Raw genomic sequence first — 72,089 nt, forward strand, 5'->3', positions numbered from 1 at the left:
TTGTTCACACATTGTTGTCAATATAATGTACTTTGATGCAACTGCCATACAGTGAGGGGTTTAGCTAGCTATAAAATCAGGTTTTACATTTAAAAATATTAGTTCCAATTCAGGAATATGACAGTTGTTATCCATTGGTTTGATGTGTTTGAGATTTTGATTTTGCCATTTTATCAGTTACTATTAAATTTTCCTCGGAGTTCAGTATTTTTACGATTTTACTTTTTATTCTAACACGTCTGCCGTCGGTTTTTGCTGTGAAGATTCCTAAGCCACGTATTAGGAGGGAAGTATAAAGAATCACTTTCCATAAATCAATCTCACACTGGAATCTGTAAGTGACCTACAAGGCTATTCCAAAGTCCAAGTTTATGTTAAAAACGTGTCCAAAAAAAGGTTTTGAGGGAAAATCTGTAAGTGGAAATATACTGTCATTCACTACTTTTATGTTTTTTTTATGGAATTGTATTTGCTAGAAATTTAAGACGATTATAACCATTGACCTTTTTTTTTTATCTGTTATATATTTTCAACTTGTTCCTGATAATGACTTTGAAGTTTAATCTGATAAAACCTTAAAGCTATTCATTAAAATGGAGCGTTTCCTGCCATACAACTAGATTTAAAAAAGAGGTACATTATCTTATATGCTACACCAAATATATATGGAGTGTTTCGTCATGCAGAAATTCACAATAATGCAAAAGTTTATAAACTCAATACTATACTTCTAGAAATGGAATTTCTTAATTTTGTTATCTTATTATTGATAAGCCTGGCATATTTCATAAAATGAATATCTATTTTTTTCAAACCAAAGAAAACATATGCGATAGGGTACAAATATATAGTCTAAGTTTCAGGATATATAGTAACTATTCATCCTTATTTGAACATGCATATCATAAGGACGAACTTGAGTTTTTTCTTCGCCTCTCGATATGAAATACACAATATATAGGATTTTCATTTCTTTTAAAAAATACTTGTAAAAATTACTTTTTTATTTGGCTCAATCTTACTGTTTTTACTTTTAAATGTTCAGAAAAATGCATATTGATGTAAATAATGGTTAAGACTGAACTAAGGCAAATTCTTAAAATTGGAAAGTACCAAGAGTTCAATACAAATCATCATTCGACAAAACATTTCCGTGGACATCTTTTCCATAACGGTCGACCAAAAACGTTTCCCAACGAAATGAAGACAGGAAACGCAAACCCTGAATGGAGTTATATACTCATTTTGCAACCGTTGTCAATATTTGCCTTATAGAGGTGGAAAAGTTCACACACACGTTGCTGTGGAGTTGTCCATCATTTTCATTGTCAAGATATGAGTTAGCCTACATTATGACGTCCTTGCTATAAATACATTGGAGGTTTGATGTCAACTGATTGCTATTTAAGTCTTTTTAATACAGGATTTGTATTCGTTGTTATTGGCTTCTAACTCGTTATCAGTAAATACGAGTACTCTCAGATATGTACTTATATATATAGTGTCTATTTTGTTGTTAGGGATGGTAATGGATATTGTTTTCATTGCTTGGTTATTTAGCCTGATCTCGCCTCGAATTGGTAAGATAAAACCTAGCTTTGCCACTGCTGTAGAATAGGTAAAGCAAATAAAGAATAGATAAGAATCAAGAAAATACAAGAAACTAAGTAACCATCATTGTACTTATTACAAATGTATCCATGTTCCGGACCATATGACTATCTAGACCATACGCGTATGGTCATGACCATATGGATATATACTCATATGGTCCGACCATACGCGTATGGTCGGACCGTACGCGTATGGTCGGGGTAATCAACACGTATACTTTTAAACTCTTCATTAGGTGTGACCCTTCTGATTGTTACGTCACTAAAATGTTATTTTATATATATTAAAAAAAAAATTATTTAAAAAAAACAGTTTCGCACAGTTAATATTTCTTACTATTTGTAAGTACAATTATAAAAAGATGCCAAAATTAAATGAACATATTGTACAAGGAATTTTATTCTTTAAAGTAGGTGACATCACCGGCAAGGATCATGATATTTTTTAAAGATCATGATATTTTTTAAGACATTTTAAAAGTAAAATATTAAAAGTGTATGTTTCTTTATTTTTTCTATTCTTTTTTTCTATACTTCTATTTAATCTTAATTATAAGACGGTAAAATAGCATTTAAGAGCCATGAAATAGCCACTGTCTTTATCTAATTTGATCTGTGAAATTCATTTTACGATATTGAAGATCTAGAGTTTCTCAAAAACACCGTAGACACATCGGAATTGTCCGAGTCGATATCACTGCACGCAGCCAAAACAAACAATCTCAGAAAAAACTACATGTATGGTACCGTGTGAATTTCATTTTAAGTATACAAAAGCATACACGAATACAATTAGCGATGAAAACTAAGATCAACTGACTGTGGCATCAATATTTAATGTTTATGTAGCTTTTGACATGTAAAATTAATACATTGTTTTGTAAACACATTTGTTTTTAAGATAAAGTTTATTGTATTATTTCTATTGTATATTTGAAAAAATACCTATATGGTCCAAATACTCATATGGTCCGGCCCGTTAATAACCAAACGAGTATAATACTCATATGGTCCGACCATAAGCGTACGGTCGGACCATACGCGTATGGTCGGACCATACGAGTATACGCATATGGTCATGACCATACGCGTATGGTCCAAATACTCATATGGTCCGGAACATCTATACATTTAGAATCAAGTATCTGTTTGCAAAGTTAATATCAAACTTACAGTAATTCTTCCTACTCTTTAATCGAATACAGGCATAATATTCATCCAAATCTTACAAAAATGTAAACCGATTTAGTCCATTTTTTAGCAGGATTTTTAAAGTAAACATTTACAGCACAATAAAAAAACCAACCTAAGTTGACATTAAAAAAAGTCATTTAAAAACGTCAAATGTTATAATGACCTTTTTTGTAAAAAAAAAAATCGGGCACAAAGAAACACGACTTGAACGATAATGATTACAATTCTTGACACATTTTTGAAGGCAATTTCATTTCTCTAATGTCAAGTGTTAATAAATTTACGTAACTATTGAACTTAGCCCATCAACTAAAAATAAGAAGAAAAGAAATAAGACGACTTTTTTATCATCTGAATTCGTATACACAAAAATGTGAGAAAGTGTGGCATCCAGATGTTCGTACATTTAAAAAAGAAGATGTGGTATGATTTCAAATGAGACAACTCTCCACAAAAGACCAAAATGAGTTGTTAGTTACAACATGTATATGTCTGCCAGAATTAAATATTATTTTGTTCACAAAAATGTTTAAAAATGAATGGCTTTAAATATTAGCTCACAAGTAATCCAACTTCTTGTGTTCAAGATAACACAATAAAATCTGCCAAACATACTTCATTTTAACTTGATGAGAAACACCACAATAATAGTTTACCGATGTTCCAATCTAATAAATTGGTTAGAAAACAAGGATACACACAACACTAAAGGAAATGCATTAGCTCTACAGATGCGAGACTAGGTTCGTTGACAGGATAAATTAAATGCTCAGTATCGTATCACCCGCCATGCTAATCCACTTTGTTTGCAACAATGTGTCCTTTACAAAGATGTGTTTATAGGAAAATACCTTTTGGTAACATTGTGATGACAAATCATACACATTATAATCATGGTTTTTTTGATAGAGGGTTGCTGCTCACAAGGAAGCTATTAAACCAAGAGTTCCAAATTGTGAAGTTGAAATCATCCCTTCGTAAATTTAACGGACGCCATCACGAGTTAGTTGACCGTTATGGAATAACCGTTTCACAAATGCTATCGGATATGTTCCTTACGTCGTAACTACAATCCCCTTCCCTTTCAATGAATGTGACCTACCGAATTATACTATTTACCGAATTTGTATCACATAAGCAACACAATCTGCTTACCCTTCCGGAGCACCCTGATATCACCCCTATTATAGTTTTTGGTGGGGTTCGTGTTGTTTATTCTTTAGTTTCTATGTTGTGTCATGTGTGCTATTATTTGTCTGCTTGTCTTTTTCGGTTTTAGCCATGGCGTTGTCAGTTTGTTTTAGATTTATGAGTTTGACTGTCCCTTTGGTATCTATCGTCCCTCTTTTATAACTATTGTAATGTTAAATACAGTAACTTAGTTTGTCATAACGTTTTAGTATGGTACGAGTGTTACAACACAGTGACAGCAAAGCGATCATTTTGGCATGAAAATGACTGGACTTTCAATTATTATAATCTTTGTAATAAGTAAATACTTTGAAATGGCAGAAGAGGTGTAGTTTGCTTTTCACCCCCCCCCCCCTTAAAAAAACCACATCTCCTTCTCAAGTTAATGTAAACCTGTAACTTTTTCAAGAAGTTCTTGAATTTAGTTTAAACAGTACCCTACTCTTCATCAAACAGTTTGAACATAGAACAATCGTGCAATCAGTCAAAAATTACAAATTCAATATTCAATAGAATTAAGATATTCAACCTTTACGTGTCCTTTTCAGTGTTTCATCTTGACTGCCTATATGAAGAAACGCCGATATCTTTATCGGCTGCTATGGTGTCTTATGTGACATTTGTGCAAATGAAGATAGTTTTAGAGCGCAAAGAGATATGCTTAATTTACTGATGTACTATGGGCTATCAGGAATCAACCAGCAGACCTCTCAATACCTTATCTTTTCCATCTATCATTTACAAGACTATACATCTATGTATATTTGTTGCTAAGATACCACACATATATATCTATAGGTGTTTTCGTGTTGTTCTGGTGATGTGTAAAGGTTTTTGGATATCATGTAAACATATATCAATGAGTATCTCACGAATATTAAAAGGACCATTAAAATGAAAAAAAGGGAAGAGCTGAAAGACTCTTTGACGTATATATCACAATAACTACTCTATGTATCAGTCATATTTGAAGTAAGACATTTATTTTAGTAAACTTAAATTATAATGTAATTATAAGAGACTGTACAAAATATACGAACAATTCACGACTATAGATAATAAACAGAGTTGCAGATCATTTAAAAGTAAAACTGTTGAAAAAGATGTTTGTTCACATACTAGGTATACAAATAGTACATAATGTAACAAAATGAAATATTTTTACACAGTGTCACAAACGTTGTTGAAATCTTTTATATCAATCTTTAAATATTAAATCCTTTGACAGATGAACTTTTTCGGTACAGAGCAGTCTTCGTCTTCAAACTGATTACCTGATGAAGAAAATGTAAGAGACAAGCAGTTTTGAGCACCATTCCCATTCGGTTCTCCAGTACGGAACAGCGACATATTGATATTTTGTCCATCTTCCCATAGCCAGGTACCTTCGTTCGGTTCATCAGACCCACCGATCCAAAAATCATCAACTGCAAATAAAAGTGTCAATCAAAAATTATCAAATCAAAAATATCAAATTCTAAAATCATATTAAAAGTTCTTGTCTGAAGACACATCAATGGATTATTCAATGTTTAAGATTTTGAAATGAAATGCTAATTTGGAATTTGAATGAATAAAAGATATTCAATATACAAAAATATTTTAGGAATTATTTCAAGTAAATTTACAGATCAATCAAATACAATCAAAACTGTGCTTTACCAATATCTTTTTCACACATCATCTTTATACTAATCGTGTACTCATTGCGTTCCCACCAAAGTAGGTTATCTGTTGGTATAATTGCCAAAACATCTCTATTGCTCCAGGTTCCAAAGGCAGTATAATTGTACAGGTAGTCATCAAAGGCGAGGAAGCTCTGGTCATAATTTCTCCAGTCTCCGTCCAGATTAAAGTCATTTACACCTATCCAGACATCGTTTGTACTGAGAATAAAATATTTTATAAATAATGTTAAAAATTTCGTTTAACCACTTTTTGAATTTCTTAACTTGACAAACATTTCCTTGTTATTTTTTGTTTATACAAGACAAAGAGTGTAGTACGTACAAATCTTGGAAGTAATTCTTATCTAGAGCTGATGAAAAGGACTTTGTTTTAGTTTTGATTATAGTTACTGTTCTTACATACTGACAGTTCAGATAAAAGGTAATTTCTTTTATAGACATTTGAACTCTTGTGGATTGTTGTCCAACCAGCTATCAAACCACAACACCTTATTTTCATATCAAAGTTGATGTTTTGATGTTATAAAACAGATTGTATATTAGTGTTCGAATCTCTGGTTTTGTCCGAACCATAAATCTTTTAATTTAGATGAAATGAGTGAAGAATAAGGAGGAAACCAAAGTATATAATATCAGACTTACCTCCCATTAATGCCCAAAGCATTGACAACGTAAATGTAAGTGTCTACATCCGGGAACGATGCTGGTGTTCCTCCACTATTAATACAAGTTGTTCGGGCTGGGTAATATGTTTCAGGGATTGGCGTCAGCCAGTAACATCTGTTAATGTATGGTACAAAAGCACCATCGCATAAGTAATCTGAAAACCATACAAGATTAGCAATGTTACTTTGAATATTTATATTTATGTATTGTGATAAAATAATGATTTCCTTAACGTATAAATTTTTGAAAAGTGAAAAGAAGATAACAAAGATGCAATAAAAATCATAATCCAATAAAAACAGACAACATCATGGTCAAGAAAAAAACCAACACGAAAGATAAACAACGATAACGAAACACTACACAGAAAACTAAAGACTCATCAACGCGATTCCAGCCAAAAAACTAGACTGATGACCTCGGGTTTTTTTTTATTATGATAAGATGTTCAAGATAAACAAGTGGTAAATTCCAATTATATTCAATCGTTAAAAGAAGGTTACGGTTTTAATTCACATTCGGTTATGTTATAATCGCGAAAAACTGAGAAAATAGTAGTTACTGCAGGTTAAGATATGGAAGTGGTTTCAGATTTTAAAGCCGTTTTCTTAAATTGCAAACCCTATACGACAAAACGACGAGTTTGACATATAGAGCATAAAACAGAGCATACCTACATGTATATAAACTCATCATAGATACCAGGACTAAATTTAGTATATACGCCAGACGCGCGTTTCTTCTACTTAAGACTCATCAGTGACGCTCGAATCCAAAAAAGTTTAAAATGCCAAATAAAGTACGAAGTTGAAGAGCATTGAGAACCAAAATTCCTAAATGTTTTGCCAAATACAGCTAAGTTAATCTATGCCTGAGGTAGAAATATGTGTGTTCGCAGAACCTGGTATTATTCCTGGTGTTTACAGGACTTTGTATCTGCTGTGACCTTGAGAATGTAATTGACTAGTCTCCGTCTTGACGTCTTAAGTATTAAGGTTATTTCAAAGACATTGTAAAAAGTATTAGCCAATCATTGCATTTAAGTAGCACAGAGCGATCATACTAGTATAACGATTATATTTAAAGTTGTCATCAAAATGATCAGACGACATGTTGAACTTGCAGGTCGAATATCACAATGCGATCATGTAGCGATGTAAGTAAATATTCATGGGATTTTTTAAATGTATATTATGTGCTCTACATCCAGTCTTTAACTCTTGTGATAACAGGTTGTTATTTATCAATGTATGTTGTTTAAATGAAGAACGATTTTGACTTATACGGGGTTTTGATTGTTTACAAGTTATACTATATACTGAACTGCAAATACAGACAAACATGAGAACATAATTTTGTGGTAATTTTTTTTCTTTTTTTAACTTTCAGCGGACTTTCATGTCATATAAAATACAGAATTTTATGATGACCCGATCTGTCAAATGGTTTCTCCCGATTGGTACGTCCTGATTTTATCAGTTTTAACAATTTTTTAATATTCTGGTTTTGAAGAGGAAAATATGTGGAAGCTACCAAGGGGATATTTAAAACCTATAAGTCGAAAAGAAACGGACAATGACATGGAAAAAACGAAATAAAACCGAATGACAAACAAAGCCAAAAAAAAAAAACCCAAACCCTCTACATTAGTACAAAGAAAATTATAGACATCTTGTTTTCAGTCATACAAATGAATTTTTAACTATTTATTTCACAAAAGTTTTAAGCTTGCATTTCTGTCGATTTCTTCAAATACAGGTATACCCCCTCCACAACAAAACTATAAAGAAAATGTTAAATTATTTATTTTTAAGTTTGTTATGGGGCGTTTTGAATTCGATATTTATCGTACGATAGAAAATTGTACTTTTAATATTGAGACCAATTACCACTGATAACAAAATTAATAGTTAATAATGGGGCTCTATCGAATGTATTTTCAAAAAGTAAAATGAAAGATCATAGTTTGATATTCCTATCTGATATTTGCAGTGTGAATATCATACAAAAAAAGGCTATCATACCTGGTAAATTTTTCAAAACATCAATCTTGTCTGCTTTGTCAAGAATAATAGGACTTGTAGATTCATCGTTGCAGAATTTTTTGGCATCTGTCCATGAATTGCTTGTGTTGACAGCTTTGTAACATATTGATGTCTCGTCACTGTAGGTGTAACCATTGTCACAATAAACTGCAAAAAAAAAAGATAATGTGTTTAAAAACTGTACTGAAATCGGAATCCGGGAAACGGATGACTCTATGTTCAGCTGTTTAGTCAATCATTTGTATTGCAAAACCTTCTTTTAAAAATAATCGAATTATTAAATCAGCTATCACGAATATCTACCTATTTTTTTTTTATTATGCTTACTTTATGTGTTCAATAATAAAGTCGTATTGCATATAAATACTGAGGGAAATATATAACAGTTAAAGCTACGAGATATATAAATGATCTTAAAAACGATTTTTGGATCAATCATAAATGAAAGTGAAAGAGTGAAATAATAATTCGCTTTTAATGGCCAGTATGGTTAAATTTTGTCGAAATAAGCTAAGAAACATTGATGATGAATTATTTACTTGCAAGTGAATAATTCGATCTCATTGATTCCGTGTTCATGTGACTTCAATTCATTAGCTAATCTAAGAGATGGATAACGCACAAATATTGCGTGTTGAGTTATTTAAAGGAAAAGAATGTCATGACAACATTGATAGTGAAACAAAGGTAAATCATTTGGTTTGACAGATTAGATCCACCAAACATCATTCGTATGCAGATAAAAACGATGGTTAACATATATTTCAATCTATAATACGAAATTAAACTGACCTAGAAAAATCCTATTGCACGATTCCCCTATCTATTTATATCTATATTTATGTTTGTATGACTTATATATTATATATGAAGGTCTTCAGAGATTACCTCGATAGTTAAACTTGATTAGATGGCGTCTTGACTAACATACACACGAAACGAAGATAAATATTCTCTAGCCCATTCCCTGTAAATTGTTTATTTCAGACTTTTTTATAATTTAGATGAATGTTTTACACTGTTGTAGATACGAGAACTTGAGTTAAATGGGTGAACACGAATTTGACAGCTAGTGCCCCTTTAAACGATAATTAATTGTGTTAACTAGAATAACAAAATAGTACTGTAAAAAAATGTAAACTTGTTAGGTCTTATTATTAAGAACAGAACAGTAAAAGAGTACATATGTGCGAACAAGATGCTTTTTAAAGATAAGCCGCGATTAAAAGCTAAAACTGTACTAAATAACTGTAAAGTTCATCAAAAATAAAATAACAAATGTATAACCTTTATGCAAATTAACAAATGCCTTCAGCGTTGAAAACCGTTATACAATGAATTCTGTTTTTAAGATGTAGAATAAGGTTTATCGGCTAGCAAGATTCGTCCAGTCGAGAGGTGTCTTATTTCCCTAGATGGATTTACTATAGTATTCATGCATAGGGAATAAATGAAACATGTTAACCCAGCCATATTCTGTATGTGCCTGTCCCACGTCAGGAGTCTGTAATTATGTGGTTGTCGATTGAAGCTCTGTATCATAATTGTTTTTCGTTCATGTATTTTGAATTTAAATCAGACCTTTACTTGGTGTGGAGAGTTGTCTCATTGGTAATCATGCCACTTTTTTTTTTGTTTGTTCTAAACTTAAAGGCCATATTTTAAACATCAATATCCCTAAGTTGATTCTTTTAGGGACGAATAAGTCTTCTCCTGATTGTCCAAGTCCTGGCTAGGGTCAACATACTCGTCTGAAATGTTCACGATTTTATTTTCCTCAGTATTTAAAGTAACCTAGTATATAGATCTGCTGCACTATTATATTTTTTTAGATATATACTGGAGCAGAAATTTTAACTTTTTTTCTAAGATGGAAAATAACAAAGGTATTCTTCATTTAAATAAATAGGCAAAAAGTGATTCTTCATTAATTTTCATACTATATAATAGTTTTGATTAACTGCTTCAAAGTAAATGAAGAAATTAAACATAAAATTGTTTGAAAGTCAGTTTTCATACTTTCTTTTCTGTAAAATTCCATTCCATTCAACGTTGTCAAGTCTGGCGTATTTGGAAGAAGCTCCCCATAACCACTGCACGTGATGTCTCCGAAAAAGAACGATTTACACTGAACATCATTTTGACAGTGTATTGCACATATATGAATGGACTGGACGTTATGACTCCACAGTGTCCCAGTCGAAACGTATTTGTTTCTATATTGGACTAATTGTAGATAATTCTGAGTCTTTATTGATACAGTGCCTAAAATGTAGGAAAAAAACTCATCAAAGATACTAGACTCAAAATTATAATGCAGCATCGTCTGAAACGTTAATTTTGATTGGATAACGTCACTAATTTTCATGTCATCAATTCGAATCAGTTGGAAGGCCAAACCATGATAACTTAGGTGAAGATCATAAAATAAGAAAATTCTTAAATGTTTTACCAAATACGGTTAATGCAATCTATTTTTAGGAATGACGAACCATTAAATTTTGTTCACTGACAATTTAAAATTACATAAATAGTTACTTTACAGAATATGGACATATTAATGCTATTCAATGCCAACATTACGTACTGAAAAGTAGAGGAAAAAACGTTCACATCAACTGAGAATGCCCAAGTTGTTGTAAAATCTTATGAAAAATACTAGGCTTATAAATTTGATGCACCAGACGTACGTTTCGTCAATATTAATTATTAAATTAACGGTTTCAATTTTTCTGCCCCAGATGATGCGCATTTTGACAATAAATTACTCTTCAGTGATGCTCGAGGTCCAAATTTTTGAAAAGCAAAAACTCATAATAACAATGAAGAGCTTATTTATAAGTCAAAAAGGACCAAATGTTTACCAAACGCAGAGATTTGTACCAATCCCTTTTTTTACTGGCGCAGGTACATTTACGCTGCTGGTGGAATGTCAGTTATCGAGTGAAAATATGCCATTATTATGTAAAATTTCTCAAATTTGTCAAGGAATTTACATTAAAATCCTTGAAATCACTTATCTAAATTTCATTAGAGATCATGCATATTAATCCCTGAAAATGGCAAGTAATTTTATATAATTACCGAAAATTTTAAGAAATATTCTTCACATTCCCTGACATTATATAAAAAAAAAAGCTAAGCTATTGAAAATGGTTAATCGGGGAATGTGCAATCATTTTGTACTAGAACATTGTTGCTTAACATTTTAATATTCATGTTTCTTAAGATTTTTGAAAACTATTTTACCAAAAAAAATCATTTAACTTTTATTCTTTGTCACTTCGTTCCAGTTATTATAAATAGAATACATGATTTTTTTTTGGCGATAATGCATAGTTCCTGGAAATTTTAGTTATTGTGCATTGCAATCACTCAAGTTAACAGTTATTATAATTTATACGTAATTCCTGAAACCTGAAATTAAATTATCATGGATTACACAATAATCTTAGTTGCTTACATTTTAAACAAAGTCATGAAATTTGGTTACTCTCACAGCTAGTTGTTTCGTTGTCAATCATACCACATCTCTCTCTCTATATATATATATATTTTTTTATTTTTTTTTTAACATCTCTCTTTGTTTATATGAAAATAAGTGACAGAATAACATACATTGTATATGATATTACAATCCAAAAAACAAAAGACCCAAAAAAATAAAATTAAAATTATAAACAAATACATTTGATAATTTGATCAGCCATAAAAACCATTTTAATATATGTAATCATGAATAAAAAAAAATACATACCTCTTAAAGAAATATAACAAATGTAAATAAATGCCAGTTTTTCGTAAAAATGCATTCTAGATAATAAATATCACATCGTTTTCTCCATAATACAGCCAAGTATTGATCATTGTATATAATATTCAATTAAATCAATCTTTATTTTCCAATAACCAAAAACTTAAAAATTCCTAAATTATATAATCCATAGAGATGATCCAAAGATATAAATCTTCCTAACACTAGTTTCCAACATAGGAGATTTCCTGTACAACGATCGGCTGACGTTATAACAATGAAGCATATCTCCTGATTTTTTATACCCTGTCTCTGTCTTTTGAATACGAGAAATTTATCAATTTACAGCTAATGATTATATTTTTTACGTCATTGAGAATGTTGAAATGACTTAATATTATAATTGAGTGTTAGTTTTCTTGTTTGAATTGTTTTACATTTGTCATTTCGGAGAATTTTATAGTTGACTATACGGTATGGGTTTTGAAGATCGTACGGTGATCTATAGTTAATAAAATTGAGAATGGAAATGGGGAATGTGTCAAAGAGACAACAACCCGACCAAATAAAAAACAACAACAGAAGGTCACCAACAGGTCTTTAATATAGCGAGAAATTCCCGCACCCGGAGGCGTCCTTCAGCTGGCCACTAACACATATATATACTAGTCCGGTGATAATGAACGCCATACTAATTTCCAAATTGTACACAAGAAACTAAAATTAAAATAATACAAGACAAACAAAGGCCAGGGGCTCCTGACTTAAGTTAGGCGCAAAAATGCGGCGGGGTTAAACATGTTTGTGAGATCTCAACCCTCCCCTATACCTCTAACCAATGTAGAATGTATGTCATTCTGTCTCTTGTGGAGAGTTGTCTCCTTGGCAATCATACCAATTATTTCAATTTTTATATCATAATTTTAAACAAGCTTATTTGTATATGTCAGCATTGCACGGGTGCCACATGATGAGCAAGATCTGCTTACCCTTCCGGAGCACCTGGGACCACCCACAGTATTTGGTGAGGTTCGTGTTGCATAATCTTTAGTTTCTATATTGTGTCTTTTTAACTATTACCTGTTTGTTTTTTTTGTTTTTTTTATTTTTAGCCATGACGTTGTCAGTTTATTTTCAATCTTTGAGATTGACTATCCCTCTTGTGCCTTTTGTCCCTCATTAAAGTCTGATTTTGTTCTATTAATTGTTATTGTCTTAGAGTGGTCAAACACTGTTCAACAGAACATAAAAATTATCTATTTTGTGTAATTGAAGTGCAAGTCTTTTTATTTGAAAAGCATATACATTTTTTCCATATATCTAAACGATGAACGTATCAAAAAGTGCAAAATCAAATACGGAACGCCAATGTTATTTCAAAAAGAGAGTTTATAAAAACTGACAACATCAGACGTAATATACAGGGTAGACGAAATGAGAACACTGTAAAACCTTTTGCGTCGGAATCGCATTGCTGAACCAACCTTTATCATAAACGCCCACATCCTGGATTCATAAATCCCGGTTCACGTCAAGAGTCATACGAAACATAAAGCATATAGACAAACAAAGGAAAACATGAATAGGAAATTAAAAGATGCACAACTTCAGAACCTGGAATCTATAATTCAAGACCATATTGTATAATTGTTTGTGGAGAAAAAAAACCACACTGACTATTTGTCTATTAGGTTTTAGTTATTTCTGGTAAACTTTTTGAGAAAAAGGACTTGACGCTCTTCGACAAAACCCTGGCTTATCAATCTATTGCATAGACACCAATGACGTTTTAAAAAGTCTAAGCATTTGTTTAATTTGGAGCGACAATTATAGTTTAAAATTTGTTATTTAAATCATCTTTCATTTTTATTTTAATAACGGAACCATCCTTATCTGGAAAACAACAGTAACATAATTATTTTGTTTGTGTAACATCTTTTTATGCCATTGTTTTTAAAGGTTTAAAAAAAATCATTTCCAAGACCCTCGTGTTTATGGGAAAACATGTCTGTTATTGCCTTTTTGTGTTTTGCAACCTTTAACCTCGCCGAGCTGCATCAGCTAAAGTTATGATTTTGATAATAATGTATGAGATATTCTATATGGAAATGATAGATTTTATGTCAGATCACCAGAAGACACACCTTAGTGTCAATTTAATATGATTTAGGTCTATTCCATTTTTTCTTCTTTTTAAAAGCAGTTCGTCTCACGACATAATTGTTCTTAGGAGTATAATTGTCTTATTGACAATCAAACCAAAAAGAATCTAGTATAATAATATATTTGATGGGGAAGGTTGAGGGCTCTCAAACATGTTAAAAGTTATACATTCTTCACATAAAGCAATGGTTGTCGTTGGTTACTATCTTTTATATTTGTTTTTCAGATAGTGTTCTGTTATAAATCAGGTCGTTTGTGTTCTCGCTTGAATTTTGCCACATTTCGGGGACTTATACATGTGAAGCTGACTATACAGTATGGAATTTGCCTATTTTTTAATGCCTTACGGTCACCTATGGTTGCTTACAAATATCAAAGACAAAAGTTATATTTCACTTTACTGTTACTATAGATGGTTAACTTTTTTGGCCCCGGCTTGAATTAAACCCTAAAAGTCAGGGGCAGTATGTATAAAACATCTTAACTTAAGTAGTCCTTAAACTTAGATTTCACTAAGAATTTCCTTAGTTAATTAAGTAAAATTCTTAAAAGGTACATGTATGCATAAACCTACTTAAGTACAGCTCTTTGTAAGAAACAAGCAGAGTGCGATACATGAAGGTTTCAGATTTTATCTATAACTGGTCTAGTAGAAGCAGTAAATGAAAACTGCTTAAAAAAATAATTTTGAGAGGGGAAATATGAGTGGTTGCCATGGTAACAGACACTGCATTTTTTGGTTGTTAAGCGTGGTAAAATCTTTCAAAAATTAGCTTAATCACCACAACTGTGTATTTATACAACGTCAACTATCTTAAACACGGGACGATTAAGACTTAGTACTTTTGCGTAAGACCACAGTATGTTCAACTCTAAATATTTTTGATGTCATTGTGTCGCTGTCACCATTATTAACGTAAATGCTCACATTTTAACTTTTGAAATACCAACAGTTTTTATATAAGTCCTAAGATTCGCGAAATTATTTAAACAAGTCATTCCGAATCTACTATGATGAGCATTAAAACCTATGATAGTATCTCTTCTTCAAGAGACAGATAAATAATGCATGGGGTCTATCGCGCTGAAGTCAGAATGGGAAAAATCCGTACCGAACCGAAAACAACAGTACTTTTTAGTCATGGAATTTCATCATTTATGTAAATGAGCCATTATAAGGATGTAAGCGCTGAAAAGGTTAATGCAACGAATATCTGGTTGTTTCAATGACAAACTGCACTTGGTCTTTCTTTAAAAAAAGTATTTTAATGAAAAAATGTCTGTCTATTCAGATGAATGCATATGAGTGTTAAAAGACTTGTTTATGTTTTTTTCTGTCGTATCTTATTAAATTATCTAAAGAAATTGTAATTATTTTAATGGACATGTTTTCTAGATATAACATTCAAATTCTATGATACAATTTTTTTTGATTGAGAAACTTGCATTTTCATTCAGCGAGGTATAATATTGAATTGTGCAACAATTCTTATTTTGAATGATCAATATTAATTTCAATTGATATACATTTTAATTAATTTCAAACAATAACATTGACTAGAGTTTCAGCTATACTTGATAAACATGAATAGATAGAAAGGACAGTCGATAACCTTGACACGGTACACCATTACAGCCGGGAAAGTACAAAATAAAAGTAATTATAGTAATATTTTATAGAAAATAAAAATATCACCAAACAAGCAAAAAAGTACTTCCCATACGAATTTATGATATAGGATAAACGAATATGGTTAAAACGCATGCGCTAGGATGTTTTTGATTATACAATTTGATATAAGTTTACAGAAAAATAAACCGGAATCATTATGACTTCATTCGTGGTGATATGTGACTCAAATCTATGTACATACGGTGGCGTTCAACAAACTGTTGAAATCAATTTAGGCTTCTTCGTAGCGCGGTAGCTTCCCGGTAAATATGAGCGCAAGTACGGTGAATAGACGATGAATGAACGGAATATTGTACGCAAATGGACGATGAATAATGAATGCGCGGGAAATAAGTAGGTTTGAATCTTAGAAGGTATTTGTAAGAACAGAAATCTAGATATAAAATACAAGGTACATTTGTACAGATTATAATTTCAGCTGTAATATAAACTCAATTGTAAAAACATCCCTTTCGCAATTTGCATGTTTCTTTAACAAATACCGAGAAGCAACAATTGGAAAGTTGACCAAAACCTTATTTTCACATTTCTATATAAAGGTCTAGTGTATGGAGCATACCTTGTTGTATTATAAATGATTCTAGATATGTGTACTAAAAGCAAAGTGAAAGAAATTCAAATGAAATCAAAGCACACAATATATTTTGCTTTTTTAAGTGTTTCATCAGCCATTTTAGAAACAAGCTATCTGAATTGTACAACAGTATAATCCAATGATTTGTGTAGTAAAAAACCTTGCACTCATGCACTTTACATTTTGACTTGATAGATACACGATTTCAAATATGAAGTAGTGCATCGGAAAGGTTAAAGCGGTTATAGTTATCATATTGTAAGTTTATGATATTTAATTTACATTGTACTTGCGATACAACTTTAGAAATATAATCTCTTGTTCCATTGTTTTGACGTAAATGTGTTTTTTTTTACTTTTGATATTTATGATTGATTCATTAATTATAAATAATACCTGATTTACAATTTTATCGAAATCCTATTTTTGCATAATCTAACAGGAAGTTTTAAGTGCATTTTCTAAATGAATGAAGTTTGCTTTTATTAGTGACATTTGAAAAATAATATAATGATTAATTTAGTTATATTTACTTCTTCATATAAACAAAATATTTAAAAGATGACCACAAAAGAGATGTGATGTGTACGTCAATGGTAAAAAAATCAAAAGTAGAAAATAAATTAAAAGTTTATTTAAATTCTGAATCTGTGTCAACGCTACGCTTCCAAGGATCTGACAACAATCCGTTCTACATGCTGTTCTAGTAATTATTTTACCGGTCATTGACATTACTACGTTTCATTACGAACATCTCGAGGATCCCATAAAGTCTACAGTTTTTTACAAAAGATGCTAATTTGCAACAAACACTAAACTACCAATCACATACTTTATTAGAAAGTAAGAGATGTGATATGAGTGTAAATGAGACAACTCTCCATCAAAGTCACAATGTGTACAAGTAGATCATCAATGGTCAAAGTACGCCCTTCAGCACTGAGACTTGACTCACACGGGACAGCAAGCCATAAAGGGTCCCTGTAAAAAAAGTACTGGCGTTAAACCACTGAAACAGGAAAGCCAACAATCAACCAATGACTCAGTATCCTTCTGATTGACAATTCCACGCAATTTCCTCTCATTCGAGACTAGTTGCGCGTAATAGTGTTTTCAGCTTAATTATTTGTCATATTATTATAACTATGAAAATTAAATGTATGTGCTTTAAAGTGTGGATGTTATTGTTTTTTTCGATTTTTGCACACAATATAAAATTTTTCAAATAATTTCACATTCACGGTGCATGTCCCTTCTGCAACCTTTCTATTTTCAAATGGTAAGTAAAGCTACATTTGAATTATAATTAAAAAGATAAACATATTGTGTTTAGTTTACGTGTGAATTACAGTAACGCAACACCGAGTTTAGGTCAACGAGAACACGGCCTTAGACTTCATAGCAGAATGTCTGTCCATTAGATATATAACAGCATGTACCAAATACAACATTCAATATGAATACTCATAATGTAAAATCAATTCTATTTATGAACGTTTTTTCTCACTAAAATTGCCATAATGGTTTGATAACGAATAAGTCAAATAAAAGATAAAAGATGATTGGAATTTATGTAAACGTTCAATATTTTAATTACTGCTGCTGCGATTAAAGTTCAGTACTTCATAGCGTGACCACGTTATCATATAACAACAATTATATTTCTTCTTGATTAAAAATCGTTTAATATATCTGTACTGGTATGGTGATTACAAGGACTTTGCTCTATATCGCCACATTAACAAATGTCTATTATTATATCCAGAAAATTGTTATAACAGAATTTAGAATGAAAATGGGGAATTTGTCAAAGAGACAACAACCCAACAAAAGAGCAGATAACAACATAAGGCCACCCATGAGTCTTCAACGCAGCTAGAAAATCAAACATCATATTCAACTTTGATTATCTAGTATAGGTCTTCAAACTGCCTTTACACACTATCAAAAATAGAATGCAAGTTCGTAGGAAAACTATAGGTAATGGTAAATAAAGTCGGCCTTGCCAATAGAGCTCTTTAATGTCTGGCACGAAGACATTTGTTACAAGTTCGAAGAAAAAAGTCTTTGCAAAACTGTTCGGCATGATGAAGTCTACCTTCCGTATTATAACATCAAAACTTTCAGACGACTTCCTGTAGGATTAATTGTCATTAAAAGACGAATTTTACTATCATCTAGAAATTTGTAATAAATAGAGATATCTTTATTTAACCGAAATTATCAGCAAGACAAGATGTACAAGTAAGTCTCTTTGCTGATCTCGTCAGTTGGTTTCTAATTGGAGCAATTGCCCTTAAATGACAGTTTTATCCATTTTCATATTTTTTGTCTTTTATATTGCACACTTTACTTTAAATCACGATTTTACCAAACTTTGAACAAATTATCTACAAAACTATAATATTAAAGACAGATAAAAACTTTAAAAGCAAAACGGTCAGTTAGACAGGATTTACAAATAGGTGAAATTGCAGAAAGTGTCAATAAAATTGTTTGCTTCGTAATTGCCTATAATTATCTTGAAATATTTATGTAAACATTCTAGTTTAGAATATTGGAGAATGTTTGTGAAAATGCACATAGACATAAGTGAGCAACGCAGGCTCTTTATAACCTTTGTATGTAAGGTTTACTCTTAAAGTTTGTTTGTTTGTATAGTATTGTTTTTTTTGTCCTTGATTATCTATTCTTCTTTTTCTCATCTATTATATTTTTTTCTTCTAGACCGATAATTTTGCAAAGCCAAAAGAAAAAAAATAGAAAAGATAGTCTATGCCATTATTTTATATTTTTATGATATGAAAGGCTTATCGTAAAAAAAGTGTGTTACATGTATATATTCTTTATTCCTTAGAATACCTTTTTGATGTCATCTGAAAGAGAATCGTCTTAACACTTGTAAAAATATACATATTTATGAAAAATTAAGTAACACAATGTATTAAAGTCGAATAAATTGAATATAAAATATCAAAGTGGTATTGGTAAAGAAATCTAACCTATGGAAATAGAGCACGGTGTTATCATTTCACTCATTGACTGTCATACAACATCTCCTTATTTCATACTAATAACAAATCAACAATAGCCATTGTAGAAAAAAGTTCACTTTAAACTTTAGTTCAGTATGAAGATTAAAAAAAAACAAAGAAGAATACAGATCTCTCAAAACAATGGAAGGGAATTACCATCATAATTTTATGCATGCAAATTCTTTTTAGTTTAGCTGAATGTGCTCATCTATATGACATTCTTTCTTCCATCTCAAATGTTGCGTTCAAATTCTTTAATTTATTTTAAAGATACATTTCTACCATTCTCAATTCGGTCTGTCTATCCTATGTATGAATTAGTTAAAGTATAATCTTTCAAGTTCGACACAACCTAGGAGTTTTCTTGATGCTTGACTATTACTTGGTCATAACCATGGCAGCAGTTTTCCATTATTTCAATTCTTTATTACTTCAAACAATACAGTTTATAAGTATACTAGGTTCTTCTAAGCCGTATTAGAAATTTAAGAAACTTAATCTGACAATTTGAATTTTGTCATTGAAGGATGAATGTTCTGTGAGTGTAAAGGTAATTGTTAAAACTGTAATACTATTTCTCTTTAGTCTACTATTACTTAAGGCAATTGTAATTATTTGTTGTTCACTCATTTTACATAGATATTCAAACTATACATATTTTATAAGCTGATATTGTTTAACTGCAAAAAACAGCAAAAAGGCAACTGGAAATAGAAGCGGGTGATATCTTAGTAGGACAACAGATTATTTACCTGTACTACATTTAGTATTCAGATCGGCGTTTTACGTTTCCGCATTTTGGCACTTCGTTTCCGTATTAAAATTCTTACGTTTCCGCATTTTTATAATACTCTTTTTCGCAAATGTTTTAGCATTGATTTTGTTAAAGGTTATTTACGTTTCCGCATTTTAATTTTTAATGTATGCCTCTTCTCTTTGCCAGGTAAACCTTTTTTTTGTAAAATGATTAATCAGCCTAGACTTCGTGAACTTTGACGTGTAATTATTTTTATGCGACAATTCTTTACTCATATAGATATTTTTCGCTCGTATTGACTGTAATGCATTATTGTTTATGTCAAAGCTATGTGATTCGCTACGACGGAGATGACCAGTCCGTCGAAAAAACGTCACTCAGCCATTTAAAGTCATGAATACATTGCTTGAGCTAAGGGTGACAAGCATGACACCTTCAAAGCGACAAAGTATTGAGCCAGAACGACGTATTGACTTCGTTTTCACAATTCCACCCAGCAGAAAGTAATACTCTATTACACTCTCATGAAAAAAAAGTTCCTCAGCAATATTACTTACCTACGAAAATGTTTAACCCCACACGCCACAGCCCATTGATAGTTATAGATTTAAAGTCTAAAGAACAGACCATTTGATTTGAGGAACAATCATCTTGCCCACTGTTTTGCTTTTAAAAAATAAATATTTTAAACAGAATTATGTAGCATTAAATGAATATGATTAAAAAAAGGGCGTAATTATTTTTTAATTTTTTAATTTTTTTAATTTTTTTTTTGGGGGGGGGGGGGGTGTCCATGTGAATCCCATATCTGATCGAAAGGTCTGTTCCGCCGATCTGATATACTGAATACTTTTTTCAACACTCGACTGCAACATGTCTGCTGGGTGTGGCCTAAATTTCTCCATGTGTCGACCGTTATTCACAACTTCATTGTCATTTCCGATTCATTCGTAGCCTTTGTTTGATTTAAACCCATCGCTTCCCTTGTTGGATGAAACATTTCAACCAAACATTTGGATAAAAAAAATGTTTGTTTGTCTTTCTTAATGTCGGTCGTATTGTAAATTTCACTGAAAAGCCGTACATCTTGTTCACAACAAGAAAATATGTAAGGTTAGTGCTAACTAACCATACCACAAACAGGAATTTTCCATGTCCATTTTTACTAACAAATCCCACATCAAATATGTGACCCGCTATGTGGACATTTGCAGGCTTATGGAGGTAGAACGTCATTGTTAATTGTTTTTAACTACATAATAATTTTAAGATTGCTTGTCATTTTTAGAAAAATTATAAACATAATAAATATCGAGATTCAATGAAATACGTATTTGTGAAGAAGAGGTAAACACATTCCTTGGCTTCTTTTTTGCGGACGCCGAACTATACATCATATATACGTTTTGAAGAAGTTTGACTTTATCGCTTTAAGTGAAAAATATTTTAATCTTCATTTTAAATTGATATAAAAAAAATCAAATTTCTGCTCTATAGATTTCCTTAGTCTGAAGTCTGAAATATATCCATGATAAACGCACCGCATCGAATGCGTATAAGAGAACACCTACTTATAAACTGTTACGCGTCGCATATTATATTTAGAGACATGCATAATAAATCTAAATTAAAAAAGGATTCTTAAAGCTTAGTTTGACAACTTTTGAACTAACTTCATTTCAACAAGTTTAAATAACATGCTTTAAATTGAGCTACAAACAAAACAAAAATGCTCTAAAGATTTTCTTTCATAAATGAAGTCTGAAAAATATCCATAATAAATGCACCGTATCAAAGGCATATATGAGAACACCTACTTATTAACTGTTACGCGTCGCATACTATGTTTAGAGACATGCATAATAAATCTAAATTAAAAAAAAAAGGAAGTCTTAAAGCTTACTTTGACAAATTTTAAATAACTTCATTTCAACAAGTTTACATTACATGTTCTAAAATAGAGCTAAGAATTGTTTGTATTGTAGTAAATTTATTTTTTTGAAATTTTATTCAAATACGCTATTGAACACCACTAAGAGCCAATAAATACAATAATTTTGTATTTTATATATTAGTGCCTTCAACAAATAAAAGTCGTCATAGAACAGTCTCATTTTCATACCGTTATTGGAAATGACTCGTTTCATTGCTATTACAACAAATATGTCATAATAACATGACAGAGAGTTTTGTTTCTGAATATTCTCCATAAATATACAAAAAGCAAATTTTCCCTCCTAAGCCTAGAAGTGGCTAGTCACATATAATTTACGGCGTTTTTATCACAATGACGTTCTACCTCCATAAGCCTGGATATGTCGTGGCTGGTCACATATATTAAATAGTACAGAGCTTTGGATCAATTCTATAATATACAATTAATGAAAACATTACGGCACCAAGAATGTCCAACCTCTTCACTTTAACTAAAATGCATTTTACACTTATTTTATGTTTTTTAGCAACCAAAAAAAAAGTCCCAATTTTTTTTTATTACGCCCCCTCTTTTTCAAAATCCTAGATCCGCCCCTGCACTCCCTTTGCACGATAATAACCCTGGGGTAATCCACGATTTTTTGCATAAGAAAATGCCTTCACCAAGTTAGGAATAATACATTTTTTATCCATTTGTTTGCCATTTCATGTATTTCTTTTAGTTATTTTGACGGATGAACAGATGGGCCGTGGTTAACTATATAATTTCTCTTCTATATAGGGCAAATAAAAAAGATATGCCATTAAAATAATAGAAAAATGGATCTCAAGCATCTTGAACTTCACCCAAAACAAAGGTGCCCACAAGCATTTTTGAAGGGTTCGAAAAGTTCTTGTGAAAGTTGTGTCACCCGCCGTGTTACTCAAGCTAAAACCGGCGAACAATCTTCATTGGTAGCTGAGTTTTTGTCTAACCTTGAGGCTTTAAGAATTAATATTCAGTATTTACAAATAAAATTCTCTAACCCCAAAAACCAGGGTATTGTATTCAAGTTCTTTTAAAAAAGATTGAAAGAAACAATTAATTTAAAGCAAAACAATACAATAAATGAAAACACAAAGCGAAACCATTCGCCGATATGTTTACTTACATTCAGACAATCTTTAAGTCTTTTTTTTTGACAAAATGTGGAGATTTGCTTGTTTAATATTGATATTTTTTGCCTTGGCTTTGTCATTTTCGGATTTTTATGAGTTTTCCATGTATTTTTGATATATTCTGTCTTCATTTCAATACAATTTTATTTTTAATGATATGTAATTATACCACTTCTATAATTCTATTCATATCAAAAGCAGAAACTGTGAAAAATATTATGTTGAGTTCATGCTGAGGGTATTTTTTCATTTATTGTCATTCAAGGATGATGACATTGTGTAATTTAACGACCTTTATTTGTATCTCCACATGACCCAATGTTACAGCTTTTACCCAAAGACAAAGAGCGATTAGTTTAGAACAATATGTGGTCTTTTTCAATTCTAGTTCAACAATTTTTTTCTCGATTGTCCTTGAGAGGACAATACATCGTACAATACTAATTGGAATGTACCTAATATCTTTTGAGGACACTTGTATATATGAAAAATAAGTTCTAATTAAATGACAAATATATTTGAATGTATCAACAAAAAATATCAAAGCGGACAGTTGGCATATAGCCATACTATGATGTTTTAATCACCACCTCATTGTTGGAACGCAGTCTCTGGTATATATTGGACATACTTACAATACACTTGAATCCATGTTAATTGTCCAACCTATACTGTTAAGTGTTTACTAAATATACAATTATTCTACATATCCGACAGATATAATCACAGTGCTCCGATTTTAATTACTGCAGGGATGCTAATGATCACATTAAACATGATATTTTGGGTGAAAAGTTTGTGTATTGGTACATGTAAGATGGAGGTGGGCGTACGATGTTTTTACCCCCGATTTATCTATTTTTTTTCCATTTTTTGCTACGTATACTCAATTTTTCGCTTTTTGTGCACGTGTGATTGCTGCATTTTGTATTCCGGAAAATCATTTTTCAACCTGTTTTTTTTTTTCATTTCTTTTTCTTCAGTTCTTACTGACAATAGCTTACAATGCCATTAAAAAACCGGGAAACGACGATCAGACAAGAAACAATACACAAAACATAACATAGACAACTAAAGATTGAGCAATATGTGATTCCGAAAAAAAAGAATCAGGTATTTGCTTCCATGAAAATGGTTGTATATAGTAATTTTCAAAAAAAAACTATATAATACTCCAAAATCTAGAGAACAATGGACATATTGACTATTTTATTACAGCAAATGGCAATATTTAAACGAAGCGACATTCGTATTTCTCCGATAGTTCCTCGTGATTAAAATAAAGATGATTGTAATAATTATGTCAAACTTAAAACCATCCCAAATATATTATCTATTGCTTAATAAGACATACTGATGCAAATTCAAATATAAATACTAGTAATTTTGTACGAAGTGATAATTTCTAAACCATTCATTATCCTCGAGGCCCAAAAAACAACAAATAGATAATAAGGTTTTGGCAGTATTTGGCCACAGCTTTATCTTGAATAAAATATAACATATATGATATATAATATGTATTTAAATTGGCAATCTTGCTCTGAAATATATTTATCAATGTCTGTATTTAATATATATGTAAATTATAATGTGGCTACCGCAAATTATGGCAGACCACTAATATAAATATATTTAAGTAATATGTCTGGTACGAGAAGTTGACTGATGAGCCCTGGTAATCAGAGGCTATCATTACTGTTCACTGAATATATATATATCTTTATTCTCACAAACCAAATTACAAAGGTATAGAGATAATTATACATATTTCAAAATTACATAAATAAATAATGTACGAAAGTAGATAGAGGCATTCACAATTGTTCACCCAGAAAAATTCAATTTGTTATTGATCTCCTTAATAAGTTTACATAGTTCGTTCAGTTCTGAACATTTTTTTGAATTCATTAAGTCATAAAACTTCAATGTATTTGGACTATTTCTATAGTAAAATGCAATACATTGTTTTCTACAGTTATCAAAAGCTGAACAATTAAAAATGTAATGGTATTCATCACCAATGGCATCTGAATTACATAATACACATTTTCTGTTTTCTCTTTCTATTTTTTGCCATCTTCCAGTTTCTATTGGAAATTTCATGTTCAAAGTTCGAAATTTAAAAAATAAGGATATTTGCCTATCATCCAAAATATTAAAATATTTTTCAAACTCCAAAGTATCTTTAAATAAACGATAATTTAATGCTTTTGGTGATTCCTGTAGGCTTGCTAGCCATTTTTGTTTGAATTGATCTATTAAATTCTGTTTGATGGTTACATGTAGCCATGTTTTATTTACAAAAAAGATATTGTCCCATACATATGACAAGCCACACGTGTCTAAAATTGACTTGACTTGTTTTAACCATAAAATATTTGTACCATATTTGGCATTTGCTAAGTTATACAAAATAAAAGGCAATTTGTCAGGTTTTCCGGTTACCAACTTGAACCAATAATTTATCATTCGTAACTTAATTGAAATATCAAATGGATATCTTCCCAATTCACCATAAATCATAAAATCAGGAGTAGACTTTTTTACTCGAAGTAATATTTTACAAAATTTAATATGAACCCTCTCGATTATTGAATTATTTCCAAAACCCCAAACTTCGCACCCATACAGAAGTATTGGTTTAACAATTTTATCAAATAGATCAAGTTGGCATTCAATTGACAGATTATGTATTCTACCTTTTCGAATAATATCGTACATAGCATGTGTTGCTTTTTCACATTGCTTTTTTTTTGCTCTTGAAAAATTTCCTGATCTAGACAGTAATACACCAAGATAAGTAAATTCACTCACAATTTCTAGTATTATATTATTATACTTAAAAACAATATTTTGCGGTAGTCTACCTTGTGAAAAAATTACAATCTTACTTTTTTCCACATTTACTCTTAGTTTCCATAACTCACAATATTCATATAAGGAGTCCAGTTGTCTTTGTAAATCTATCTGAGATTCTGCCATTAAGACAGTATCGTCAGCATATAAAATGACAAACAATTTTAAATAAACATTTAACTCTATTTCTAACTCATCAGAGATAGTACACAAACCTTCTATATTATTATTCTGTAAAAACAATTCCAGATCGTTAAGATAAATGGAAAAAAGCAAAGGAGAGAGATTCTCTCCCTGTCTAACACCAATGGAACAAGGGAAAAATTCAGAAAAATCTGATCCAAAATGAATACGTGATTTGATATTATTGTACATGTTGACAATAACGTTATACATTTTTCCGTTAATCGAATGTTTAATAAGTTTTGACCAAAGACCAGACCGCCAAACAGTATCGAAAGCTTTCGCAAAGTCAACGAAAGCACAATATAGTTTCTTCTTTTTCCTCTTTAGCAACTCAAATAAGATGTGAATAACAAATATATTGTCTACTGTGGAATAACCTTTTCTGAAGCCAGCCTGGTTTTCATTTAATAATAAATAATCCTCTAAGAAAGAACTCAATCTAAGATTTAAAACAGATGTGAAAAGTTTTCCCAGGCAGCTGAGTATAGTAATTGGTCTATAATTTTGGGGATCAGATTGGTCACCCTTGTTTTTATAAAAAGGTATAATATTTCCCATAAGCCATATTTCAGGCAAAGTACCAGAATCAAAAATCATATTAAAAAGTTTCACATAAACGGGTATAAAAATGTGTGATGTGCTTTTAATAAATTCGTTGATTATTAAATCATCGCCACTAGCCTTTCCGTTTTTCAAGTCTCGTATACACTTAATAATCTCATCTGCGGTAATTTCTGAATTCAAAACTTCATTTACACCTTGAATGTCATTCGGCTCAGTTGTGACGTCATTTGTAATCTCGGCGTTATTTAAATTTTTGAAAAAATCAAACAATACATCTAATGCTATATTAGTTTTTTTTCTTTTCCCTCCCCTATTTAAAATTTTCCAATATTCCTTCGGATTTTTTGTCCTCAGGTTTTTCATATGTTTTTGAATTTTTTTTCTATATTCCCTCATCGATTTATCCATCTGGCGTTTATATTCCCGTTCTTTCTTTTTCATTTCTTCCCTTTTTACTTCTGATCTATTACTGTTATAATTTCTCTTTGCTCCCCTGTAAATCTTTCTCTTATTCCAACATTGCTTATCAAACCATGGTTTGTTCCCCCTTTTTTTCCCTGTACGATTTCCTAAGCTAGCATTATATGTACCTAGAACATTTTCTGCAGCATCCAATAATATGCTGTTAATTTTTTCGACTACTTCGTTAATTTTGCCTATGAATGTTAAATCCAGCGCAGCGAAATGTGCTCTGCCAATGTCCAACTTTTACATCTACTTTATGTTCACTAGTTGTCTCCTACTCTCCCATCTCAGTACCATTAGCAGAAATAAGCTGAAATATAAACTTAAAAGCAGTATCTGGTTTCTTACTTCCATTCAGAACAAATACACATGTAACACAAAATTAATTTACATTGGGAGGGTGGTGGGTTTTTTAAGAAGATTATTTTCTCGTCCAATTTTCGTCTTCTGAAACCTTGCCGTCGTATTTCGAAAAGACCAAAGCGAGGTTGCGATCAAACTAATCAACACAAATGTTAAATACCCAACAGTGAACCACCACCTACCCAAATTAAAATATTAGAGTTTGTACCCAATGGATAACGGGCTTTAAAATTGTAGATTTTAAATCCTTTTATCCTCGAGGCCCAAAAAACAACAAATAGATAATAAGGTTTTGGCAGTATTTGGCCACAGCTTTATCTTGAATAAAATATAACATATATGATATATAATATGTATTTAAATTGGCAATCTTGCTCTGAAATATATTTATCAATGTCTGTATTTAATATATATGTAAATTATAATGTGGCTACCGCAAATTATGGCAGACCACTAATATAAATATATTTAAGTAATATGTCTGGTACGAGAAGTTGACTGATGAGCCCTGGTAATCAGAGGCTATCATTACTGTTCACTGAATATATGAATGTTAAATCCAGCGCAGCGAAATGTGCCAAATTGTCCGATAAGATCAGAGTAACAACTTGATCTGATTGGACAACCGCCACTGAAAAGAGGAGGTGAAGCTGCGCGAAGCTGTGCCAAATACAATTTAATATATATAACTTTCAAGTTACTTCCTAGTAACTTACTTGAAACGTCAGATATAAAATGTTAACATAACAGTTGTATCTAATTACAGTCGGGGAAGGTTAAATTAATGCCAAGATTCCTGATGATCATTTCTAATCCTCCCTGGAGAGTATTCAAGAAAATGTTATTTCCCAAAGACGTCAAATGCACTCCATCTTTCATTAAGAATAATTCAATAGCCTTTATCTCAGGGTAACGGATGTAACAACCATCTGATTTGGTTAAAAATGATGCTATAGAGGTATTAACCCTCAATCTACATTTTTCCATGGCATTAATATTGTCAGAGTAACGCCAACTTGATCTCGGAATAATTTGAGACCAGACAAAAACTGTGTCCAACATCAGTTGACGCATCCAACTGAACTGTTTCCTTATTAGTTCACAAATAGTTTTTGTACTTTCTTTCCCTATATCATTTCCTCCAATATGTAAAACTAATATAGTTGGCGGATCTTCATATTTTAACATGGTTCTTATTTGTTTTTTCATGTCCAGCACTTTACCTCAACATTTTCCTTGCCACCAAATATTTACTCCCATCCTCTGCAGCCCCAAGTTTACCCCTCCCGGTCGTCCTCTGGCTTCCCCAAAGGCATGCTTAATAATCGAGGATCCAACGATCCAAACTGTAGCATGTCCTGCAATTCTTAGAAAGCAATTATTACTTGCTTATATTGATGCAGGACATACCATTATTTACATAATATACTATTTTTTTAAATGCCAGCTCAAGACTGCATTATTAAATAAGCAAATTGAAACATATTTACACACATAAATGTACATATATAATGTTCAGGCACATTTAAATCCTAATGTATCGCAAAAAGGCCTGTGACTTCCAACGTCCCATTTCTTTAATTTGTTCATCAGAAATACCCTCTAATGCGCATGTAGTTGCCATTCCAATTCTAAAGGAATGGGACTTAAATCCATTGTTTTCTATACCAATTACTGACAGAGACCTTTTTAATAATGCTGAAAACTGGTATCTTGTAAGGGGGGATCCATCAAAATGACAAAATAAAGGTCCCAGATAAGGTGGGCGAACTTTAATAAAATTAGCCATTATTTGTACTGGACATATATTTTTGTTTTTCTGCTTAGAAATAACGATTGTTGTTCCAGAACCAAACTGATCAGTTTTAGATGACGTCAATAACACCTCTAATCTTGTATCACAAAGCTTTATATTTTCAAATTTTACAGTATGCATCTGCTTATTTTTGCAATCAACTGTTATTTCACCTACTCTCATAAAACCATGAAAGGCTAGCGAAAATGAAGTCATAAACAGTTTTGTCTCATACCCGTTTTTGCAAATCACCGCCAGTGACCTCAATAATTTTTCCAATATATCTCTTGTTATAGGTAATCTAGTGTCCTTTTGATTTGGGCCCCCCAACCTTTTTATTCCTTCAATCAATTTTCTGACCACAAATTTCTGTGTATTGTCTTCTAAATTGTTGATTTTATTAAAGTAACTTAAGCCTGATATATAGCCAGATACTGTTGAGTGGGACAATTTCTTTCTAAACATATAAACAATGAATGATGTCAAGTCATCAAGCGGAATAGGCCAGACATCAGAAAAACCATGATTTTCTCTGAATTTAACAAATATGTCCATGCTATGCAAATATGCTTTCTGTGTACTGGGTGCTAATGAATTTATAAGTAAGTGATTCATTTCAGTTCTGAAATCATCGACAGGAATTCTTGTGGGATTGCTGCTGGAGAACTGTCTGCATTCGGGACCAAGTCCATAAAACGTTGTTCCTGAAATCGAGAAAGAGCATCTGCGATTGCATTATGCTCACCCTCAATATGTTGTGCCCTAAATTGTATGTTATTGTTCATAGTGAGAAAAACTAGTTGTCTTATCCATATCATAACTCTCTTTGATTTTGATGTTCTTTTGTTCACAATGCTTACTAATGCCTGATTATCTATTCTCAACAAAATCTTTTTATTTCTAAATGAAGGACCCCATATCATGAAAGACAGCACGATGGGAATAAGCTCCAAACATGTTATATCCAATAGAATGCTAGTATCAGCCCAACTACTGGGCCACTGGTATTGTACCCAGTGACCTTGAAAATAAGCTCCACAACCTAATAAAACATTACCTGCACTATCAGTGAATAATTCCAGACTTTCATTAGTCGACCAACATCTATCAGGAAAATAACACTGACCATTGAATTGATCTAGAAAATTTAACCAAACTCTAGCATCTGCTTTGACCTCTGAATTCAATCTGACAGTATAATAAGGCTTTCCATTCTTAACTGAAGCTATCAAATCGTAAAAACGACGAATGAATGCACGGGCTGATATAATAGCCCTTGAACAAAATGCCATTAAACCAGTAATTGATTCAAGTTCCTTCAGTGCCATTTTCTTTTTTGACAAGATCTGATCAAGCATAAATTTAAGTTTATCCAGTTTTTCAGGGGGGATTCTAACCAACATAAGTACTGTGTCAATTTCAAGGCCTAGAAATGTGATACATGTAGTAGGACCTACTGTTTTATTCTCTGCTAGTGGAACACCTAACTGCCTACATACTTCATTAAAAGTGTCCATCAAAATGGTACAATTATCCGTTGAACTTTCACCAGCAAAGAAAAAGTCATCCAAATAGTGGTCTAAAGTCTCAATGCCAGCTTTCAATGCAACTGTTTTATGCAAAAAGGTGGCAAATTTTTCAAAGAAGGCACATGATATAGAGCAGCCTTCAGGCAGACATTTATTAATATAATATTTCCCATCAAAGAAAATTCCCAGAAGGTCAAAATCAGCTGGGTGAACCAATAAAATTCTAAAGGCCTGACTAATGTCCATTTTTGCGCAAAGCACGTTATTTCCTAATTCAGAGATCATCCCAACTACTTTATCAAAAGAAGAATACTTTACTTTACAAATTTCTGGATCAATGAAATCATTCACACTCCAGTTTGTAGGATATGACAAGTGAGTTATAAGACGCCATCCCCCGTCATTTTTTGCAACTACCCCAATAGGAGATATTCTTAAAGTTGAAATTGGTATTTTTGAAAAGGGGCCCAACATTCTACCAAGATGCACTTCTTTTTGTAATTTTAAATTCGTTTCGGTTTTGTGAACTTCTGCCGAAATGAGATTGCTTGCAAAACTCGAGATCCTTGGACCAGTATAGTTTAATCTAAACCCCTCTATAAATCCCAATAATAACATTGCTGCATCAGTTTTGTTTTCATAATTTGACAGTAATTCTCTCAACGATTTAATTTTGACTGGGGTTTTGCCTTTGTCCCATAAATGCTCCAGGAGAACGGAATCTTGTGTTATTTTGCATTTGCCTAGGTGCAAAGGGTTGAAAATTAGAAGCTGTTTTCTGTGGTGCTTGAGGCCGGGCTGATCTGAATCTCTGAACAATCCCAGGTGACTGAGGATTATTAGAGTTAGTCACTTTGCTATTAGTGCAATATATAACCGGATGTACCCCACTGCATTTTAAACAAGCATGTTTGTATGTGCAATATTGTTGGGTGCACGTCCCATTATAATTATATGCATAGCATTTAAGAAAATTGTTTGTTGGTTTTTGTGCAATATTGAACTCTGGCCCATTAATAGGACCTGCTGGTTGCATATACAATAACCATAGCTCAGTGTCTATGACAGACCAGGATCCAGCAGGATCCTGTGATCTACGTAGTCTAAACTGTTCATCATACAATTTCCATCCTAAACCTGCATAGCGTTTAGCCCCTAACCTGACAGTTTGCATATACTTCAACAGTTCTTGGAACTCAGATGTATGTATAGAACAATAAATACTGATATATATTAAAAAGGCATCCGTCCATATACCTATTGTGGTAATTCTCGTGTCCTGTTGCTTAGGTTGTAATATAATCTGTCCCTGATTAAATGTAAGTGTTTGATTCACTCCTGTTATGTTTTGTGAATTATTTAACAAACTGCCCATATCTACATATTCCCCATTTATTACTTTTTGTTTGACATTTTGCGAAACGTTTCGCGCTATGTCATCTGACGCCTTAACCGTTTCAATGGGTAAGGCATAACCTGTGTTAATTAGGGGTTGGTGTAATGTATTACCTGGAGCAGGGTAAATTGTTTCTGCTGGCAGTGTTGCTGGGATCATTATTGGACTCTGTGGTAGTACATTAGTTGTCACAGTGTTTGAGCCGAGCTGTACAGGTGGTGTTCCACTTGTTCTAGGTAAATTCCTGGCTAATCTATCTGCAATATTAGCAGTCGCCTCTTCCTGTTGCTGTTTCGACTTCTTTGCAGCTGCCGCTGCGCCTCCATTATTTGCCCTGCTTGTCGGCACCCTTTTTCTGCCGGACCTCCTATACATGATCTGAAACTTAAAGTGTGTGTGTTATCTTCATTCAAATAAATACATGTACTTTCTTTATCTATATAAAATATTAAAAACTAAAAGTGAATATGCGAATCCGGAACATACGAGTTTATCAAAGCCGGTTCCGGTTTGCCCACCGTTAACCGGAAATTTTTTCCATTACATGTTTGTCAATAAATAGTCAAAACACTCAACTTTTTGCTCATTTTTGTCCTGTATTTAGATGAACTAAGTTATCTACTGCATCAACTTATATGCTGACAATAAGCTGTTTCATAATTCCTCGTGAAAACATTTGGTTGATTTGGAAACCCTTCATATCCCTAAAGTACGGCAATAACATATCATATATTCCTTCACACTTTGAAATTGCATAAAAATTTAATGTCTAAACACAATCTTGGTTTTGATCTATTTTGGCTGTGACCGTTTACTTAAATTCGTAATTCATTTGCACATTAAATTTTTTGTATGTTTTAAAATGTCGCTTTTAACTAAATTTTCAAGACATCGTGATTAAATCGATATCAATCCGTCTTTATCGTATATCGATATACACTTATAACCCTTTATCAAACCTATTTCAGGTGTTATTTCAACTTTTTTTCAGAAGATTATTTTCTCGTCCAATTTTCGTCTTCTGAAACCTTCTTACCCAAATTAAAATATTAGAGTTTGTACCCAATGGATAACGGGCTTTAAAATTGTAGATTTTAAATCCTTTTGTCGCGTTATCTTTTCATAACATTAAACATGATTTGATTTTTAAAATTTGTATTGCGTATAAAACTTGTATCACAACATTAATTATATATAATTAAGAAGCAGACTAATTTTCACGATATGCCGCTACAACTAATGATTTTTATAACTTGTGAAGAATTATGCATTGAATATTATTTCTTCATATGATTACTGAATAGGATTCCATAAAACGCTTGGCAAATTTTGAAAGGCATATTACATCAATTTGATATTTTATTTGACGGTCAGCAGTTGTAAATTGGAACAGCTAGGATGAATTTACAATTAACAATTATCTTGTCTATCTACGTGTTATCTAAATAAAAATATATAAAAATATTTTCTAATCATGAGAATTTGCGTAATTTCAAATTTTTGCACCAGCGTTTGATTGTTATCGCTTATGGTTATATAAAATCTATTTCAGAGGGGAAAATCTATGAATCGTAATAAAAAAAAACAAACATAAAGAACTATGCTCCTATATAACTTGTGATGTTCCTCCTGACGCATCATATCACGTGGGAATTTCACAACTTGAACAGCATTCTAGAATTTGTTCTAAAGAAACTGACTTAAATGATAGGGTCTAAAATATCACATAATTTTGAATACTTTTTTTTAAAAGTTTATAGTCGGTATCAGCATTTTGTCTGTAAACATAATGTTCCTGGTGAAATATTGATATTACTAATAGATTTAGTATTTTTCACCTGAATTACCATAGTAGTTTAGTTTAAACATATTTATTCAGTTTAAACATATTTATTTATAGTGGATTGGGAAACAAGTTTTGCAACTTATATTAATCCCTTTCCACTTTGCGGGATAGTATAAATGTCGTAAACGTAACTAAAACATTGAACAGTTATAAGTGTATTATATAAAAACCCTGGAAAGTTAAAACCTCTATGATCAGTACAAGCATTGTTCTTTCTTCTGATTATCCTATCATGTCTGTTGCTAAGCTAACACATCGTTGTCAATTTAACGGAATTCTATGCGAAGTTGTCATATAAGTGACACGTATAGCTATTTACAAAACCAAGTTTCATCCACCATTTTCATTATCAGGAAATGCCTGAACCAAGTCAGGAATATGGTAGTTGTTTTTCTTTTGTTTGATTGGTTTGCTTTTACCTTTTGATAAAGGTCTCTCCGTTTTGAATTTTCTTTTAAAGTTTCGTATTTTTGCTATTTTGCTTTTTACTATTCTGTAACTAGTATTGAGTGTTTTATTTGATTTTGTTCTAAATTAGCGACACTATTCAACATTAGCTTAACTTCCTGTTGAAGGGTGCAAATATTCCCCCTATTCTCAAAATTATAGCAGTACAGTAACTGTATTTTCTTTGTCCAAGATACTGGTCATCCAGCAATTAGATGAACTTGCAGGTTTGGTTGTGTGTGTTTTAATTAAAAAAAAAAAAGATTACATATGAGTTTGTACGTAGACTGGTTTAATCCAACTAAACTAGGCTATTTAAACCATGTGTTGAGAGTTGCTATTGCTCTTTTGGGAAGAAGGGACGTCAATTTGTAAGTCGGATGTTGGCGTAGCTTTTTGTTTGCCCAATATTTTTTGTTGAATCCTGTTATCCTTTTTTTTTATATAAGTTATCCAACCTTGACCCTTCTCCAACTAATTGTCAATTCGTTGCATCATGACATACAGCCTCAAACAGGCTGTTTGAGGATTAAAATTGTCTTGCATGTGGAGGGTAAAACCTCTGTGCACTTGCTGTTTTAATGTGTCATAGTTCACTAGATACCCATATGTAAATATTGATAATTAGTATACAGTCGTTGTTGTATGTGCATGTCGGTCATATTTGTTCTGTATTTAAAAGAACCTATGCTAGCTCTGTGACATCCGGGTTTCAATTAAAGATGAAAATGGTTTATTAATGTACTAAATGACGCGGGAGAAATTTACTGCAATTGAACCTGTATTTCAGAACAACATTACCCACTTTGGAATATATTCTCAGCATAAAGGACTCGTGCTTTGAATTTAATTCTCTGTAAATAAAATAGTCTTTAAACTAAATAGATTTTACAAAGAGAGATATTAAGCCTACTGAACAAACATGCATTAAACCATTTAAGTTACGATCTGTTTTTCAGTGTCGGATCAGTTACAGGCAAACGATTCAATAAGAATAAGAACGATTACTTTCAGCCTCTTAATTGTCATTTAGAAATTATAGAAGTTATCTAGTAAAACTTTGATTTGGTAGAAAAACCCCAAGCATTAAAAGATAATTTTTTTGTAGAAGAGATTTCGGTTATTTAATCTCGTGTATAATTAACTCAACATCATATAGATTTTGAGAGATGAAAGTCATATGTTATGTATAATAGATATAATATCGTTTATCGAAAAATGAAAACATTGTGCGTAGCTAATTACAGCGAATGACCTCGAGGACATTCCGGTGTTTTGTTGCCACATACATTTCTACCCACGTGACATTTGTTTTTGACTGATAACCGTATAATTACGCTGATATTATCATGTGCAAAATAACATTCCTTACCGCTTGTTATATATTAATTTTATCAATAAGTATTTATGAAAATAATTTTTAAGAACATAGATAAATGATATGAACATGTTTTATCGTGATAGATTTATTTAAATCATTAACAAATCAAGGATACCGAATATTTGTGATACCCGAACTATTGCAGAAGAGTGACCTACATGCATTTTCACTGCACTGTCATTGAAGTAGTAGATAAGAATAATCTACAAATGGATGAAAATTATATATAACTGTTATACAACTATGCGTATAATATATAATAACAACCAGCGATTACTGATAACAAAAATTTATATCACAACAATATAATAGTAATTACGATGAGGTTGAATTCCCTGTTGTATATATTCATCATTCACACACGAACCTGTCTCAAAAACACATATATCTATGTACCTGAGCCTAACTTTCAGGTATAGAGATGTTTTTTTTTTCTGAGACAAGTGCTTGTGAACTTCAACCAGAACTAGCGGTCATCCGATGTTCAGTACTTCAGAACTTTGATTAAAGTTTGCTATCTTAAACTTCTTATTTTCGGCTAGTTTTATTGTGGTTGTATTAAATAACGTGCTTTATACAAATCAAGGATGTGGAAACAGTTTTTACGTGTCAACCTTGTTTTTTATGTTGGGTTCGTACTGACTGCGTTTTTAAGGCCATCGCTAATATGTATTTAAAGAAAACAGTAGTATAATGCTGTTCAATAGACACAAATCGATTAAGCGGGTGAAATCAAGGTCACAACACAAGACCGTGGGAAACACATCAGCTATAAGAGAAAAAAAATCCCAGAACAACAGAAACACTAAAGTGCAAAAAAAACCAAACAAACGCAAACATACTAGTATTACATACATATGAAGACAAAAACTTTTTGATAACAACTGCCATGTTCCTGACTTGGTACATAACATTTTAAGAAAACATGTTGGTTGCCCGTTATTTTATGGCTGGCAAAAACGCCCGCTTATATGTTTAAGTTAAACATACCGCTAAAGTGACATTACTACATGAAATGAATGCAAGTTACAAGTAAACCCAAGATCTCTCAGGACAGACAAATTATACATAAACATATTTTTTATTAGACTATGAGTTTGAATATCCCACTGATATCTTCTGCCTTTCTTATATTATTGCTCCAAATATAAGAATATGATCGTTCTGTATTGGTTTTGTTAATTTTATTGCCACCTTCAAAGCAGTTTTTAATATTGATAATAATAAGATTATAAAACGTACGCGGCGGCGTTATACAGTTTATTCCTTCCGGTACTTGAAGAGCGTGTCAGCTGATTGTGTTACAGCATAGTGTGACAGCTTATCTTTTTGTTGTCAGATTGTTTTTGTCCATCTTTTTTCCATTCATTCTCATGCTTATCACATAGTGTTGTTATTGTATAATGGACAAGAAAGGATATTGTGGATATGACAGTTTTCTTTAATTCATCGAGTTGAAAATCAACATCAGCTTCTTGTATTGTTTTGTTGAAGGAATAGAAGAATGTTAAGGAAAATAAAGGATATTATATTCCAAACAGTTTTCTTTAATTCATCAAATTGAAAATCAGCATTAGTTCTTCAGAGAAAGTTATGGATTATATGTACGTTAAAAAACTTTGTTATTATACCAATGTGAACTATTCCAACACTGCAGTATTATGATGGATAGAGAAATTTCATAATTACTGTTTTATGTTTACAATATAACAATAAATGTTTCTTTTGATTTGCATTGTATTAAATGTTACTACTGAAAAGAGTTTATGTCACGCCAATGTTAGATTTACAATAATAAAATGATATTAGTGTTAAGCAGTTCAAATCAGAAGTTATTTCCCCAGTTTGCTCAGAGATTGAACCTAAACGAAATGTTTCTTAAACAATAATCGATAAACATTATTTGGTACATGAAAAACAATTTTATAATTAGACAGATAACGTTCCAACTTACAAAATCAGTCAAATATGGTTATACGATATAGTTTAAATTCATCAAATGTATGTTGTAGTTAATTTAGTTTTTTTAAGGATGCTTTGATGTAGTTGTTATTTATGCGGCTACCTTTGGAGGCAAGGGTGAAGACCTTTTAAATCGATTTCTGTACAAAAGAGGGACGAAAGATACCAAAGGGATAAAATAACATCTTATTTTCCCTAGTCTTTCTTGTCATTTGTACATGTACATGCATCTTCAATCCTCAAGTCACACATAAGTCATCGTCTGTATTTCTATTTGTTTAAAAAGGTTTTCATACGTAAGTTCAAACATATAACATCGACGATAAGTCGGTATCAAAGAAGTTATTTGAGGCCGAGTCGAGCATAGTTGACGACTCAAAGTCATCACATCAATTTCGTACATGAAAATATGAGCAAAATGATACAGACATAGGGATAAACAGTAATGGAGGAAAGTATCATCGACAAGTCGTTTGTTGGCACTGATTTATTTTTTCCCCTTCTGTTGCAGTATATAAAACGGAAGAGGAGATTATTCAACTTGTTTAAATACATTAGACGCAGAATAACAACGATTTCACAGAAATCGTTTAGATAAAATGAATCCAGAAAAAGCAATGAATTTTATAATGAGTTATAACGTATGAACACGTTTACGTGAAAGTGGGGTTTCCGGTCCGAAATAATAATAATACTTTATTCAGAAGCAATACAGCTTATAGAATAAATATATATATATATATATATATACAATTTTACCATCTATTTTTAATACATCATCCAAATATAAATACAATAATTATACACAATACATGTAGATACAACAACATATTACGAACTTTTTCAATATTAAAATTTTGTTTTACCTAAATTATTAAAAGTTCTTTCACAATGTTGAAGATATTAACAAACAAAATCAAGAGAATTGTGCAAATGATGATACAAGCATGAAAATTAGCACGAAACATCATTTATATTTACTTTTTAAGAAAAAAACTGCTGGTCATAAAAAAAAAATCATTTTTTCAAGATGGCCACCACCTTTTCTAAAATGGCTGTTTTTTCCAGGTTTAAAATAAATACATATTTTTAAGGAAAACGATTTAATTGGCCTTCTTTGAGAATAATATATTATCAGATTTCACAAATTGGTGGCTACCTACTTTTCATGTGACATATATACTAGAGTTGAATATTTGACATGTTCATGGTTTGCGCGCGAAAAATTAGCACAAATACATTTGAACTATTCATTATATACATTATATTCAGTATATACTTAGCGCTTTTGGATTTTTAATGACGTTATGAATTTGTTTAATACCATATTCAAGGTAATATGATACACATGCGTTTTACAATTTCGCGCATGCGCAGATTTATTTATAATATAGACTTAAAGAGCTTTTTGCACGCACTACACGGGCACAATGATCTAAATCGTAATTCATCTTACAGATGAGGATTTGGATTTTGTAAACATATCTTTGTCATTATTTCTTTTCTCTAAACATCTAAGTTCTTCTGTTCAAGTTCGTGTAACTTCTATGACGCCATTGTTTAAAAACACGTCCTTACAGGTGCAATGATCAAGCATTCATTGGATACGGCGAAAAAGGTGGTTACCTTTCTTAATCCCGGGCAACCATAAAGTATAACTGGAGATCTACCACTTTGGTATTGGCTAAGCAATTTCAATGGGAATGGCATGATTTGCACGGAAAAGATAAGTTTATCGTCATGTTTGATGGACTGTACATGTACATAACAATGCCTTGTTTCAAAAGTCTGTTGAAATATTGCGTGATAGTGGATGGACATTTGCCCTCACTGAAGCCGATATTGCAACACCTAGAATGGCAGATTATTTTCTTTGATCAACTGTCGTAAGGAAATAAAGTCATATCGACCACAGTTTAATTTCTGGCGTTCATTTAGGAATTAAGAACTTCTTGTGCTTTCGGTAGAACGCCCATTTCACAAGTCAGATATCGTACTTTACAAATAGTCCACATCAAGCATGCTACCATATTGTGTATTTCTTGATCAAATTAAGTATGGTCAATGGTTACCGATCCATTTCCGAGATATGGCATCCCTTCTTCCCGTACATCACCTACAGGTAGCAATGAAATTTAAAAGTGGTAAATTTACTATGCGTAAGACCAGATACTAGTAGTTGTTTTCTCAAACATGTTAAATCACAATTGATCAGGCACAATCACAGAATAATACAATTTTGAAGGGTGATGTTGGTGCCATACGTTTACCCGAAGATCCCTTCGAGAGACGATGTATCATGGTGGCTGGACCAGAATTCAGTAGACTGGTAGATGCATTTTATAGATCTAGCGGCTTGAGTCATTCTACAACAGATGAACGACATCATGAAGACTCTACGATACACACAAGTTTTTCTTCGAAAACTTCAAAGGCTTTCCAAAGTGATGAACGAGTTTGAAATTCATTTCTGGAAGAGTCGTCAGATTTGTACACAGTTGACTCCTTTAAGGATGTTGTAGATTCGGAAGCAGGTAAGATAAACTCAAAGATATTGGGTACAAACAATACGAAGATCTTTTGAAGCAAATGCAAAACAAAAGAGAATTTTATAACCAGATAAAAAAAAAGAACAATTCCCTATAAACGGCGTAAAATGAAACTGGTAACTTCTTTGTCAAAAACAAAACTGGAGAGCCTGCAAAGTGATTGCAATCGCTTTTCTTTACTTTAATTTCTTGTCACAGTAGACAGTTTGACTTTGAAGATTTCTTTAGCCATGAAAACTAAAACGTCTTTGTCTCATAGTGGAAGATATAAGCAAGAAAAATCAAGAAAATTGTGCAAATGATGATACAAGCATGACAATTAGCACGAACCATTATTACTATATACTTTTTAAGAAAAAAACTGCTGGCCATAAAAAAAAATCATTGTTTTAAGATGGCCAAGGCATTTTAAAAAAATGGTTGTTTTTTCCAGTTCGAAAATTCTTACTTTTCTGAAAAACTTTTTCTTTGGCCTTTTTTTGGTACAAAAAAATATCAGGTTTGATGACAACATTCCTTACATGCGACTGTATATACTAGAAATAAATATTTGACTCTTCGGGGTTTGTGCGTGCGTGAAATATTGCAAAATTTACACACAAACATTTGTACTATTTTCTATATATATACTTAGTGCTTTTGGATTTTTAATGATGTTATGAATTGGTTTGATAACATTTATTAAGGTTATAAAATACATGAATATATTTATTTTGCGCATGCGCAAACTATTTATAGGCATAAAGAGTGATTTGCACGCACCACCAGGGCACACTGATGTAAATCGTAGTTCATATCACAGACGATGCTTTGGATTTCACAAACATATCTTGGTTCGCTTTCATTCCTATAAAAAATCTAGGCTCTTCTGTTCCAGTAAGTATAACTTCTATGATGCCACTGTTTAGAAACACGCTCATTCAGTTGCAAAGATCAAGCATTCCATGGATCAGATTAAAAAATGGTTAACTTTCTAAATCCCGGACAAACATCAACTACAGCTGCAGATCAAGCACTTTGGTATTGGCTAAGCATTTTCAGTGGGAATGGCCAGATTTGTACAGAGAAAATAAGTTTATCGTCATGTTTGGTAGATTGTACATTGAATAGCTTGTTTTAAAATTCTTGGTGATATGATGCGTGATAGTGGATGGACATGTGTTCTCACTGAAGCCAATATTGCATCACATAGAACGGCATATTCTGTTCATGTATGTTCAAATGTACCTAGGACTAGACACGCGAATCTATTATCAGATAACCGCATGTGTTTTGTTTGAATCATTAATGTCGGCTAATGAAAGCGTAAACGCAGAAAATATAGCTTATGACTTTGAGACGTTCGGTTATTTGATAGAGTGGTGTAAGGAAAGAGAGTCATGTCGACCACAGTTTAATTTCTTGCGTTAAATTATGAATTAAGAACTTCTTGTGCTTTCAGTACTACGCTCATTTTATTAGTCAGATATTGTACTTTACAAACAGTCCGTATTAAGCATGATACTGTATTGTTTTGGTCTTGATCTTGTAAATCATGCTCGATGGTTACCGATCCATCTTCGAGATAATTTTCTAGCTTTCTTTGACGAATATCGACCACAGGTGGCAATGGAATATGCTCACAGCAATTTCACTGTACGCTAGACCAGCAAGTTGTTTTCTAATATCACAATTGATCAGGCACACAGACAGAATAATACAATTGTGTAGGACGATGTTGTTGCCATAGGTTTAACCGAAGATTCCTTTGAAAAGATGGATGGTAGCTGGACCAGAGTTCAGTAGAATTGTCGATGAATTTGAAAGATCTATTGGTTTGAGTCATTCTACAAAAGATGAATGACATCATGAAGACTCTACAAAAACACAAAAAGATTTCTTAAAGGCGTCAAAGGCTTTCTAAAGTGATAACTAGTTTAGAAATCCATTTGTAGGACAGTCATAAGATTTGTACAACATTGATTCTTTTAATGAAATTTATCACTCGGAAGCAGGTAAGATATGTATATATACTCAAAGATATTTGGTCCAAACAATACGAAAACCTTTTGAAGCAAATTCAAAACGAAGTAGAATCTGTTTTGTATAAACAGACAAAAAAAGAATTTCCTATTATAGCCGTAAAATGAAACTGGAAATGTCTTTGTCAAAACAAAAGGCTGGAGAACATGAGAAGTGATTGCGATCTCTTTTCTAGACTTTTCATTTCTTGTCAAAGTTGACAGTTTGACTTGGAAGATTTTTTTATCCATGGAAACCAAATTGCTTCTCTGTCATTGTCTAAGGATGTCACTTTAACAGTGGCATTAAATCTCAGGGAAGTGGTATACTTGAGAAACATTTTGCGATTTTCCATGAACTGAAACACACTTTGACGCATTTATCATTAGTGGACAGAAATGGTTAATTCCAGGGCCACCACGTTCAAAAATATTTGATGATTATGCAAATGATGTCATACTGCCTTACATAAAATCTTGCACCAAAAAGCATTCAAGGGTAGACATTGTATTTGATGTTTACAAAATAAATATTCTAAAGGCTGGGACGAGAAAAAGGCAAGGTATTGGTGCTAGCTGAAAAGTTATTGGTTCTGGTAGAATGCCAAGGGTTTGGAGTATAGGTGTTGAGTATCATACCATCATAAAATATATCCAGGATTTGTATGAGTTATGGTGTAAATGTAAGTGTCTCATTATCAATCATGCCACAAGTTTTTGAATAAATAATGCACCAAAACGGACCATTTTTGGAAAACATGAATCATAACTGTTTTGTTTGTTTTTAAAATATTCCACTGAGGAATACATTTTCTATTGACTATTCATAAATTGCTTTGTGACATTTCAGTTTCATAATGCATACGAACAACATTCTGTAAAATGTTATAAGGAAATCGATTATCATCAAAAATAGATACTAGTGACCTATTGTCCTCTTTTCTATTAATCAGAATGAAACTAAATCTTGACCAGAAACATTTGTACACAACTAAAACAAAAATTAAATCACAATACGCATACTGTTCTATGTCGGGAGCTTGTTGTTCAGTGATTGTCGTTTAATGGCGTGGTTCATATCTGTCGTTTTGTTATGGTCATTGTGGGTCAACGCTCCGTAATGAAGACCATACTATAACGTATTTACTCTTAATAAAAGAGGGTGAAAGAATCCAGAGGAACAGTCCAACTCATAAAATTATGACTTGGATGGAGAGTTGTTTCATTGGCATTCATATTGTACCTTCTGATTTAAACAGAGACGGATGGATGAACGGACGTAAAAACTTTTAAATATAATGACCATCTATATTGTCAACGGGGCATAACAAAATCAAAGTCGTAAATTGAGCAACATTTCAGTTTTGTGTCAATCAACATAAACAAAATCTTAAGATTTGCAGAAAATGAAGTATATTTAATACCATATTATCAAAGTCTACATTAGTTTGATAGTGCCCTCGCTCTATAGCTCTGTTTCAAACCGTTCCAAAAACACTGGTATAAAGTGACAGCTCCCAACACATGTGTTAATAAACCAAGTTTCAGACGAAATAAACGTAAATTCAGTATTCCTGTCAGGAGCCGAAAAAAAGGCAGTGATAATTTTTGCCAAATGTTCGAGTATTTCCATGTAATCTAGTTCTATTGCAAAAGAAAATCTTATGAACTTCTCCATTCTGTCACTTTAAAAATGTGACATTAAAGCTCCGTACCATGTATAAGGTCAAACAAGTTAACGCACAATATATTTAAGATATGCGCACCATATATATTTAAGTTGTGCGCAAAATATATATTTAAGTTGTGCGCACAATATATTATTTTGTGCGCACAACATATTTAAGTTGTGTGCACAATATATTTAAGTTGTGCGCACAATATCTTTTTTTTCTTTGCATGTCCCTATCTGGGCTCCGTACAAAATTACTCCCTACAAAAAAACGTTTACCTTTTTTTCATTTTGAGACAGCAAAAAAGCAGGTAAAGGTTAAACATTATTTTTCTTACTTTATTTTATTTGAAGCAAATGAAATGTGACAACACTAAAGAAAACTGATTTCAGCTGTTTACCTAATATCACGGGTTCAATGGTTTATGATCTGGTATTATTTATCTCATTGTGAAATATAATTTGAATGACCTGTTTTAAGAAAAATGATTTACAAAGAAAAGCTTTATGGTGGGAGGCCTACTATTTCTATTGTACAATAAATAACCTGTAGCAAACTTTCTTAAAGATTTTTTCTCAGTACCATGCTGTTTCTATGATACAAATAGCAACACATCAAAGAAATTAGCTGCAATCTATTTAGATTAAATTAGTTCGTTCAATTTCACCTGTATTGATAAAAATTTATAAGTTTATGCTAGATATGACTCTCGCTTCCTAACTGAAAATATAGGCTCTATACACTACATGAAACAGGAACAATAGGTCACTAACAAATACAGCTTCCTTTGTTGTTTACAAAAGAGGGACGAAAGACACCAAAGGGACAGTCAAACTCGTAAATCTAAAACAAACTGACAACGCCATGGCTAAAAATGAAAAAGACAAAAAGAAAAACAATAGTACACATGACACAACATAGAAAACTAAAGAATAAACAACACGAACCCCACCAAAAACTAGGGGTGATCTCAGGTGCTCCGGAAGGGTAAGCAGATCCTGCTCCACATGCGGCACCCGTCGTGTTGCTTATGTGATTACAAATCCGGTAAATAGTCTAATTCGGTAGGTCAAATTCATGAAAGGGAAGGGGATTGTAGTTACGACGTAAGGAACATATCCGATATCATTTGTGAAACGGTTATTCCATAACGGTCAACCAACTCGTGATGGCGTCCGTAAAATTTACGAAGGGATGATTTCAACTTCACCATTTGGAACTCTTGGTTTAATAGCTTCCTTGTGAGCAGTAACCCTCTATCAAGAAAATCATGATAGGAAATGCAAGCACGGGAATATCGTATCAATTGGGAGATATATACCCCGTATGCAGGTGCTGCTGGAATGTTGCTACTTAGAAATGGAAAGTTCACAATTGGAAATCTGAAATCATCTCTTTTGTCGTAAAGTTTTGTCTTCAACCGACCCTCATTGTCAATTTCTAGATGTAAGTCAAGATATGAAGCCGACTTAACTGTATCTGTTGTATCCTTTATCTCCAATTCGATGGGATAGATGCGATCCACATAGTCACCAAATTTTGAATTGTTTAGTGAAAGAACGTCATCTATATAACGGAAAGTAGAGTTAAAGGATATTGCTAACTTCTTATCTTTCTTCCTAAGAAGTTCCTGCATGAAGTCAGCCTCATAATAATAAAGAAACAAGTCAGCAAGTAGAGGGGCACAGTTTGTTCCCATTGGGATGCCGACAGTCTGTTGAAAAGCACGTCCTCCAAACGTAACAAATATGTTGTCAATCAAGAAATCAAGCATCTTGATAATATCGGTTTCAGAGAATTTTTTGTTTGAATCAGAATGGTTCTTTACAAAGTATGATTTATCCCTCCCTAAGACAAGATACATGTACTTGTATCTACGTTGGCCATTCTTTTTTATGAAGCAAAGTAATACCAACTCTTTTAATTTGTCTTTTAGTTTGGAATGTGGAATACTTGTGTAAAGAGTGGAAAAGTCAAATGTTTTAATACTGTTACAAGATGAAAGAGAGTTAGATTGTATGTACTCTAAAAGATCTTTGGAATTTTTAAGTATCCACATCTGATTCACGCCACCTCTAGAATAGGCAGTTTCACAATAACTTTGAAGCCCGTCTTTGATTGCTGATAAAATGGATGTTAATAATTTAGAAAGGGGTTTCGTGGAGCACTTGGAAGACCCAGCAATATACCGTTGTTTGTAAGGACACTTATGTAGTTTAGGTATCCAATACAGTGATGGAAGATCCAGTTCTTCATCTTTGGTTGAAATACCAAAGGAACAAAGAACAGACCTATGATTATCCAGGATTTCCTCTTTGGTAAGTGTCGTGAGGGTATATGTTGGGTTTCCAAGTGAATTGTCTATACCTAATTCGTTTATCAAGCAATTAATGTAATGACTTTTACAGATAAAAACGATGTTATTTGGGGCTTTGTCTGCGGGGACAACAACATATTCATCATGGAGGTCAGATAGGTGTTTAGCAACATTTGGATCTTTGAAGATTGACGTAGCATGGGCATTAATGGACCCATTCAGTTTCTTAATTCTGATTTGTATTAACGACCTCACTGCCTTAATCCATTCGGATAGAGTGTCTACGTCTTCCTTCTCGCGCTTAGCCCATTGCCTGGCATAATCCTCGACTGAATCCATCAAAATTTTAAAGTTGTGTTTCCAATTGATGGATTTAGGCTCACGATATTTCGGACCTTTCGATAACACGTTTCGTAGAGAAGTGTTATTTACAATGTTAAGGTCACCGGTAATAACGTGGCCAGCAGGATTATATGTGAATTGGGAACTAGCACAAGTGCAATCAGTGATATTACAAAAGTGGTTGGTGGAACTCTTTTCTGAAGCCAATATCATTACAAGGGAATGCACTATGATAAACCACACTTTTAACAATAATTATTATATATTTCATTAAAATACAAGATGTGTGTTTTGTGTTTTTGTTAGCTGTTTTGTGATTTGTAGCAATCTAGTTAGTTTAGTGGTTTTAAAAGATCAAAGGACAAGGTTCACTTATTACACACAAAAAAAATCACTTATGACACAAAAAAATACCAACTTTATCACGAAACAAAAAAAAGGTCACAATTTGGTTCCTAAATGGGTCTATTTCAAAAGCCTTAATACTAAACAAATTAGTTCTTTTCATAAAAAGTACATAACATTCACCAAAGCCCATTTTGGACATTTTTTCCAATTATGATGATTTTGTGCAATTATCAGACCTAAAAGCTTTTAAAAAAAAAAACCTTGACCTCCACCTACGATCCAAAATGTTTTGTGACCAAAAGATTCAAATTTTAATACAGAACTCATCGATATAAAACATTTTGGATCGCAGATGGGGGCCAACAAATGATATTTGCAAGTCTGACACCCCAAACACGATCAGGTAAAAGAATAAATGATCTTTTAATGACAAAATTAAGGAGATAGGGCATCTATGATCCATAGCAAAAATTCAGTACATGCGAAACAAAAAAAAACCTCAAAAAGCAAAGGAACATGTTTTTTTTTTGGTGTTCTTCATCTCAGGGTCATTGATTTGTAGGGATTAGAATGGAAAGGAATTACCAATCTAAATATCATTTTTTTTTACCTTAAGGTCTCTAACATGACACTTTAAATGCTAAAATCGTGATAATTAAGCTTGTCATGACCTTGATTTAGTTATAGAAAACATATCTAAATCAGATAAGATTCGTCGAGGCGTTTTCAAGTTACTGCAGGCACATGCCTTAAATGTCACTCTTAGTTGCTCAAAGATGTATAACTTAACAACGATATTAAAACAAAAATCCTGAAAATTGAAATTGACCTCCATTTAATCACAAGAAACAATATATCTAAATTTGGAAAGATTACGTCAAAGAATTTTCAATTAAAGAACCGAAACTGTTATGTACCCATCCGCCGTACATCACAAAAATAATAACCGATCGTGTTCCTCGAAAATCAGGTAAAATTAAAAGACATCTTAAAGTCAGAATACCATTTTTAGCAATTTCTATATGTCTAGACAATATTTCAATCCAATAATAGCCCCCCCTGAAAATATTAACGATCTACCATCAACATTATAGATTCTTTAAATGTCAAAAACCCTAAGATAATATAAAGGTTTCTTTTCATGAGGTTACTGACTTTGAACGGAATCATTAACATGTAGCAGACTTGAATTGATTTTAATTAACACTCGACGTCTCCACATTTAAAACTAGCCCGTAATGTAGATCTGTGGAAAAAACACTCGATAGTACCGGAAATTACGATGGCATTACGATGGTATTTACATTTCTAGTCTGTGATAGACTAGTCACTACAAAGGGCTATACTACTTATTTATATTTAAATGAACTTAATTACAAACTGTTTAATAGCTTACATATTCTTTTCCGATATAAATTTGGTATTTATTTCATTTATGCTAATTATTTTTATAAATAGTAAAAATACAAGTTTTCTTCAAATACTTAATATTAAATTGCACTGATTGCAGTGATTGTGTGGAACTGAACTCGACCACATCCTGAATTTACAAGGAACTTCTTAACACACATTCAATTCATATAACATTAATAATGAGGCTACTCATTCTCTTATACCCCCTTCCCCCTCCCCGCAAAAATTGTTAATGAAAAACCACGTACCAATTCAGGAAAATGGCCATTGTTATATTATATGTCGTTTCTGTGTGTGTCACATTTTAATGTTGTGTTTCTGTTGTGTCGTAGTTCTCCTCTTATATTTAATGCGTTTCTCTCGGTTTTATTTTGTTCCCCGGATTTGTTTTTTTCTCAATCGATTTATGAATTTCGAACAGCGGTATGCTACAGTTGCTGTTTATTCCTCAAGCCGTTCTTACTTTATCCTTTTTGTGACTAGAAGTATCACTAACAGAGTACTAAACAGCATGATTCTGTGTACGAATATTTCTCCATTGACTCGTTAATTACTGAGGATTCATTGACGGGTTATATATAAAACATTGCAATATATCAGTTAGTAAGACATAAGACATAAGACATAAGACATAAGACATGTTATTTCACTAAAGCCCCCACATGGGGTATGTTAGTACAACATTTTTTTAACAAACTATAAAAGTATAAACATATTTACATATTTACATTAGAACATGGTTAACAAAGGTGCAATAATAGTATATATAATATATACAGATATTTGACAGGAAGTACACAATATAGTAACATGATTAAGCACATGTATTAAAAGGTTTTAATAACACTTTTACAAAATTTTGCTATTCCAGTAAGTGTGAATAAATCTGATGTATTCATCAATTCTTTAAATTTTAAAACATTTGGGTTTTTACATATATCTAAAGGTAAAAATTTAGCTCTAACATTGTTGAAAAAGGTACATTTGAATAAGTAATGGAACTCATCACCAAGTTTATTAGCATTACAAAGATTACAATTTCTTTCAGATCTATCAATATTCAAAAATCTCCCCGTTTCAATGGGCAATTTATTACTAAGGCAACGGAATTTACTTAAATACATTCTAAGATCAGATGGTAACACAATTAAATATTTCTCAAAACAAAAATCAGACTTGTATATTCTGTAATTGAGACATTTTGCAGAATTCATAACATTATTACTCCAGTTCAACATAAATTTATCACTTAAACGTTTCTTGACATTCTTACTAATATTATCAGATTTAGCAATTATTTGATAATCCCACATCAAATTAAATCCACATTCATATAAAGTATTTTTAATTTCTAACAACCATTTAGAGTGGTAGATACCCCTTTTTATAAGCTGATACAATATAGAATACAGTGTATATGATATTTTTTTCTCTTTTACCACACATGATACGTTGCCAGAAACCAACAATTCGAGCTTTAATAAGAATATGTAATGGTATTCTACCCAATTCTCCATAAATCATACAATGAGCAGTACTTATTTTAACATTCAAAATTATTTTACAAAATTGCATATGTTAGTGAATAACAATTCCATATGAATTAATCTTTATAATCTCTCTTTGTACAGCAAAAGTTTTGTACTAAGTCATTCTTAATTCTTCTTTGAAAGCATTTTGACACATATATATCTAGTCAGACGGATAAAGGGACGACAATTTGCAATTTTGGTTGGGACCAAGAGGTTTTGCGAATAAATTATTCATTTTTATATGTTACTACATATACGCATGTTTATTTTTTTTCATTTTTGAATACACTGCCAGATCGATCATTTCGACATGTCGTAAGCATGCTAGATACTTTATTTTTACTTGTTACCAGGCAAAAAAAGCTTAGTATATTGATGCATTTTTGCAAAATTACACAAACCAGATCCTGGACTATTTAGTAATTGAAAACAAGAATGGGTCCCCAGTACACGGATGCCCCATCCGCACAATTAATTTTTATGGTCAGTGGACCGTGAAAAAAGGGATAAAATCTTTGTTCAGTGGACCGTGACAATGAAATAAAATCTCTAATTTGGCATTAAAATTAGAAACATCATATCATGGGAAACATGTTTACTAAGTTTCAAGTTGATTGGACTTCATCTTTATCAAAAACTACCTCGACCAAAAACTTTAACCTGAAGTGGGACGAACGTGCGAACGGACAAACGAACGAACAGACGAACGGACAAACGAACGAACGGACGAACGAAGGAACGGACGCATACACCAGAAAACAAAATGCTCATAAATTGGGCATAAAAATTTAACTAAATACAGCGCTGTATTAAAAGACCTACATGTATTGTTGCAATATCCGGTAATGCTTTAGAGAGAATAGGACAGTATGTTGATAAATTAATTGCTTTCGGAAGTTTTAAAACGAAAACACATTTGAGAGACTCTAAAAAAGTAAAGTAACAAAAATAACGAACTTCAAAAATTCAAAACATAAATATCTGTGACTGTGGTATCATTCGTATCTCCTATCCTAATAATTTCCATGATACTATTGATCTTATGTTTGGTCTAGTACTGAAAAAACTTGTATCTTAATAAAAGTTAATAACAAAAATTACAAACCCCAAGACAAATTCAAAACGGATAGAAAGACACGTATCAAAAGGTAAAGTCAGAAGCTTAAATAAATCCAACGAGTTGTCATAATTTATACCTTACTTGGAACAGGCATTTCAATTTGATAACAACTGTTTAAACCACATACCTGTGCAAGTCATTTAATCAATCACATTTGAATTATAATTATAATACTGGTACCTTTAATAACTATTAGCATGTCGTTATGTTCTTTTGTATTGTTTATTTTGTATTACTCTGTCCTGTATTCTTTTACATTTACTTGTATTGTAGTCCTGTCATGTAATGTTGTCATTTTAGTGTTATATTTAACAAAAGAATAAACGCGGGTGGTTTTGCTAGCCACAAAACCAGGTTTAACCCACCATTTTTTCTCAAAATATCCTATACCAAGTCAGGAAAATGGTAATTGTTATCTTATAGTTCGTTTCTGTGTGTATTACATTGTCGCAACATATGCTTTGAGCATGCAGCATCTTTCAAGTCAATATATGTCCATCTGTTTTGAATCGGACACTTCTTTATAGGGCTGATTTTTATCGATCTTTTTCTGGTAGTACAGGATCCAATAATGGAAGTTCGGAAGAAGAGACAGCTTCTTTGTGTAAGATCTCTCTTTGCAGAAATATCTTTGAATATGATATCATCCATACAACATATGCATTTTAAAAATAATACTATTACTATTCTGAATGGTCTCGATGATATCTAATTTTTAAACCACATTCCTGTGACATTCAGTTATTCAGACTCTTTTGCTTGTATGCTTGGGCGTGCAACATGTTGCAAATCAATAGTTCTGTCTCATTCGAATCGGCCTTTGATGTGTTTGTTGTGCGTTATTCGGTGCTACGATGACATAGTTAACTTATGGGTTGAAATATCCTTTTGGTATCTTTGGCCTTATTAAAAAAACTAACCTTTTATATTTAAAGACATATTCTTTGGTAAGTATCATTTTTGTTGTCCAAAAATAAAAGCATATTCTACGTTATGAATAATTATTTTGGCCTTGATCATCCCTTTGTGAATTCTGATTGGTCGCACATCTATTGCAGTATGTAACTACCTAACTGGATCTGTTTATGGTATCTGTTTATTTAAGTACACGTGGCTATCTATTTAGTTTTGTTAACAGTTATGTTCACTCTTATGAATCGAGGGGATACTCAAGCTTTTTTTTTTTTTTTTTTTTTTTTTACAGAAGAACACTATATTGCAGTGTTGGAAATGTATGCTCAATTTTATTGATACCCCTGGTTCTAAAACATGTAATTTGATTGCAGCTGTTAAACTTGAAAAGGACGGATGGATAAAAATCATTAGTGAAACAGATTTCACCACTATTATTCGTGTATAACAATATTTATCAACCCTCAACAGTTAGATTTTTATTATTTAAAAAGATGGACAAGCCACGCGCTTAAAATATTAGATTTTATCTGTCTATAGTGGAGAAATATCGAGACACACTTAGCGCAGTTGTGGGATCTATAATATATCTTCGTTAGATTAATTTCTATGTGTCTTCATTTGATTGTTTAGTCAGTTGTGTTGTATGCTTTTGAGGCATGTGTACGTAGCTTAAACTGCTAGATCCCAATTTTTGTCACATTAATTTTACATGTCTGATTGAATTACATACCAACTATAACGGAATAATTGTCATACAAGTGAGTGGTCTAGCTACCTATACAACTAGTTTAACCCATTGCCGATAATGCATGTACTAAGTAAGGAATATGTCAGTTGTTTTTTTCACTTGTTCCGCTGATTGAAAGCGTTGGATTTTTGTAATTTTTTATGGACATATTTTTGAATTTGTCTAAGAGATCGGTAATTTTGTTATACATTTTCATTCTTGAAACGTAGTTGACACTACCACTTATCTTATTTAATTCAGAATTGAGAACCACTTTTTGTAATAAATTTTCAATAAATATGTCCACCAATTTTGAATCGACGTGGTCATTTAAAATAAAATTTGATGAGACTGTTATTAAAGTGAGAGGGTTAGCGCTATAGAACCAGGTTTAATCCACCATTTTCTGCATTTAAAAATGCATGTACCAAGTCAGGAATATGACAGTTCTTGTCCATACGTTTTTGATGCGTTTTGAATTTTGATTTTGCCATGTGATTATGGACTTTCCAAATTGATTTTCCTCTGAGTTCACTATTTTTGTGATTTTACTTTTTAAAACATTGTTGTTCTTTATAGACTGCATGATACCCTTTTTAATTCACATTGAGCAATCTTTTTTATATTTTTTAGACTGATCCACTGCGATAAATTCAGTAATGTTCAGCTTTTTTATTACAATCTTAATATTTCAATATTTATAGATATATAATATAAATATTTACATTCACAGTGATCACAAAAGTAATTAAAATTATAATTGTTTTAATAACGTATATTAAGCTATAATCAAAAAAATTTTGCTAGCCCATCTCTGTGATCAATGTAAGATAACTCTGGTTAATTTTCTAAATATTCTTTCATTAAGGAGAGATAATGTAATAAGGTTTTCGTTTACGGTTCTTTTTCCAAAAAGTTTAAATGTTGTAGTAGGTTCTAATTTTAATTTTACTAAAGCATTTGGCATGAGCTTGAAGTCTCTGGAATAACGTGTTTACTCCTGTGATCTTTTTTTTTTGTGTTTGTGTTAGGGTGTGTTACCAGGTTACCCTTCTTTAAGTTTTGTCTTTTAGCGAAGCGAGTAATGAGATAAATTAATACAGCTTCATTTGAGTTCTGACACATATTGGATACACCTTATTAAAGCAACAAATGCTTTAACAAGTAGTAGGAGCAATGCTGATGGAGATTATATGATGCATGCCATAACTACAAACAGTGTATTCGTGACAGCAGAATGAAACATGTGTTATTCACCTGCATATTGCACATCAAATTATTTTTTTTTTTAATTATTACCATAATACGTCTTTGAACGAGAACAATTTCATGATTACTTGGAAGAAGATGCTTTATATGTGATTTGAAGTTATTTGTTTCATTACAGTAAGAAACTTAATGATGATGAGGGTAGATGAGCTTTGCGCAACCATGACGGTCTTGTACGACCGGTATATTTAAAAGTGACAAAATACTATTTATAAGATGATAGTAAAAAAATCTTTATGTTGGTAAATACATCAATTTTAAACATTTTAAAACAAATAAATGAAATCATAGATATTCATAAATTTCTTTAATTAACTAATAAAACACAAAACACACAAAGATTTTGGTACATTTTATAAAATTATGAAATTATGACACTGCTGAAGGTAGACAATACATTGACTTTTTTTGGAATTGAACATAGTACAAAGGAATGCAACTCTTGCATGCAAATGGATCATTAAAACAATTTGTTAACACAGAATGTGTGCCCCACCTTCAAAGACGACTAAAACCAACAGTTGTAAATTTATAGGATAGTGACATCTAATGAATGCTTACCCACAGTTCAATATATTTGTTTGAATTATTTAAAACCTACTCGGAAAAATGCACGAACTACTTGTTTTCATAGCTCATAATTAATGTGATTTTTATGTACTGGTGTAGATTGTTTTATGTATAATACGTTTTTATTATCTAGCCTTAGCCGTATTAGGCACAACATTTTGGAACTTTTCGCCCCAATGCTCTTCAATTTTGTACTTGTTTTAGTTTTCGAACTTTTTCGATCTGACTAAATAGTAAATACCAATATCACAATATCGCCAGGTAAATATGCTACATGATGATATCATTATATAAAACTGGATTGAAAAAGAAACGGAAGCTGAGGGAAATAGTAAGAAAAACAACATCTTAAGAAAACATTTAAAAAAACAAAACTTTAATCTCCAAATAGGGATGGCGGATACATTGAAAGAGTTGAAATAAAAGATTATCACGATGAGGGGTACACTATCAAATATCACAAATTAAATCGAAATATTAACGTTATATAAGTAAAAACAAATAAATAATGCAAGTTGACATGCGTAGTTTTTTTCTAATTGTCTCAAGGTCACAGACACCAAGGAGTTATATCACAACACTGTGCTCTATCTTTAGATTTCATCACTTTTTTATTTCACCAATGACTTTGATGGGTTCACTCCACGTCATTTGGATAGTTGTCCCATTGACATTCATACAAATGTGTTAACGCAGAGCTATAAAGCGTTCCTTATCACTGAACTAGTATACATATTTGTTTAGGGGTAAGCTGAAGGACGCCTCCGGGTGCGGGAATTTCTCGCTGCATTGAAGACCTGTTGGTGACCTTCTGCTGTTGTCCGTTCTATGGTCGGGTTGTTGTCTCTTTGACACATTCCCCATTTCCATTCTCAATTTTATTACCATATTTAAAAAAAAACATTTATATGATCATTATGATTTGAATGGTGGTCTGAAATAAACATGTAAATAAGGAAAATAAACTGTAAAAATGTCGTTTAAAACATGTACAGCATAATTATGATAACCAAAACTGATATCTGTTTGACAATATTTATTACACACCGACAAATGTAAATAGAGATAAATCTACATCGGAAACTGTTCAAGGAATTGTCTTTTCACAAATAAAATCACGGGTCTGTGAACAAACTTCATCAGCAAACTTATTTCCATCGCTGTCATACCTTAAAACAGCACAATTTTCCAGAGTATTCCCACCAGGTTGAGAAGAATGCCACTTGCCCATGTCTATACCACCACCATTTACCCATTTCCAAATATTTTCTGACACGCTGTCACTTCCACCAATCCAAAAATCACAAACTATAGAATGAAAAAAAAATTCAATAGTATGTGTTCATGAAATACTAATACTCCACTTATAAATAGAATACACTTATTTTTCGAGATATCAAAAGTACATACAGTTTCTAAGACTCAATTGCCCTATTCAGTGCATGATTCTATGTCAAATTTATACGATACATTTTATTAATCACGTATTTAAAATCATTGATTTAGATTAATAAGGATATCTTATGAACAAAGAACGTTTGAATGTCTTTCAATATTGGTACCAATAATTAAATATCGACCATGAAATAGTAACTGACATTTGATATTTAACATTTTAAAATGATTTGCCACAGAGCTGATTTCCACAATTCCATATATTAAACAAAGTTCCACATAATGGAGTCAATCTGAACAAATTCTAGGGAAAACAAGTACTATGCTATTTAGATTTTAGAAATGAACAATCATGCATTTGATTTGTGATTTGAGGTTTTCTGATACCGAACGAAATAGAACTGACGAAATGATTTGATCCTTTCACACTGTGACATTCCAAAATTTAATATAAGATTATTCTTAACTATTTGGGTTTCTGCCAGCTAAATAACGAATGATATCAAAAATGCTTGCAAAAACGTCTTCAAAGTTTTAATAATCACAAAACATAGTACCCAAAACTACTTAAAATCTTTTTGAATCGAAAAGATAACTAAATTGCACTTCCTGAACTTAAAGTCAAGTTTAGTATATAATACAAAAGAAGAATATATTCCGAGTGAACTTCTGATACTATAATACACTTTATGTTTTTATTGGTTCTTTTGTAATAAATCACCACAGAGTGTACAGCAATCATCATTTCAAATTCAATATTAGTACGTGAATACACCTTTTTTAAGTGTTAATCAGATGTCGATCTATCCCACTTCAAACTAGATCCAATTTTGTTTTACAAAAATGCGAGCGAAGATACTAGTTTCTTGGTTTAAGAATTAAATATATCATGTTTTTTTAAGAAAGAAAACCAACATTCAGATTCAAACATACGTTGCAGTTCTCTGCTTCCTACGTTTTTATTTTGATAACAGATTTGTCACGTTTGAAAAAAAGATGGATTGTTCAACTAACAGACAATTAGCATTTCTATAGAGACCAACTGAGCTCATTTTAATGCCGATTTTTATTTTATATAACTATACCCTGCAGGATTTTGGCAGTGAGATAGTCATCTACAGAATATATCGTGCAAGGTTAATATTGCTACTGTAAGTCCTTTTGGTTATTATCAGCATATTTGTCAGTACTGCAGTTCTGATATGAGTTATCAAAAATCTTTCTAAAATTGTCATTTTAAACGTGTAAAGCCACGAAGGTCTTAATTTGATAAAAAAAAAAGGGCGGAGTATCTATTTGAGATGGTAAGGTATACAGAATACAGAAAATATTAAATTTAGTTCCAATAATGACATTAACTTTGATTTCCTTATTACCATTTTTTTTTGTGTGTCGGATTTCGTTTCAAGTATGACAAAGCCTACGACAATGGAATTTGCATATGTAGAAAAAAAATAGCAAATCGTAAAATTTAATCGGCTTACATGTATAAGTAAAGTTGTCGCATTGGCACGCATACCACATCTTCCTTTATCTATATAGGTATGCTGATTATGTTAACATGAGATCTTTCCCCGGACTTATAGACAAGTTGTCTTTGTGTTAATTAATCATATGTTTTCAAGATTAATAGCGATAGCAATAAACATACTGATAATTGATCTGTTTACAATTAAACAACATATATATTTTTTTAATTTCATTACACATTTATATCAAGTTTATTAAAAAAAAGTACGGTTAACCAGTTAATAGCGTTGATGGTATTTGATATTTACGGTTAACCGATTAAAATTTAACAAAACTATTTTTTCTTAAAGTGATACAATATTCCTAAGCTTAAATTTCCCATGATTTCATTGGTTACTTCAATATGTACCATGAAGCAATTGGAATAAGGATTCCGGTTATTTGAAATTATAAAACATCACAAATCTCTATGAACGTTGGTCAACTGTTACAGAATATCTGTGTCACAGATTAAGACGAGTATGTGCCAACTGTCATACACATCCTCCCGTCTAAATTACATTTGAACTAACCATAATTATCCCAATTGGAACCACATGCGAAACATAATATGTGTACCCTTCCGGATTAAACGAGTTCACTGCCATTTTATAAGGCAAATGTCACCATTGGTTTTCAGTTTTAAGGCAGTTGGAAATTTGATACATGCCTATACTAGGTGAATACCAGTTATTTCTGCATTATGGATAACTAACCTAACGGGGATTCACACACACCCCTATATGCAGACGAACTACAGTGCTCTTCGGCCCATTTGAAATTTTCCAGTGGCGCTATTGCAAGGCAATCGTCTTGAAAATAACCATAAAGGGCAACAAGGTTGTTCCAAGGCATCGCCTTTCCATCGGATGTTTTAAAAACTGCTTCTGTTACAACATCAGTCAAACCAATCCACCAGTAGTCAGTGCTACAATTTGTTTAATGAAGTAAAACTTTGCTGATTTATGTGTTTATCATTTTATTAAATGTCAATAAGTTAATGATAACAAAAATAGTTTTTGTCTTTTATTGGAAATGTTTAGACATTGTTTGAAGAAAATTTTGAGTATTTGCTATAAGAAGATATTATAAAGTCTCATATTTCCACAACTTTACTATACTTGGGCTAGTGAGAATTAAAAATTCTATGGTTTTATGTCCCTTGTATAAAACCGAATCTTTTTCCTAAGGTTCCCTTTGAGTTTTAAATCCATTTGATTGCATTTTGATTGACGTAAACCGCGGGTATGTTTTCATTCATACTGATGTTGAAACAAAAGTTAACAACTGTCCGCTTTTTGATAAATTTTTATAATCTCAAATGTGAACGTTGAATTGCTGATGTAGCCAAAAAAATTAAAATTGTATAAGTAGCCAAACATATCCATGAAAACTATTAGAAATATTTTATCATTAGTTACCTGTCAAGTATTCCTGTTCCATTGAGGATTATGTAATACGTTGTGTTGTCTGGAAATGTTCCTAATATACCACCCTTTGTTCCACATTGGGTTCCGGTATCGGCCCATGTAAGTGGTGTTGGGGTTGTCCAGTAACACTTGTTTATATTAGGTCCAAGTTTACCAGGTGCACATTTGTAGTCTACAGATAAAGAAGAGTATTTTTTTAAAGTTGTCAAATCGAACAGTTTTGACTAACTGGAAACTCGGATTATCTTTCGAACAATAAACCGGTTAACTGGTAGTTAAGTTTATGTTTAAAAGCCTACAAATGTACGTTTTTATGATATAATGAATTGAAATTTATCCTTGGGTGTCGATTGGCCTGCGCATCCTTGTTGAAAAAGTATAACAAATATACCGAACTCTAAAATTCAAAAAGGTTAAGTAAACAAAAACTACCAGAATCGAACGCCATAATTCATCGAAACGAAGAAAAAATTGTCATATTCCGGACTTGGTACCGTCCTTGCCCCTCTACTTGCCGACTTGTTTCTTTATTATTATGAGGCTGACTTCATGCAGGAACTTCTTAGGAAGAAAGATAAGAAGTTAGCAATATCCTTCAACTCTACTTTCCGCTATATAGATGATGTTCTTTCACTATACAATTCAAAATTTGGTGACTATGTGGAACGCATTTATCAATTCGAACTAGAGATAAAGGATACTACAGATACAGTGAAGTCGGCTTCATATCTTGACTTACATCTAGGAATTGACAATGAGGGTTGGTTGAAAACAAAACTTTACGACAAAAGAGATGATTTCAGCTTTCCAATTGTGAACTTTCCATTTTTAAGTAGCAACATGCCAGCAGCACCTGCATACGGGGTATATGTCTTCCAATTGATACGATATTCCCGTGCTTGCATTCCTATCATGATTTTCTTGATAGAGGGTTGCTGCTCACAAGGAAGCTATTAAACCAAGAGTTCCAAATGGTGAAGTTGAAATCATCCCTTCGTAAATTTAACGGACGCCATCACGAGTTGGTTGACCGTTATGGAATAACCGTTTTACAAATGATATCGGATATGTTCCTAACGTCGTAACTACAATCCCCTTTCCTTTTATGAATGTGACTAACCGAATTACCGGACTTGTAATCACATAAGCAACACGACCGGTGCCACATGTGGAGCAGGATCTGCTTACCCTTCCGGAGCACCTGAGATCACCCCTAGTTTTTGGTGGGGTTCGTGTTGTTTATTCTTTAGTTTTCTATGTTGTGTCATGTGTACTAATGTTTTTCTGTTGTCTTTTTCAATTTTAGCCCTGGCGTTGTCATGAATACTGGTTCAGTGATAATGAACGTCCTACTAATTTCCAAATTATACACAAGAAACTAAAATTAAAAAAACTAACTACAAGACTAACAAAGACCAGAGGCTCCTGACTTGGGACAGGCGCAAAAATGCGGTGGGGTTAAACATGTTTATGAGATCTCAACCCTCCCCCTATACCTCTAGCCAATATAGAAAAGTAAATGCATTACAATACGCACATTTAAAATTCAATTCAAGAGAAGTCCGAGTCTGATGTCAGAAGATGTAACCAAGGAAAATAAACAAAATGACAATAATACATACATAACAACAGACTACTAGCAGTTAACTGACATGGCAGCTCCAGTTTTATACACATTTATATCCAATCTATTTAAGTTGTTAATAGGTACGATCTAGGACGTCGAATTGAGTGGTGTCAAGATTAAACTTGCAGAAAAGGACACTATGAGGGGAGTTACAAGATTGAATTGGATATATATTTTCCACATACAGTCGCTGCTTTTGATTGTATTTAAAGTTCAAAGTAATGAAATAAATCGAGTAATTTCGTTGAACGTATTTTTGAGTTCCTAATATAACTCTAATGTATAGTCGCAATTTAGGTTCAGTTTATATATGATAAAGCAAACCAAAATGCATGTGTGGTTTATTTTAGTTTTAAATCTGAGGGATATATAAAAATAATGACAAACTTCAAGCTAATTTTAAAAAGGAAAATTCAATACAACCTGCCAAATTAATTGAAGTTTCATACGGAAATTAAGAAATTCTATAATCAAGACCATAATGACAAACAATTTAAAATACAGGCAGTGTTTTATATCTAATAGAGAGCTGTTGGACTACATATATCATTTCTTTTCAATATATCATATGTACAGTAAAACCTATTGCATATTGTTTTGCTAATTTTAGTAACATACCAGGTATTGACGCCATCAGATTTATCTTTAAATCTGTATCCAGTATTGCTAAATCTCCACCCTCACCTTGACAGACAGTTCGTGCATCGGACCAAGATAGCTGTGTATCCCATGCTTTATAACATATGGAGGTAATGATATCCTTTACATACCGGTCTCCAGTGCACCAAGCTAAAAAATGTTTTAAAACAAATGATTACATTATAAAGATAGTAAATACTACTTTGGAACTCTTTTTGATGTTGTTGCGTGTTTGGAGTAGTTGAGTCATATGCAGGGATTAATAAAAGGTAAACAAAATAATACAAAGTAATATATATCCTTGAATATAGTGAAAAAGAGCTTATTCCTAAAAGCAACGTTAACGTAGAAAATGTTTTACAAGAAGAGGCGACTCATGCGTATATATGTTTATAATGATTCCATTTATATTGAAAATAATCTACAAATTCTATAATGTTAATAACTTATATTTCAGAACTAACATACAAACAATGTGCAATCATAGTAAAGCGAACGATACTTGTTTTCATGTACATAACAAGTTTTTCTGGGAACAATTGGAAAGCCTTAAATATTATCAATTTCATTGGCTACGAACGAAAAGGGCCTGATATACGATAGCAAAATTCGTCTACGGTAAGTTTTGACAAAGCAAATCGCATGAAAACATATGGCTACTATCCTAGTCGAAATGTTCGGAACAAATTGCTGAATCCGGCTTATTTTGGGTTTAACTTAACATATGACACACGACTGGAGACATTAGTGGAGCAGAAACAGTTACTTCTTACCCTTTATTACTTAAATGATTTCGTAATGTGTTTCAACTGTATTTATTTTGTTTTATAGAATTTAGTTTTCTTGATTAATACTCTTCAACTCAATGCTCTTCAACTTTGTATGTGCTTGGCTTTATAACAATTTTGATCTGAGCGTCACTGATCAGTCTTATGAAACCGCAACGCGTATTAAATTATGAGCTTTCGTACTTTTGAAAACTATTAAAACTATTAAGATATCGTGTGTAAAACTAAAAGCTACTCGACTGATATTATTTAACCAGCTGATTATGCCAACCGTAACTGGAATTAAAGTTGTTTAACTGACTACTTATAAAAATTGAACATCCATATCTTTTTTCATGTATCCAAGAGATAGTGACATTTAAAATATTGATCTTGAAAGACGTCAAACTATATGAACAAGTATTCAATCAAGAAAGGTATATTGTTACTATCTGGTCCTGTGGTTGTTGTTGCTTTATTTGTTGATGGTTGTACAGTAGTTGTTAACAGTTCTGTTGTTGTTCTCGATACTGTGGTTGTAATCAGTTCTGTTGTTGTTTCAAGCATTGTTGTTGTCTCTTCAAAAAACAAAATGAAGAAAACAGTTAATACTATTCGATAAATAAAAAAAGTATTTTATATTTCAAAGAATGGTGTGCAATCGCAACATTCCTCTACTTAAAGTATGACATTATTTGTTGATTTGCTCAAGATCGCGTATACCTTATTGCAATTAGTCCGCCATTACTGGATATTACAGAAGTTCCCGTAAAATGTTGCCTTCATTAAAGGAAATATCTGACGCCACAACAGAACACTGATTGTGGTATGATCTCAACAGTTCAAGCGAAACAGATTTTCGGGTCAAGCGGAACAGATTTCCAAATAGCGATCAGATATATTGTAAAGAGCTTCGTTTCGGACATATACTACCAAAATTAAGAATGGAAATGGGGAATATGTCAAAGAGACAACAACCCGACCATAGAATTCGAACAGACAACAGCAGAAGGTTACCAACAGGTCTTCAATGCAGCGATAAATTCCCGCACCCGGAGGCGTACTTCAGCTGGCCAAAAAAATCTAAACAAATATACTAGTTCAGTGATAATAAACGGCATACTAAACTCCAAATTGTACACAGGAAACTAAAATTAAGATTAGTACAGGGTTCTTTGTACTTTTTTCATGTCTATACCAAAGCGAAAAGCATAGTGTATTCAGAATAAGTCGTAGTAATCAAGCATATATCAACTATCTAAAAAGTAATAAAATCTTTACTGTTCGCCTTTTTTCATCTGAATTCAATCTCATGAATATAGAGATATGTCAAATTATACTGTACTACAATAATATTTTACTTTATTTATTTCAGGATACAATAATATTTCAGAAACATGAAAGATAAATAATAATCATCAAATCTTTAGCTTGTTTTCTGCATATTTTCTTGTTTTATTGTTTTAAAATTTGTCATGGGTTTTCGATATCAAATAGCCAAACATAATTTTAAGAGGCATTTACCATAACAATCATATTATCATTTCTACTTAGAAGTTAAACGATAATTACTTTTCCAACACCCACATTGTCTTGCTAACTTCTTTTACATGCAACAAGTACTAATCTAACATATCTTATTTTGTTTAATCTTACCTTCAGGAAGTCCTCTTTTCTGGTAAAAGCTGTTTCCAGAGTGTACCTGAACATTTCCGGCACCAGGATAGTTTTTGTCATAACCACTGCAAATGTTGTTTCCGTAGAAGAAGGAAACACATAGTGCATCAATATTACATTCAATAGCGCAAAAATGATTACTGTCAGTGTCTAACATCCATAAAATACCAGTGATAACAAATTTATTGTCATACTGAGGCAGACGGACAAAACCTTCTATACTCTTTGTCGTGCATTCGTGTGGTACTGTAATCAAATTAATCATTTTAAGAATTTGCATAAAACAAATAAAATAAGATATACACAATTTGGAGTCCTATATTACTGCAATGCGAACTGTCTTAACTAGAACTAATAGGACGCTAACTACAAAAGATGATGATAATACTACTACAAATCTGCTTATAATGACATATAATATTAATGACAAATGTTAAGGTGGTGGATTACGCTACAGGGAGATAAATCTGTAAATATCAGTTGAACGTTTGAATCGCGTTCTTTTGGTAAGGAAATATTTAGCGTCTGTATGTACAAAACCGGTGTTTGTCAAACTGCTATATATTCAATGAATTTTGACTGATAAAACTTGTGTCAAGTTTTTTTTTTTTTTTTATATAATTTTGACAAAGGGTCAAAGTAAATATATTGTCAAAATTTTATGGAAATTGAACAGATCAAAGTAATTTTAGTCAAGGTGTTTGGTATCACTGCAAGGCCCGTTTTTGATGTATTTGCAAATAATTTTATTTTCAATTGAGTAATATACTGTTGAAGAAAGCCAATTCAAACAATCTTTATTTAATAATGCTTTTGTATTAATTGATCAAATTACAAGTTGGTGTATGTGTTTGTATCTTTCAGTTTATTGAGTCACTGAGAGTTTTAATTAAGAGAGGAATGTGTTAAAGGATTATAGATGCATATCTATGACGGACACACTCTCAGGTAAATGACTGACGCAGTTTTTGACAAGCTTACAGAGTCTTAATGTTTGTATCATGCAGTTATCGACAGACAATCCGGTCATTCATTCGAGACCAAAACATTTTTGAGACTTACTTAAAATCATCAATCAATTCATTAGATGCATGTCCAGTCCATGAACAACTTTCAGAAAACCCAACCAATATTGTTTTTAAAATGAACTAGAGCAGTAATTTCATCTCCATATTAAAAGTTGATTGCGCTGGAATAGGATGTCATTCAATAGTAATAGACTTTTTTAACTTTTCGAACATGAATTTAATGTCAGTAAATAAACTAATCATAGATAGAGCATTGAATTTTGTATCTGCGTCAGTCACGCATTTCGTCTACAAGACTCAAGACTAAAGTTTTACTTTCGATCTTTTATATCTGGGCGTCACTGGTGAGTCTTGTGTGGACAAGGCGCGTTTTTGGCGTATTGAATTTTAAACTTGATGCTTTTTGTTATCTATTAATCATGTTTTTCTTTGTCTAATATGCTCTCCTGTTTATTTGCATTGTAGTCCTGTAATATTATGTTGTCATTTCAATGTTATATTTAACTTTGCCATTAAAGTGCGAGGTTTGGCATGCCATAAAACCAGGTTCAACCCACCACTGTTATTCCCCTTTAAAAGTGTCCTGTACCAACCATTGTTATATTATTGTTCGTTTCTCTGTGTTTTGTATTTTAACGTTGAGTCGTTTGTGTTTTCTCTTATTTTTGAGATATTGAGATAAGACGTGGCTATCCCAAATTCATGTATTTGGTTTTCATGTTATATTTGTTATTCTCGTGGTGTTTTGTCTGATGATTGGTCAGTTTCTGTGTGTGTTGCGTTTCGGTGTTGTGTCGTTGTTCTCCTCTTATATTTAATGCGTTTCGCTCGGTTTTGGTTTGTTACCCCGATTTTGTTTTTTGTCCATGGATTTATGAGTTTTGAACAGCGGTATACTACTGTTGCCTTTATTTACAGTATTTATGTAGCTTTTCACACTAAATAATTCAAAATTTGGTGACTATGTTGAACGCATATATCCCATTGAACTACAGATAAAAGATACAACACATACAATTAAGTCTGCCTTATATCTTGGCCTATATTTAGAAATTGACAGTGATGATCGATTGAAAACAAAGCTTTACGACAAAAGAGATGATTTCAGCTTCCAAATAATGAAATTTCCAAATGTATGTAGCAAGATTCATGCAGCGCCGTCATACGGAGTATTTATCTCCCTATTAATACGATATTACTGGGCTTGTATTCCTATTAACATGACTTCCTTGACAGAAGGTTGCCGAGGACAAGAAAGCTTTTTCAGGTAAAGATCCACTAATTCAGGCCCGGTCGAAAAGAACATACAAGAAAGTAGTACATATTTGCAACAAAAAAGTTCCTACGCGTAACTGTATCTTTGTCAAAAGCGGACATTTTGGTGTATTTGTTGTATCAAATGAAACCTTGGGGACTTGGGATTACTTGTTGAAAGATTTATATGAATAATAAAGAAGTTAATGACATTATGATAGGAGGGCACATTTGGCCTGTTTTTCAGATTTGAAGTTCGTGTTTTCGTACTGTCAAACTTCCGGGAACCAGTACGCTCTAATATGCATTTAAAGGTATGTTAACTTTTTCAGCACAAGTCAGGATAAGGTACAGTTTTGACATGAAATAACTGCCACAATATTTGAACATAAGATAAAGTATCCATTAATGCTTGAAATTGCAGAATTTAACATAGAAAGCAATGGGGCAATGAATAAGTGGTTTTATACCTTAACCAAGAGTTTCAAATGGTGAAGTTGAAATCAAGCATCTTGATAATATCCCTGTCAGTTTCAGATAATTTTTTGTTTGAATCAGAGTGATCCTTTACAAAGTAGGATCTATTCCTCCCTAAGACAAGATACTTGTTAGCCATTCTTTTTTATGAAGCAAAGCAATACCAACTTTTTCAATTTGTCTTTTAGTTTGGAATTTGGAATATTTGTATAAAGAGTAGAAAAGTCAACTGTTTTAATACTGTAACAAGATGAAAGAGAGTTAGATTGTAAGAACTCTAAAAGATCTTTGGATTTTTTAAGTATCCACATTTGATTCACGCCACCTCTAGAATAGGCAGTTTCACAATAACTTTGAAGCCCGTCTTTGATTGCTGATAAAATGGATGTTAATAATTTAGAAAAAGGTTTCGTGGAGCACTTGAATGACTCATCAATATACCGTTGTTTGTAAGGACGCTTATGTAGTTGAGGTATTCAATACAGTGATGTAAGATCCAGTTCTTCATCTTTGGTTGAAATTCCAAAGGAACATAGAACAGACCTATGATTAACCAGGATTTCCTCTTTAGTAAGTGTCATGAGGGTATATGTTGAGTTTCCAAGTGAATTGTCGATACCTAATTCGTTTATTAAGCAGTTAATGAAATGAGTTTTACATACACAAACGATGTTGTTTAGGGCTTTATCTGCGGGGACAACAACATATTTGTCATGGAGGTAGGATAGGTGTTTTGCAACATTTGGGTCTTAAAAGATTGACGTAGCATGGGCATTGATAGACCCATTCAGTTTCTTAATTCTGATTTGTACCAACGACCTCACTGCCTTAATTCATTCGGAAAGAGTGTCTACGTCGTCCTTCTCGCGCTCAGCCCATTGCCTGGCATAATCATCGACTGAATCCATCAAATTTATAAAGTTGTATTTCCAATTAATGGATTCAGGCTCACGATATTTCGGACCTTTCGATAACACATTTCGTAGAGAATTGTTACTAGCAATGTTGAGGTCACCTGTAATAACGTGACCAGCAGGTTTATATGTGAATTGGGAACTAGCACAAGTGCAATCAGGAGGTTTAGACTTGAAGTCGTTAATGTCGAGATCCTGCAAAACGTGTTTGTAATTGAATTTTTTAGTTGCAATAGGTTTGGTATAGGTATGAGAAATGATTGATACAGACTGGTCTTTGAAATAAGGAGGTATTTCCGATTGAACTAATTCATTATGAAGGATATTGCCTAAGTTGACGCCATCGAGACCTTTGTAGGCAAAGGAAAGATTAAAGAAAAAGCTTTTCTCTTTTGATCTTTTGCAATGCGGACTGGCTTGAAAAGTCTGTGACTTGCAATATCCGAAATTATAGCTTCAAGTTTTTATTGGTTTGCATGAGGGTTTGTATCAGTGGATTCCATACAGAATTTTTTTATATAAATAAGGCCGTTAGTCTTCTCGTTTGCATTGTTTTACATTGTCTTATCGGGGCCTTTTATAGCTGACTATGCGGTATGGGCTTTGCTCATTGTTGAAGACCGTACGGTGACCTATAGTTGTTAATGTCTGTATTATTTTGGTCTTATGTGGACAGTTGTCTCATTGACAATCATACCACATCTTCTTTTTTTTTTTTAAATTGTCAATACTGCCCATTTTTACTTTCTCTTCTTTTTGTATTTGCATATATTATTTGCAAATATTATTTTCTAATGCCTTTTTCAATACTTATATAATTCAAAGTTAAAAATAATTTTTAATTAGAAAAATTTCTCCTACTCATTTTTGCAAGCCAAGGATTACGATCCACTTCCCTCCTCTCCACCCTTGGCGGATTGAGATAGAATTTCGGAGTCACAAGGTATTGATTTTTATTGGTTACAGTCGATACTCGCTTCATCCAATCAAATAGCGCCTATAACATGATCACGTGTAAATGTAGAAAGTGTGGGTAAACCATTGCCATGTGCTTATTGTGCAACATGTCGTTACATCCCTTAACATACGACTATATTTATTGACAATTTGAATGTTTTTAATCAACTAATAGAAGTTCCTGTTTATGTTTCTTGCACAAATACATGCATGTAAACGTATATTTTCGTTTCCTGCTTTACCAAGGGTGTAGAATGTAGACGCTACTGTGTTTTCACCTCAAAATTGAAGAGCTACCATTGGCCAAGAATAATGTAATCGGAATGGGCGTGACTTTAATCTACCGATAGACGGAAGAACATTGTTATCCCAAGTGTAAACATAATCTGCCAAGGGTGGAGAGGAGGGAAGTGGATCGTAATTCTTGGCTGGTGAAGACGCTCCTACTGGACCTTATTCTAAATAGGTAAAAGTCAGAATTAGTAATAGCAAATTACTAATAGAAGTTGTTAGATATAGTAGAACACCTTTAGAACAGAGATTTTCCCACTTAGCAAGGATGGAATTGAAGATGAATTCCATTTCTTCATTCTATGTAAAGCGTTAGAATCTAATACAAATATAAAATTGAGAAAAGAAATGGTGAATATGTCATTATGTCAATATGATACTCTTTTGTAATTTATTTCATTTGGAAAAGTAATGATACTGACATGAGTTATGTATGTGTAGCATGAATAAGCGATATAGACGATTCGAACATTCATTTAAAGCAAACATAATGTTATTAAGACTGTTGTGGTATTAAAGCTTATTGTAGTTGCTTGAATTATTAATATAATAACAATAACACCTCCACGCAATGTAGATATAAAATATGTGTCTTCTTATATTATGAAATATTTCTCTGTATATTTGTTTTTTGTTTATTTTTGTCTTTTTTGTTTTTTTTTGTTTTTTTTAAATATCAGCTGGTATTATTCCTGTATTGATATTTACACCAAAATAAAATTATTTGATTTGATTTGATTTATAATCCTATTTTGCACATCTTGCTGTTCCATGAAGTATCTCAAGTGCGTTGATTACTAAATGTACAGAGGAATATTTTGTAAAAAATTATTTGATCTTATAATAGTTTTTATTATTTATTTTTTCACAAAATATCATCTATTAATTTTTAAGCTATATATAAATTTACGATTTTTAATTATTTATGTTTTAGAGATTTTAAAATATTTATATAAAAAGCATAGACATGCAGAACTCCTTTGAAAGAATAAAACATTCAAATATGAAGAGAAATTCTGTTGTTTTTATATTTCAAGATATTCAATATAGTTCGTCATTAACAAGGTGGTTAAATAGTTAGCTTAGCTTTTGGTTAGTGGAGAAATGTCTAAATATGTAGCACCAAAGAACCTAAGTATATCAAAAAGTAAGAAGGATATAGAATATCCAAACCATAAAATAAATTTTAACAATAAGTATCCTACCTTTCCCTGAAGTTTTTAATAAGTGATTTCGATGTCATAGTTGATTTATGTTACATACCTGTTTGATGGAAAAGAATTAAAATTAAAATTGTCCAAATCATTGCCTCAGGACAGTTCCTGAAACTGCAATTTTTATTGCAAGGTGTTTAACTGAATTCGAGAAATTGATTAACATTCAAATTTCTGCACTATGTATCCTTGTTTTCAGTCGGAAGTTCGTACGAATATTAAATTTTTGCTTTAAAAAAAAGTTAATTCTTACGAATGAATAGCTATTATTGTGTATTGTAAAGATAGTCATGACGTTTCCTTCTCGCTGTGCTTGCCAATGTCTTTTCACAAATTAACAATAATGTCCATCATGAATATTGATTTGGAACCATACAAACAATTTAAAAAAAATCTTTTGTTGAAGTTTTTGTCTTAGTTTTATTTCCATTTCAATGGTATATTTTGTTATTTTATTGTTTTATACATCCATCAATTTTGATTTACCATATTGACAACATGTAAATGTGACCTTATTGACAAAATGTAAATAATTTAGCGTCAAATTTGAATAAATATTATTTTACTTCTTTGAACTTTAAGATACTATCATAATCAAATGTGATGACTTAAGTTTTAAATTTGACATACTTTAAAAATCATTTTCTAGAGGCTAATTTGGACATTTGGGTAGCAATCTATCAAGTACTGTTCCATGACATTTCACAGGTATATACAGCTGCTTTACAAAAACGTCTGAACACTGTAAAATAAATGTTCATAGTTGCGTCAAGCAACATGAAGTGACTCAACAGTACTTTTTGAACGGACCGGCGAGATCTGTAACAGTTTTCCTGTGTAGTGCTTACCGTTGCCTGTAATTTGAACGGACCGGCGAGATCTGTAATGGTTTTCCTGTGTAGTGCTTGCCGTTGCCTGTAATTTGAATCATTAATCATTAATATAAAAGAAAATCGACACGTTTTGTTTAATGTTTAGGAAGAATGTGAAAATTAAATATATCAGTTATCTTTCAATTATGCGGTTTGAAACTTTGGTTTGAAATACTGGTATTTTTCATGCCATTTTTAATATGATTTTAAATTATTGAGTCACTTTGGAGTCAATGGAGTACCGAATTAAGTATATTCACTCAATCTTTCTCCTACCTTGATTGTTTTGGTTTAAACTTCAACATGTTATCGATTCAAAACCGATATCTTGTCTTAGTTAAACCATTCCAATTGATATTTTATAGTGTGTCTTTCTACGTTGAGATGTTACAGTATTGTTTCAATTAAAGGGAAAACGTTTAATCCTGCTGCAATTAGTTGCACCTGTCATAAGTCAGGAATATAATGTTCAGTTACTGTTGTAGTTTGTTCTAGTGGTTTATAAGTGTTTACCGCTTCTTGTTTTTTTCCCCATATAGATAAGACCGTTAGTTTTCCGGTTTGAATGGTTTTACACTAAAATTTCTTTAATGTCTTTTATAGCTTGCTGTTCGGTGTGAGCCAATGGTCCGTGTTGAAGACCGTACCTTGACCTAAAACGGTTTACTTAATACATTGTGACTTGAACTCAGAATTGTCTCACTGGAACTCATACCACATCTTACTATATCTACTTTCTGATAAATCTGTTGCAGGGTATTTCTAATTTAACAATATAGTTTCTTGAGTTAGACTGTAATAAAACCAATATGATAAATCCATACTAAAATATGTTTTGCATTCTTTTTCTCTTAGAAATATATAATCTTTTACTAATATGATATATCGAAACCTCTAAATTGATGAAAAAGGTATAAAAGCAATAAGTTGTTGAATCAAATCAACGGTACCAATTTTCTTGCACCAGATGCGCATTTCGACAATACATGTCTCTTCGGTGATGC

General features: G+C 32.1%; 3 protein-coding genes across 3 annotated transcripts; all 3 read right to left on the reverse strand.

The window, feature by feature from the left end:
- Positions 1-5,029: 5,029 nt before the first annotated feature.
- Positions 5,030-12,428, reverse strand: LOC134705206 (uncharacterized). The gene is made up of 6 exons (XM_063563969.1): positions 12,155-12,428; positions 10,417-10,662; positions 8,377-8,544; positions 6,329-6,506; positions 5,661-5,884; positions 5,030-5,425 (listed from the first exon to the last, which is right to left on the reverse strand). Exons 1-6 carry the CDS (start codon positions 12,207-12,209, stop codon positions 5,211-5,213), a joined length of 1,086 nt encoding a protein of 361 aa, XP_063420039.1. The 5' UTR covers positions 12,210-12,428; the 3' UTR covers positions 5,030-5,210.
- A 17,658-nt stretch (positions 12,429-30,086) lies between these two features.
- LOC134707508 (uncharacterized) lies at positions 30,087-33,033 on the reverse strand. Its single transcript, XM_063567310.1, has one exon. It carries the CDS (start codon positions 32,996-32,998, stop codon positions 31,895-31,897), a length of 1,104 nt encoding a protein of 367 aa, XP_063423380.1. The 5' UTR covers positions 32,999-33,033; the 3' UTR covers positions 30,087-31,894.
- LOC134705833 (uncharacterized) lies at positions 30,310-31,473 on the reverse strand. Its single transcript, XM_063564548.1, has one exon. The coding sequence runs from the start codon at positions 31,471-31,473 to the stop codon at positions 30,310-30,312; it is 1,164 nt and encodes a 387-aa protein (XP_063420618.1).
- Positions 33,034-72,089: the final 39,056 nt, after the last annotated feature.

This window comes from Mytilus trossulus, chromosome 2, assembly GCF_036588685.1.
Source record: "Mytilus trossulus isolate FHL-02 chromosome 2, PNRI_Mtr1.1.1.hap1, whole genome shotgun sequence".
NCBI lineage: Eukaryota > Metazoa > Mollusca > Bivalvia > Mytilida > Mytilidae > Mytilus > Mytilus trossulus.

Excerpts from the sequence above, each read along its gene's own strand:
- LOC134705206 (XM_063563969.1), bottom strand. The coding sequence starts at position 12,209 with ATGCATTTTTACGAAAAACTGGCATTTATTTACATTTGTTATATTTCT. Across the intron at positions 6,507-8,376 it reads TGTTTTGAAAAATTTACCAG|ATTACTTATGCGATGGTGCT; the intron begins GTATGATAGCCT and ends TATGGTTTTCAG. Across the intron at positions 5,885-6,328 it reads GCTTTGGGCATTAATGGGAG|TACAAACGATGTCTGGATAG; the intron begins GTAAGTCTGATA and ends TTTTATTCTCAG.
- LOC134705833 (XM_063564548.1), bottom strand. The coding sequence starts at position 31,473 with ATGGACATTAGTCAGGCCTTTAGAATTTTATTGGTTCACCCAGCTGAT.
- LOC134707508 (XM_063567310.1), bottom strand. The coding sequence starts at position 32,998 with ATGTATAGGAGGTCCGGCAGAAAAAGGGTGCCGACAAGCAGGGCAAAT.